At 38.1% G+C, this 72089-nt stretch overlaps 1 protein-coding gene across 1 annotated transcript; it reads right to left on the reverse strand.

Moving 5' to 3' along the window:
* Positions 1 to 7340: 7340 nt before the first annotated feature.
* LOC136202770 (uncharacterized) lies at positions 7341 to 37236 on the reverse strand. The gene is made up of 13 exons (XM_065993637.1): positions 37023 to 37236; positions 36787 to 36869; positions 36153 to 36210; positions 35708 to 35767; positions 34951 to 35080; positions 19749 to 19975; positions 19557 to 19649; positions 19413 to 19484; positions 9924 to 9956; positions 8656 to 8784; positions 8124 to 8180; positions 7607 to 7702; positions 7341 to 7525 (listed from the first exon to the last, which is right to left on the reverse strand). Exons 1-13 carry the CDS (start codon positions 37116 to 37118, stop codon positions 7475 to 7477), a joined length of 1185 nt encoding a protein of 394 aa, XP_065849709.1. The 5' UTR covers positions 37119 to 37236; the 3' UTR covers positions 7341 to 7474.
* Between the last annotated feature and the right edge of the window lie 34853 nt (positions 37237 to 72089).

A 72089-nucleotide genomic window follows, 5' to 3' on the forward strand; every position in this document is an offset into this window, starting at 1 on the left:
CCAAGAACCACACTGGTGAAATCTCCAGTACTAATCTAGGTCAGCCTCAAAGACAGGCACATTACATCATGACCAACTATCTTTTCCCCAAGGTCAACGCCACCTCCTCAGCCTCAAACTTTGAACAATGCTTCATTTGGCATATGCTCAACTATCAACCACTCAACATGCCCGTCTTTCTTGGGGCTTTCCAACGCAGCACTGGGATTCTGAGGATGGGTTCTCTCATCACCAAAATTCTTCAGGATCACAAGATCAGCCTCAAGGGGGAAATAGATGTAGAGGGCACTGAGATCACCTCAGGAATCCTATTCGGGTTAGCTCACAGCCTTTCTTTCAAATCTAAGAAAGGAAAGGAAACTATGGTTGAAGAAGCACCTGCTGAGCTACCTCAGAAAGGAAAGAAAACCATGGTTGAAGAAGCGTATGCTGAACAACCCAGGAAGAACAAGAAGAGGAAAGTTGGCCCATCCTCAACACCGACAGCCAAAGACATTAATCAAATTGTGAAGAAGATCAGGCTGGCAGTAAGGGAGAAGAAAGCTGCTCCTGCTGTGCCAGCTCAAAAGAAACCAGAGTCAGCTGAAAGAAAGAAGAAGCAAGCTGAGCCTGAGGAAGAAAGTGAGGAGACACTTGAGGAACCTCTAAAGAGGAAGAAATCCTCTGGGATGACGTCGTTGGATGCTGCTCCACTCGATTTCGTCATCTCAAAGGATTAACATTTCCTATGAAGTCAAGAAATCGACTTGGAAAAGACTCCTTGCAGTCAGGAGGAAGAGCAAGGTTGCACTGAGGAACAGCCTAAAGCTGACGAGACGCAACCTGCTGAGCCAAGTAACACAGCTGCTGCTGAGCACGCTGTTGAACAAGGAGCTGAGTCACTAGTGAAGAACAAGGTTGTTAAGGACCTTTATGCTGACTTTGGACTCAACTCCTCCCGTGAGTCCCCATAACCTATCTCTGTTGTCCCTTCTCCTCCAACCAAAAATCATAAGGGAAGCATTGAAAAGCGGTTCAAGCGGAAGGCACAGAAGCCTAACCTCATAGATCTCCTCGATGATTCTCCGCTAAGGGACCCCCATCACTGACCTGATTGGGCTACAATTCAGCTTCTTCACCAACATCACTGAGCCCACTCCAAGTCAAGTCAAGGAAAATCAAGCCTCTGTTCCTCAGACTCAGGAACAAGCCGACCCCCAACTCGAAAAGGGGAATCCTTCTACCGACACCGCTGCTCCACCTTCAACTAAGCAAGTGCTCGAAGTTCCCGCTGCTCAACCCAACGAGCTAGCAACAGAAAACACTCCTGCTAAAGACAGTTCTGAGTTGCCTCACCCTCAAGTTTCAACTCAACTCCAGGCTGACACTGAGCAGGTAAATACCTCTGCTGGGCCAACACTTCCAACTCCTACCGAGCAGATAGTCAGCCAGTCAGTTCCTATTGCTGGCGGTCACAATAAGGATGCCACTCATGACCAAGCTGACACCTCTACTTCTGGTCAGCAACCTAATATTAATATCTCGGCTGCTAACAAAGAAACAGCCCCTGAGACTTCGCAGAACCGTTCTGAAGATGATGCGTACAACTTTCTCAACGCCTCTGAGTCAGGACGTCGAATCATCAACTCAGCCCATATGCTCCTACAAGCAATTGATCAGTCTCAAGTCGATGCTGCTGGGTCCGCTCCTGCTGAGTCTACTGAACTCCCATCCATTACGCAACTTCTGACCGAACTCAAAGGTCTCAAGGAGCTGATGAATGTTATGACTTCCTTAGTCTCTCAGCAGCCCAAGTAGGAATTCATGGTCAAGCTGGCAGAACTTCAGCTTATGATGGTAAATCACATGGACTCCATTGAAGGGAAAATCAATGCCCTATCTACTGTGAACTCATCATTCGCAACTTCTGCTGAAGTCACTCAGCACTTCACCTAGCTGACCGATGAGCCAACCGGAGCTCGAGACCTCGTTTCCTCTTCTTCTCAATGCACAATTGAACAACTCGGTGAGGCTATACGCCTACTCAATCTAAGCAAAGAAGAAATGGAAACTGACCAGGCTAAGACCAATGACATCCTATTCTGCACCAAAACGACTTTTGATCATGTTAGTCATCTGAACGCTCAGCGTCATATCTATGATGCTTCCATGCTCAGGATGTATTATCAGTCGTATGCTAGGATGACCGACTCCATTACCTGGGTTGGGAAGTCACTTGAGTTTCTACTCAGTATGCTCAGGGCTCATATTAAGATCCCCGCATCCAGTATGGCAGATGGCATCCAGGTCTTCAGTGGTCTCAAAGAAAGTACGAGTAACATGCAACAATATTCAACTATCTTGACTCGTGCTATTCAGAGGGGTCAGTTTTATGCTTCTGCCCCTCAGCCCGATGATGCTGGAAAAACGGGGGAGAAAGATACGCAAGCAGAAGGAACTCAACAAAAGAAACATCATCCCGGCTCAACTTCTACTGCCCCCGGAAAGCAAACACAGCAACAAGACCCTAGTCAGCAACCGAAATCCAAGTCCAAACAAATTCAAGTCAACCTTAGAAAATAGAATTCTTAGTTAGCTTGTTTGTTTAGATACTCTGTTGTTGACATATATTTTTTGTTGCTGACTACTATTAATACAAGCATCTTATTCATACTATCTTTTATATATATACATGTGATGCTTTATATGTTGTGTTTATCTATATGCTGACATAACTACTCATTGAACAAAATGAACTTGCGAACATAAAAATTAAACAAGTACTTGGCTACTGAGTAAAACTACTCAGTCCCAATTACTATACTCAGCTTACCTTAACCCTTATACCTGAACTTGACTAAGCATTAAAACTGAGTAAAAGAAAAAATGTTCCAAGTATTGACCTACTTCTGAAGCTGGCCTTAGACTCATTTCGATTAAACCTTAGAAGGTTTAGAATTGAACTAAGTCAGTGGATTCAAGCCTTAGTTTCACTCGATTAGGTCTTAGAAGGTTTAGAGTTGAACTAAGTCAGTAGATCCAACCCTTACGGGGGAGTATTTTCAGAAGAATGGAAAATATCAACTATCATGGGGGAGCTCAACACTAAGTTCCTTACTAAATACTTTTGCCAACATCAAAATGGGGGAGTTTGTTGAAACACATTTCCACATGATTTTGATTTGACAAAATTATTTAAGTTAATCCCATGATTAAACAATTAAATTTAAGTGCTTTGATTTAATTGTACTAATGTAATTGTTCAATGTTGAGTAAGTTAAGTAATAAAGAGCAGGAACTAAGAATCTATAAGAGAAAATCAAGACGAGGTCAGCTGATGTAAGAAGCTGAGTTAAATGCAACTCAGCTTATGCGAAAGAAATGTCTTCTTTAGAAAAGCTTGAAGGCGAAGTCGCTGAGTCAAGCTGAGTAGTCGTCAGGACAGCGTCAATGATCCGTCAACTTGGAAGACAAGGTCTGAGCAAAATTCAGAAGATTCAGAAATCTGTCGGAAGGACCTTTTCGAGAAGCATGGACCATCTGATAAGTCACTAGAAGACAAACCTGGCGCAAGAAGACAAACCTGGCGTTAGAAGACAAATCTGGCTCCTGACGAAAACAGAAGACAGGATTGGCCTGCAGCACTGACTGCTGACCAAATGATGACGAATGAAGACCGTTTTCCCACAACGGCTATATCGGGATTCATATCATTGGCGCCTCAAAGATAACTATAAAAAGGTCAATTCATCACTTGGATAAAATACAACACATAAGACAGAAGCAGATCTTCATCAAGTCAAACTATTGAGTGAATACAAATTAGAAGCTCTGTCAAAAAGAAAAAGCAAGTTCTTACACCAACTCCAATCACTGTGTAAAAGTCTAGAGTGGTTTTATTCATCTAAAGTGTTCTTCACTAAGTGAGAACAAATCTTGTATCATCTGTAAAAGGTTAGAGAAGCTGAGTACTGGGTTATAGTACTCAGTGGTAGAGAGAGAGGCTGAGTACTCGGTTATAGTGCTCAGTGGTAGTGATAGGATTGAGTACACGAATAGAGGACGGTACTCTTGCATACTCAGTTGCTATTGTAAAAGGTTTGTGCTCTACCTTTAAAGAGCTCAGTAGAGGATTGAAAAAGCTTGGAAGGATTCCGGGGACTGGACGTAGGCAGAGAGGCCGAACCAGGATAAGTCTGCTGAGTAACTTCTAACCCTTTCTCTTGATATATATATATATATATATATATATATATATATATATATATATATATATATATATATGTGTGTGTGTGTGTGTGTGTGTGTGTGTGTGTGTGTGTGTGTTTTGCTTGCTTAGCATTACTAAGTAAAATAATTTGTACACGTTGAAGCTGAGTAATCTGAGTGCTGAGTTGGAAACCGACTTAAGTGTTGCTTCCCAACTCACAACTGAAACAACTCTAGTTAGTAAATTGACTAAAGCTGTCTCAAAACATACTCAGCGGTGCTGACCTAGAAACTGAGTAAAAATATTAACCTTAAAATTAGTCAGCCTTTAAAGTAAAAAAGTTTAATTAGTTCCTAACCCTCCCCCCTGGAACTAATACTATCACATTATACGGGACCAACAACTTTTACTCTCTCTCTCTTTATACTTAAGACTCTCTTTATCTAGAATTAATACTAACTTGAGCGTCAGAATGTTCCTAGGGACCGTACCCTGTGCAAGTGAAGCTTGAACTCTGAAGGTCACCACATGTTCTCATTAGGGTTGGCAACGGGGCTGCAAATCCTCAAAACCTACATGAATCCGATTTGACAGGGTGGGGAATCATCGAATTATTTAGGGCTAAGGTGGGGGCGATACCCACAAAAGCTAAATTTGGATAGGGACGGGGATTACTATCCTCGAACCGTGGAAATCCCCATCCTACCCTAAAAAAAATCCTGTTGGAATCCCTAAAAAAATCCCATGGGGATCCTCGAAAATTCCTGAAACTATATAATTAAAATTATATAGATATATTTTTTAGAAATATTATAAAACTTATTATCATAATATACTAAATATTATGATATTAAAAAAACCTAACGAAGATTATATTATAAAAACTAGCTAATTATATTAGCATATTATTATATTTTTCATGTTTTTATTAGATATTTACAATGGCTAAGCTATGGATCTTAAAGGTAGTTTTTGAATATTACAACTAGTTTGAGTCTAACTAAGATTATCTTGTCCAAAACTATTTTGTACATTAGAATTAGTGGGCGTCTAGATCTGTTTAGTAATAGTTCCGGATATTAAGGTAGTTTTGGACCTAATATTTTCGGGTAAATTTCACCAATGGTATACAACCTTTGTTCCATTTCACATTTTGGTGTACAACCTTCAATTTGTCTCACTAATACATACGAACTTATAGATGACCTCTCACTTTGGTGTAAAAATGACGGGTCAACGCAAAATCAACACGCCATGTTAACAGTTTGACCTGTCAAAAAGTCAAAATTTAACTAACTAAAATAAAATTACTTCTCTCTCTCTCGCTCCTCTTTGTCTCTTTCTCTCTCTAACTCCTCCCTCTCTATCTTATTTCAAGGACAATCGGTTTGTGATTCATCATGGACTTTACTATTCTTAGAAATTAATACCAATTTAATGGATGGCTACATTTGATTGGTATTTGAAATTGGTGCTAATTAGAAATTGTGTTGTTATTGTTCTACCTTTTGTATGACGATTTGCTTTTGTTTTTTAATAATTTTGTGATTAGTGATCAATTGTTTGAATTTTTAGTATTCTGATGCCTTAGAATTTGATAATCAGAATCATATATGCTGGGTATGAATAAGAATTCATTTGAAATTGTTTCCTTCACCATCTGTTTCGTCAGTTCTTGCACTTGGTAATTGGGTTTTATTAACTGGACATGTTTTAGTCTTTTGAGTTTATAATTATATGTAAAATTGTCAATTTTCAATTTTGCTCAGCAGCATTTCAATTCAAGTTTATCAGAGGCTTAATACATCATTTGCCCCATGAACTTGTCCAAAATAGTTGATTGACCCCCTAAACTTTCAAAGTCTCTCGATAGCCCCCTGAACTTGCATAAAATGTTCACTTAGCCCCCTGAACTTGTATAAAATGTAATCAATTAATCACTCAGTTGTAAAAAAGTAAGTTAAATACGGAAGATGTGTTGCATGCATCTTAAAAAAGTAAAACGACCAGAATCAGGGTATGCGATTATAATATTAGAGAAGAAAATGTTTTATAGTTGAATAAGTAAGAAAATCTTTTTTAACATGTTTTAATCTATTTTGTGAAGTATGTAATAACATTCTAAGGCACGTGTACCATATCTTCCGCATTTGACTTACTTTTTTACAACCGGATGATTAATTGATTACATTTTACGCAAGTTCAGGGGGCTAACTGAACATTTTATGTAAGTTCAGGAAGCTATCAAGACATTTTGAAAGTTCAGGAGGCCAATCAACCATTTTGGACAAGTTCAAAGGGCAAATGATGTATTAAGCCTTTATCAGAAATACTGATATGATGTAAATGTGTCCCATGGTTGGACTGGTTTTTATTCTTGGTCGTAAATGTGTTCCATGGTTGGCGTTCATAATTGTATTTTTCTATTTCAGTAATTGTTTTCTTTCATACTTTAATTTCAATCCAATTTTTAGTAATTGTGATTGAATGAGAGATTAAATGAAGAGAAATAAGAGAGAAGTTAGAGAGAGAAAGGGAAAGAGAAAAGGGGAAGGAGAGAATATATAAATAATTTTATTTTAGATGGTCAAATTTTAACTTTTTGACCAGTCAAATTGCTGACATAGCGTGTTAACTTCACATTGACCAGTCAGTCACCAAAGTAGGTCACCTATAAGTTCCTATATATTAGTGAGATAAATTGAAGGTTGTACACCAAAGTGTAAATTGGAACAAAGGTTATACACCATTAATAAAATTTACCCTAATATTTTCATTGTCATGTAAATTCGGACTGTTAAGGTAGTTTTGGACCTAAATTCGTTACTCAATTTATAATCTGTCCTGGTTTTGTATGTACTTTTGAAGAACTTTTAACAATTTCCCGAGCCCGTATGTATTTTTGGATAACCTGTTCTAGTTTTGTATGTAAAGTTTATATCACTAAATAGTAGTTGTCTTTAGAATTCTTTAATTTTTTTTTTTCTTTGGTGATCGGAATTCCCCGTCATCTGTGGATACCCGTGGGGGCAAAAAAATGCCCAAACCTATTTTTTAGGATTCTTTAAAACTGTCCCTAAAAGTATTGGAGATCGAATGGGGAATGCATTCCCGCTCCGCCCCGTCCCATTGCCACCCTTAAGTCCATCTAGATCGACAAAATTGGAAATTATCCAACAAACAACGAAATATTAGCAATTTAGGGTTTGGAATATTTTGCAAGAACTAGAACTCCAGAATAGAAGCAACTCAGATAGTAAATTTCTGGTGTCTGGTCTATGCTAATTAGGCTTCACTGCAGCTCGTGTCATCCAACATCTCGATTACAGGTGCGTACTGCACGAAATTGAGAAAAACAGAAATGAGAAACAAATTCATTATTCATTCATAAACAAGTAAAAGTGCAAACTCATTCACCTCGTCATCATCTTCAAAGTATATTCCATCCACTTCACTATTCTTCTGAAACTTCCATCCAAGACTGCTCTCTAGCAATTCTTTTAGCTTCCTGGTCTGTCACATTTGGAAAAGTTACTTCACACACATCTGCTACATATAATATAATAATATTCTTCACATAATAAACATAGACTTGTCAAGATTACATGAAACTATAGCAAAAGCTGCACGGATTAGAGTTAATTATGGACGCTTAGCATTAAAACATAGCATATCATGTTAAAGAGGTAAAAGAGCAACATAGTTTCTTATGAACTAGTCGCAAAACTATTCCTCAAAACATGCAAGTAGATAAACCATGGAAATGAGGTAACAGAAGTGCACGTTTTTTCATTTTAAAGCTGAGTGTTGAGAGCATTTAACATTATAATATATGTGCATGTATTTGTGCTATCTAAGTTCTTGTCCATGCTAGGGAGAGACACAGAAACTCAGCTATGCACCAACATAGAAAAATTAGGCTTGATGTACGTACCCATGTCAAAAGATCTCCATCAACCATTTGGACATCTTGCACCAACGAAAAGAAATCCTACAATTCCAATCCTCTTCTTTTAGCACAAAATTTGATCATAGAATCAAGTTAAGCTCTATTCTGTCTATACTTGGTAAAATTCAAGCAAATCAAATCAAACCTCTTTTATCCATACATGAGACAGGCATAGGCCAATTCAACCAATAATCAGCTGAGTGATGGGCCAAGTTGGTCCTTGTTGACTTAAAGCACTAATTTGGCCCCATGCTCCCAATTTAATGTGTAATCCAAATTCGATGGTATGCAGTACGATTCAACATTGCTAGAAATAGATTTTCTACCACATGACATTTCCTCTTTTGACCTCTCTTAAAAGATGACCAAGTTGGACAAGAAATCGGATTCATTTCAAAATTTCAATGAAAGTAAATACCTAGGATTTCATAGTTAGAGTCACATTCAATAATGCAAAAAGGCCACCAACACCATTTGAACAGAAACAAGAACTTTGCAATTTTCAGTGAAAAACTACCTTGCAGAGTCGATGTAGAAAACTATCAGCAGAAAACCATGATTCATCTACTCCTACCCCAGCACCATTACTTTCAGCTCTATTATTCTGAAGTCCGTATTTCAGTTGATAATATATGACCTTGATGAACTGCACAATATTCACCAATATCAGCAAGACTTGATCAAGAGTCTACTACTACATTGCTACTATGTATACAAGGAAAAAAGAACTCCTCTGCTTGAAATGACAGATAGCGCATATAGTTTTCTATTATTGATTGATACAACAGCATAGATGTGAAATCAAATTTGTGGCTGAGTTCTGGTGAGAGAGATGTTTCAACTGTAGAACTTGGACAGATAGGTCTTAAGTTTATGTCCTAAATATCATATTGCTAATTAGACTTCGTTATCACATAGTTTCAAGATAAAGTATCATTCACATAAACAATGAGACATGATTACATGAATGAAGAGGAATAAGAAAATCCCAAATGTTTTACTCCAACCCCAACTGGAACCTACTTATTTTTCATTCATTTATAATTTGGCTCTACCATGTGAAGGTAATAAGGTATTATGTTGAACATGCTAATAATACAGAGCCGAATAAAAATTAATCAGATGCACAAAACCAAAACTAATCCAACAATCCAGAAAGGCTTAGAGACCAATTTGGCGAGCAGCTTCATGGGTATAGAAATAGAACTTTCGTAACAGTGAAACAAAGAATAACTATGGGATTGGAAGTTGCAAGCTTTCTTCACAGAAAAAAGAATAATATCGATTTGGTTAATATGAACCTATGTAATTATTTCAAAATGGGTTATGCCACATACATTTTCTGTAAGACATGTTCATGTGTTCAACTTTAGGTTTACCCAGTTATAATTCTGTAATATCTTTAGGCTATATAAACATGTCAAGACCAAAATCACTCTTAGGATAAAAATGATAATGCCAAAAATTATTTTTTTAAAAGAGGCCAGGAAGATTAAAAAAAGGAAGAGGTTTTCGATGGATTAATCAAGCTATAAAATTCAAACAATATATCATCAAGGCTGTGGAAAAAGAAAAGCATTTAAATCAAGTATAGGCCTGCAACTGAAAACATCTGGGATAAGTCGGATGGCCTAGATTAGGGCAAAACAATGAAGAATGCATGTGCACCTGAAGTTCTGAAACAACTCAGCAAGTACAGTTGTATCTTCAAAATAGATTTTAACTGATATGATTATCATTAAAGTACGAGAAACATTTCACTAGTTGTTCAATCACTTCAATTACCTTGGTAAATAGCTTGGTCCTTGTTCGGAAAGGCTGAAAAGGAAAAAATGAAAATGAAGGGAAAAAAACATCTTAGCAGTAGCAAATTCAAAACAAAAATAACATCTACATAGTCTAACTTGGTCGAGTATATAACACACAAATATACTATCCAATCTACTAGAAGAAATCATCAAATATGTTACAATGCGAAAATAAATTCTATTCGGAAACAACATCTTAAAAATTATAAAACCAACCAAAATTATTATCCATTTCTGGTAATTGCTTTCAGATTCACCACTGATCATCTCACACTTATTTGTATTTCAAGATTACAAACAACATCTCAAAAGTTACAAAAATACCCAAAATAATACAAGAATAATCAGGAACATGGATATTGAATGGAAAAACGCTACAAGATGAGATGTGAACATATGTCAAATCAAAACCATGCAATTCAGTTTCACCTTGTTACAGTTATAACTTATAGTGTGATTAGCTGTGTGTGAATAGGTGTAAATAATATAATCAATAGATTAATTATAGTCAAAAGTCAATACATGTAAGGCCAGTTTAGCATTGATGTGGCCAACAGAACCTGCTCTGGAGGAAAGTGCTGTGTGAAAAAACCGACAAGTAAAAGTTTTAAAAGTCAAGAAATAAAAAGAAGAAATATATATATATATATATATATATAATGTTATTGAAAGTTACGGCTATTTTTGTCAAAAAATAAAAATCAGCTCCCGATAAATTCTGAAAGCTACTCTCCCCAAAAGCTACAGATTGTAGCCCGTTTTCTCACTTTTAAGGAAAGCAGTATTGCATTTACCAAATGGAAAAGCTGGGAAAGCAATACCAAACTGGCCCATAGCAATAGTCAATAGCTTAATGTAGGTGTAAATTCATTAGCTTTTATTAGCTTTTCTAGTTCAGCATTTTAACCTGTGAAGCACCGACACGGGTGCGGACACGGAAAACGGCATTTTTAGAAAATATGAGACACGGGTGCGGCGGGACACGGCAAATTTTATATAATTAATTATATATATTACATATAAAAATATACAAAAAAAACTTGCTAAATCACAAATAATTCATTCTATAATCCATAAAAAAAACATCCATAATAAGACAAGTCATTTTTTCAGATCTGTCTTCTCTCTCTCAGATCTGTTGTCATGGTGAAGAATTTTTATGAAGATGGAGAATTTTGAGATCTATCTTCTCTCTCTCAGATCTATTTCTCTCTTTTAGATCTATCTCCTCTCTTTCAGATCTCTCTTCTCTCTCTAAAACACAGGATCAATTTTATAACTCAATTTTCTCTCTCTCTCTCTCTCAATTAGTTATAGCTAAATTAACTATAACTAATAGTAGAATTTAAGAAAAGTAAATCTCTCTCTCTCTCTCTCTCTCTCTCGGCGATGACCAAGGCGATCGTGAAGGTTAAGGGGGATGGGTCGGTGAAGGCAGGCGGCTGGCCTGTGTCGGATCTGGTGGTGGCGGGGCGTGGGCGGGGCAATGACTCCGGGATCGATGAGGCGTGGGCGGCGGCGGATGATGGGAGATCCGAGGGATCTCCTCGGGGGAGGAGGCGGAGCAGCGGGATTCGGAGGGATCGGTCGAGGGATAGGAGTAGATCGGAGTGGGTGGATGGTGGGGAGGCGGATCCGGCGGTTTCGACGGGGGGTGCTAGGGGTGCGTCGGTGCCGTTGGGGGCTTCTAGGGATGCGGCGGCCGATCGGGGGCTGGAAGGTGTTGGTGCCGCGGCCGCGGCCCTGGACTCGTTTTTCGCGGAGGGACGCGCGCATGATTCCGGAGTTAGAGGGCCGCTTCCGGTGCTTGGGCCACAGGGAGTACCGGCCGTCTCTCCCCAGCAGGATGAGCATGCCGTGCGACTTTCGTTGGCCGCGCAGGCCGCGCTGGCCGCGCAAGCCGCACAGACTGCGCAAGCCGCTCAAGCGGGAGTTTCCGTGGATTTGGGAGGCCCCTCCTGGAGGGATAAGTTGCTAGGGGTGTCAGAGGAGGATCCCATGATGGAGGTGGATGCTTTTGAGAATGATTCCGGGGATTTTCTCTCTGATTCCGATTCTGAGGATGGAGAGCCTGATAACCCGCTGTGTCCTAGGATCCGGCTGTCCTCAGATGACAAGCGGGTCATGAGATCGAAGTGGAAATTGGCATTAATCGTCACTGTGTTGGGGAAAAGGATCAGTTTCAATTATTTTGCCCAGAGGATCCAGGCTCAATGGGCAAAGAAAGGAAAGGTTACTATCACAGACCTTGAAAATGACTATTATGTCATTAAATTCACAAGGGCTGAGGATTTCAATGCTGTTGTGAATGGTGGTCCGTATATTATCTCCAATCATGTGTTGGCTCTGAGACCTTGGGTCCCAAATTTTGATCCCCATGATTGCTCTGTTAACAGGATCCTTACTTGGGTTAGGTTTCCGGACCTACCTCTTGAATACTACAGTGATAGGTTCCTGAACAAGATTGGTAGCCTTGTTGGGAAAGTCCACCATGTTGATAAGACTACCATTGGGGCAGTGAGAGGCAAGTTTGCCAGGGTCTGTATCGATATTGATCTCGCTAAGCCTCTTCTTTCTCAGTTCTGTACTAAAAACAAGGTCTATCATATTGAATATGAAGGTATACACAACATCTGCTATGAATGTGGTATGTTTGGCCATACCCTTGAGGGTTGTCCTAAGAGGAGGAAGGACGTGGAGGAGTTGGTGCAACCTATCATAGGCGAAGCTGAGAAGAGTCAAGGGGAAGTAAGGAGCTTTGGCCCATGGATGCTTGCCAAGAGGCCAGTGAGAAGGAAGCCACGGGCTAATGTTAATGCTAATCATTCACCAGATATCAGTACGAAGATGACTACTCTCCAGATTGCTCCTGAGATCAAGGTCAGACCCCCGGATATTAAGAAGGGGATTGAGACTGGAGTGGACTCAGCTTCGGGTTCCGGGTCAAGGTTCGGTGTTTTGTCTATGGAGGAAGATCAGGACTCGGATCCTTCTGATAAGCAGATTGATTTAAGCATGCCTGGTCTGGAGTCGGTAGAGCATGCCTCTAGTCTGGGTAATTCTATTAATCCTCTCTTTGTCTCTAATGCTTCTGCTAAAGGCAAAGAGATTCCCCAGTCTATCCTGTCAGCTGGGAAGGGTTTGAGTAGGGAGGCGAGTACTCTACATCCTCCTGTTGATGCTCCTATTGGTAAGACTATAGGAGTAAGTTAAACATGAAGAATCCCAAAGGGAAACCTAAAAAGAACCTTCATGGTTTGAATTCTTTGGATAAAAGGGGTCCTTCTGGGACCGCCTCTAGGCTCTCCGGAGCCCCGAACAAATACCTGATCTAGGGTTTGGGCCTGCGTCTGTAGTCTCCCCCTCTGATGGACTTCTTCGTTTGGAATGTTAGAGGTGCGACGAGCAAGGCTACCCGCATTCATGTCAATGATCTCATTAAACAGTTTAACCCTTCCTGCTTTGTCCTTCTTGAGACCAAGGTTAGTGGAGCCAAAGCAGATGAGGTGGTTAGAAAGTTTAAGAATTGGAATTGCGTCAGGTCGGAGGCTACTGGCCGGGCAGGGGGGATTTGGCTCTTTTGGAAGCCAGGTCAAGTCAATATTGATATTGTTACTATGGACAGTCAATTCATCCATAGTAAGGTGTGTTACCCGGGTAATAAACCCTTCTTTATTACCTTCGTCTATGTTGATCCTGTTTCGACTAACCGAAGAAGGCTGTGGGAGATCCTTCATTCTTTTAGCTCTAACATGGTGGAGGCGTGGTTGGTTGCCGGGGATTTTAATGACATTGCCCTCTTGAGTGATCAGAGAGGAGGGGGTAATCATTATGTGAACCGGTGTCTTAATCATAAGCAAAGTATGGATATGTGCGGGCTTTCGGACCTGGGTGCTGCTGGCCACAAATTTACCTGGAAAAGGAATAGTGTGTTTGTTAGGTTGGATAAGGTGTACGCTAATGTTGCAGCGATTTATAGGTTTCCTGAGGTCAAGGTACTTAATCTCCCTTTCCGTCACTCAGACCATTGCCCTATCCTCATTAATTTGGTCAAAGGAAATCGGCTGAAAGGTAATAGACCTTTTAGGTATCTGGTGGGTTGGGAGTCTCACCCCGAGTTTAAGGATTTCGTTAAAAGCAATTGGCATCCCCACTCTGATGTTCTCCTCGCTACTGAGGAATTCAGGAGGAATGTGGCTGTTTGGAATAAAAATACTTTTGGTCATATTATCAGGAGGAAGAACAAACTCTTGAGGAGAATGGAAGGTGTTCAGCGTTGCTTGGAGGTTCGTTTTGATCATAGCCTGAATGGTCACCTAAGAGCTCTTCAGAACGAGTTGGAAGCTGTGCTTAGACAGGAAGAGCTTCTGTGGTTCCAGAAATCTAGGAGGGCTTGGATTCAAGACGGGGACCGGAATACCAGGTTTTTCCACCTCTCAACGATCATTAGGAGACAGCGAAATAGGATCGAGGCTATTAAAGACGCCAGTGGTGAGTGGATTTTTGAGGAGGACATTCGGCGCCTTGCCCTTGATTTCTACAAGGACCTGTTCAGAGAGGAAGCTGTGGACCTAGAGAGTGCCCACTCTGGCATTTCCTTTCCTCGTTTGGGGGAGGATGCTATTAATAATGCTTTCCATCCCATTGAGCTTAAAGAGATTGATCTGGCCTTCTCCAGCATCGGTTCCACTAAGGCTCCTGGTATTGATGGTATCCCCGCTAGTTTCTATCATAAACACTGGGACACTGTTAAAGAGGGTATATACAGCTTTGTGTTAGGTGTCTTTGGTGGTTCGAACAATATCAGTTTGGTTAATAAAACCCTCCTTGTCTTGATTCCTAAGGTTGCCAAGCCTTCTTCCTTTCTCCAGATGAGACCCATCAGTCTTTGTAATGTCTTGTATAAAGCTATTACTAAGATTGTGGCTAATAGAATCCGGAAGATCCTTCCGGATATTATCAGCCAAAATCAAGGGAGCTTTGTTCCTGGAAGACAATTGATGGATAACGTTGTTATTGCCCAGGAGGTTGTCCATTCTATGAAGATTAAGAAAGGCAAGAAAGGGATCGTGGCTCTCAAGCTGGATCTGGAGAAAGCCTATGATAGGTTGAACTGGAGCTTTCTTCTTGATAGTTTAGCCAAAGCTGGTATCCCGGAGAACAGGAGGAATTTGATTGGAAAGTGTATCTCCTCTCCTGTTTTCCAGGTTATGATCAATGGGGATATGTCGGATGAGTTCTCTCCATCCAGGGGTATTCGTCAAGGGGATCCTATGAGCCCCTTCCTTTTTGTTATTGCCATGGAAAGATTGTCTCACCTGATCCAAGAGGCGGTGAGCAAAGGGACTCTCCACCCTGTTTCCATCAACAGACATTGCCCCCATGTTACCCATTTACTCTTTGCTGATGATGTCATGCTTTTTGTGGAGGGTAATGAGGAACAAATTAAGGCTGTGATGGATATTCTCGACTGCTTTTGTGAGGCTTCTGGCCAGAAGATTAACATCCATAAATCCCGTATGCTTTGTTCCAAGAATATGGATAATAGCTTGTGTAGAAGACTGAGTGAGATGTCTGGCATTCCCCTGACTCAATCGTTTGGGAAATACCTTGGGGTCCCTCTTCATAGTGACAGGGTGTCCAAAGCCTCTTTTAAAGACATTTTGGACAAATCTAACGGTTTGTGTGCTAGCTGGAAAGCTAATTCTCTTTCCCTTGCAGGTCGCCTTACTTTAATCCAGTCTATCAACTACGCTGCTCCAAATCACATCATGCAAGCCTGTAAGCTCCCTGAGCCGGTCCTCAACGACCTTGATAAAATTAATCGGCGTTTTCTGTGGGGAGAGTCTGGGGATGGGAGGAAGATTCACCTGGTCCCTTGGAAGGAAGCCTGCCAGCCTAAGAGCAGGGGGGGTCTTGGTATAAGGCAAGCTAAGGACAATAATAAAGTCCTGTTAATGAAGCTTCTTTGGAGAATGTGGCAATCCCCCTCCTCCCTTTGGGTTCGTCTTCTGTGCGGCAAGTATAGGAAAGATAGAATCTTTGGTGGCCCGAAGGAGAGGGTTGTCAGCTGTTCCTTCCTCTGGAAAGGGCTTAGTGTTGTTTTTGCTGAGTTCTGTACGGGGATTGGCTTGGAGGTGGGTAATGGGAGATCCATTAGTTTCTGGTATGACACCTGGATTGGTAACAAACCGTTGATTGAGGTGTGCATCGCCCCTCCGCCGAATGATCTCCTCTCCTGGAGAATTGCTGATGTGGTGGACTCGGAGGGAGACTGGATCTGGTCTAAGTTCGACTCCTTTCTTAGCCTGGAGACCCTCCTTAATATTAGAGGTGTGAAGATTAGTAATCAGGAGGAGGATAAGGACAGACACTGCTGGGCCTTGACTAATAATGGTTCTTATTCTTGCAAATCGGCCTATGAAGCTTTTACCCCTAATAGGGCTGATCCTCCCTTGGAAATTTGGAAGTCCATTTGGGCCCTCAAAGTCCCCTACCGCATTAGGAGTTTCCTATGGCTGGGAGTCAAAGACAGGCTCCTCACGAATGCAGATAGACACAGAAGGCACTTGGCTGTATCTGGTGCCTGTAGCAGATGCAGCGGCCATGTGGAAACCTTGTGCCATGCTTTGAGGGATTGCCCGAATAGTAGAAAGGTTTGGGAAGGGGTCCTTCCTCACCACATCCTTCCTTCTTTTATGGGGTTCTCTGATATTGACTGGTTCTCTGAAGGCGTTAATGGGAATTTGTTGGCCAGTATGGAGCACGGGGCTATTCTCTTCGCTATTATTTGTCACCAAATGTGGAAATGGAGGAATGAAGAGTTATTTGCTAAGAAGACTGTCTTTATTCCTGACCTCCGGTTTTACTTCTCGAAAAATCTCTCTGTTATTACAAAGAGTTTTGAAGGAGAGCCCCTGGTTCACCCCTCCTCGGTTAAAGAGGTCCAGTTAGTTGGTTGGAGGAAGCCCAGGGAAGGGGTTGTCAAGTTGAATACGAATGGCTCCTGCCTGAGTAATGGCAGAATTGCTGCTGGTGGAGTTCTTCGGGATGCTGGTGGCGCCTGGCTGGCTGGGTTTACCCATAACTTAGGTACGGGCTCCTCCTTTACTGCGGAGCTCTGGGGGATCTTGTCTGGCACTAAACTCGCCATTCGCATGGGTGTTAAAAGACTTTCGGTGGAGTCTGACAATTTGGAGGCTATCAACAGGATTTCGGATAGACAGGCTGTTTGTCTTAAGAGTCAGAATCTCATTAAAGCCATCTTGAGGCTTCGTCCTGCCTTCGATTCTCTTACCTTCTCCCATATTTATAGGGAGCAAAACCGCGTGGCGGATCGCTTGGCAGCTGCTGGGCATGGGGGGATGTTAGGTGTTTCTACCCTTTCCGTTCCTCCTTCTTTTCTGTTACCTTCTCTTCTTGAGGATAGGATTGGGGTCAGTCTTCCTAGACTGATCCCGGGTTAGGTTTTTGTTTGTTTGTTTTTTTTCTTCCCTTCTTACCAAAAAAAAAAAAAAAAAAGACAAGTCATTAATTCATCAAAAACAATATCTACTACTTTGATACCTGGGAAAGTTTAGAAAACAGGGATAGAAGGGGAAGAAGCTATTGAGAGAGGAGAAAACTCTATATTTTCATTCATAATGGATATTTTGTGATTACAAGCTAAATAGCAGTGACCCTGGGAAGAGTACTAACAGTTGCAGGAAGAAAGCCACATATCCCTCCCTTTCTCTCTCCTTAACTAATTCTCTGCTAACAAACAAAATAACTAAACGCAACTTACAAGACTCAAAACGACATTTCTTATTTTTTAACACATATCATACTTCAATTGAACCTACTGCATCATAAAAAAAAATTGAACCTAAACCTAATTAATAATCTATAAACATAAAATACCTACTTTAGAATCTATAGCCATCATAAACCTAATTTTAATTTGCAATTGCATCAAACAATACTTACACGGCGGATAAAAGGAGAGATGACTTCACACAGCAAGAAACACGCAGACTTCAGAGCAAGAAATCGCAGATTCAGAGTAAGAAAAAAACGCGCAGACTTCAGGACAAATATAACGCACACAGACAGGAGAAGGATAAATCTCGACTGTTGAGAGAACAGTATAAATTAGGTTTTTTAGCAAAATTTTATAATTAACCCATCTATTTTAAAAAAATTAAGAAAAAGCCCTAAACTTTTCTAATTTTTCCCTGCAGCCGTGTCCGCCGTGTCCCATCTCACAAACAAACAAAAAACGCAGGGGACACGTGTCCGGCCGTGTCCCTGGCGAGTCCCCTAGTCCGGCAAGTCCGACATCACCACGCCGAGCCCGGGGAAGATCCGTGCTCCATAGATTTTAACTCTTGTATAAATACCTATAGCTAATCAATAATATACACAAGAATATGTTCTAATCTCTCTGTTGTTCTTCAGATACCTTGAGGTAATATGATGTGATGTATTTCATGTATTGATTCATAGTGATATGATATGCAACACCTTCATTAAAGTTTAACATATTATAGGAGATGGTATTTCCAAATTTGAACTCATGATACCAACATAGACCACAAATGCCTTACAGGAAATCAACAGGTAGCTTTTTGAAACAAAATTAGAGAGTTGTCAATGAATTAAATCAATAGTTCACCTTAAGCACTTAATTTCTATAAAGAATGAAATACATGGGCATGTGTCACAAACGATTGATTCTGTAAGATCATAAGCAACTATGATGACAAAAGTTTACGCTACACTTAGAAATTATATATATAAGAGGATCTGGCTATCTTTTTCTTTTCGAAGTACAAAATTTAAAAATGCCCTAATTATTTAAAAAATGTACTTAAAATGGGTTGAGAATTTGAATTAGTTCAAGGAAAAGGTGAAGGCTACACTACACCATGTTTGATATTTATTCAATGCACGTTTTGGTTAACCTCAATTGTAGGACGACTAACAATGTTGCTCATTAAGGTCAGTATTTGAAAGATTCCCCTTTTTTGTGAAATTGTTTTTTTCTTTTTTCTTATTTTTCATTGCACATCCTTATCTTTCATTAAGATTCGCATTGTAGTATCAGCAGATCTTTCAGTCAAATGATAAATATGCAAAATCAATAGTGAAAAAAATTGAGACGTGCCGAATCTCTCTGTGTATAAAAAGAAATTTTATAAGAAATTACAGATACAAACCATCACCATGAAACCTTCAGTGTAATTTTTCTTCTTTCAAGGTGAAAGACTTGCTTGCTTCATTCAATGGGAAGTTCAAAAAAAATATATGCAACTGGATAAGAATTCTGGCCATAAGGGAAGCAGTAGTTTTTTGGGGGGATAGTATATTCAAATACAGGAAGAGAGAAAGATAACCAATGAAAACAAAAGGCCACACACAACAGAAGTTAAAATAGATAAATAGTTTGCATGAAAGCAAGAAAACTAACTCATAAATTACTTACGGCTTCACTACAGCCCAATAAAAGGCTAACCAAAGATTTCCACTGGAAAAATGCCTCAAGTGATTGCCCCATCTGCCAATTCAAAATGTCATATAGATGCTAACATTAAGCACTGACAGATAAGTTAAATTAGATTGGGCATACCAGGAAGGCAATATAGGAAAACTGTAGTTCTCCAATAAGTATGTCTTCAGAACTTGCATAATCTTTTACCAAAATACTCTCTAATAATTCTGTCTGACAAATCAAGCAATATTTATGCTATCAACCATCAAATGTAAAAAGATGTAGAGACACTAATTATCAAAGATGGTTCAAAACACACATAACATCTACCTTGTCCAGATTCAAAGATGTAAGTTCTTCTCCCCTCATCCCTTTTTGCTTAATAACATGAGGAACTGAAGTGTAGTAACATCTTTTTCTCGACTTGACAACAGAAGAAGAAGACAAGAACTTGCCAGTCTTCAATTGCTCGTCTAGAGCTTTCTCAATTGATGTTTTGGGACCATTTTTAACCACACCAGATTCACTGGCCACTGTAATTTCTCCTCCAATGGGTTCTATTAATTAAAGGAAAATTTTGAATCAAACTATTGAAAGATGTCTATTGTGCTAACTAATGTAAAAGGACATCGTATTGATCCAATAAATAAATTAACCAAATATCAGCAACAAAACCAAATTAGTCACAGATGTCATCACTAAGAATAATTGGTAAACTTCAGATCAATAACACAACAACAACAAGCCTTAACCCCTACGAGTTGGGGGCAGCTATATGGATTCCTACTTTTCTTTCAAATTTACTACTGGAACTAGGGTTTTTTAGAGCATAATGTAATTGTTCGAGCTGGTGCTGGACATTTCTTAAAACAAATACATTTTCTAAGAAACAGTATGCAAATTAAAATGTGCAGTTTCCAAGTGTTTGATTAAAGTTATAAAATAAATGAATGAAAAATGAAATTTCATTTAAATATTTGTTTTGTAGCTTAACCGGGAATATATCTTCAGGCAAAGCCAACCCGAGGTTAACGACCAAGCGAAGTATGCTAAAAATATCTGCTTTAATTTCTAATTCTCTATTTAATTGAAAATCTAGTTAATATTAATTTGAAATTCAAATCAATATAAAAAAAATGCAGATAATTTTTAACAGTTATAATGTATCATAATACAAAAGCAATGATGAGAAACATTATCAACATTTTTTTTGTCATTTAAGCATTTTATAATTTGAATCAAATACATTATAACTGTGCATTCTAAATAATTTTATTTTTTCTTAATATATATAAAAGACGTCTAGCAATTTTTTTAAAAATTACATATAACATCCCTAGATCCATAGCACATGATGATTGTGATCTAAATCTACAGTGTCTTCCTCTTCATTAAGTCATTTTAAACACAATGAAAGCAAACTAATAGCATCTCTAATGGTTCATACCCACAACCACTCAATACGCATGCCACATCATCCATCTATTTATTAAACTATCAACTCCAATGGTTAAACTCCATAACCACTCAATCATAATGGATCCACAAATCACAAGGGATCCACCAATTAATTAAACTCTATCATATTATTTTAAATATTAAATATATATATATATAAATAGTCAAAAGCTTAATCAACTACTCAATATCTATTGAGTGGTTGATAAGTGCTCAATATATTAAACTCACTCCAATGGGAGAGAGTTTAGTAAAGGAGTATAATGAGTAGTTCATTATACCCCATTGGAGATGCTCTAATAATGTTGAAAAGCTATCAAATATATCCTGACTAATTTTACATAGAAATAAAATAAAATAAAATAAATATATAAGTTATAGGTAATAGTGCAAGAAATAATCAGTAGCAGAGCAATCAGATCATTACACCTAACATCTGAACTTTAAATTAAACACCATATTTTTAAGTTCACTATCAAGTCGAATTTTATTTTAGGCTTAATAACTTCATAGCCCCTTATGTGCCTTTTATGTGCCTACATGACATTGATTATGATAGCACTAAAGTGCTGAGTGAGAGTGGGCCCAAACAGTTGAGAGTATACACTAGAAGAAAGAAGGGTGCTTAGTCACGTATAGGAGAGAGTGGTGTTAGTTTTGTCCATTAGTGGGTTTAGTCTATTAAATAATTCTAGAGGGGATCTAGGGAAGGCATGCATTAATGTGTTAGTTATTTTTGGGATATCCACCTAGGGTAGGGGATTCCAGGGGCTAGTCCCTGTGATTGTTCTTTCCATTCTATTGCTTGTTTTCTGTGTAAGAGGAGAGGTAATACTGTTCCATTGACTTATCTATTATAGCTACATCAGATTGTTCTTATCTCTTATTCTCACATTTGTGTGTGTGCTGTGATAATCTCTATCAGATTAGCCCCTCAACTCACCAAATGTAACACTTCATACCCCTTAAGTTTATGTCTATTTCAAAGCAATGAAGGGTTCACATCAAGATGTAGAAGGTGTATTGGAATTGATGTGGACTTGTAAGGTGTACTCAATGCCATGTACGCGCATAAGGGGCTAGAAGTGTTATATTTGTTGAGTTAAGGGGCCTAATAGGTTGTCTCCTAAATTGAGGGGGAAAGTGAAAAAAAAGGACAACTTAAGGGGGCTGCGAAGGTATTAACCCTTTATTTTAGAAAAGTTCTAGATACAAAGTAGAATTTTTTTTTAAAAGTTTTGAATAGATAGAAAGTTCCTATTTGATAGTTAATAAGTGTTCTTTTACAATTTCCCATTAGCATGATTTCAGGGAAAAGTGAAATAGAATTTAAGAAAAGAAACTCGAGAGAAACTTTTTACATGCAATGCTATTAAAATTTAGAGTTGCCACTGTAATATTCAAAGAATAGATTCAGTTTGTGATTGTGCGCAAACTTCCAAACAGCCTTAGAACTATATGTAAGGGAACCGCTATCAGATATCATGGTTATGTCGACAAAATCAATACTTAAAAACATGCTTGGTCATCACCAATGAAGGGGAAAGAGAATGGAAGTTCATTTGTATTCCTGGTTTTCAATGCATTATCCTACTGAAGAAGAAAAGAAGGTAACTAAGGTTCATCTACTCCTCATTCTGAGTTATTTGTGATTTCTCATTCCCATACCCTCCATCCTGTGTAACATTAGCAAAGAGGAATAAAAATTAAACGTCTTCCATCCTGATAGAGAATCGCCAATTAGCCATGCCTCGGCCAATGTTTCCCATGGCCCAAAGATCTACCACATTTACTCTAAAGGAAGAAGACAGCCGGAAAAGGTTGAGGTGGCATAAGTTAGTTATAATCTAATGGGTAGGGCTGGTAGTTATATGGCAGAGGGCGTGGTGTGTGAGTACTTCATGATTATTATTTTTATTTTGTCTCCTAGTGAGAGATGGAAGTTTCCCTGGAGGTTGCTGGTTTCAGTGGCTAATTTCTTCCATCTGTTCTTAGTTCATTCAGTATATTAATATACCTCTTTTTCTCTGTTTTCTGTTCTTAATCGATCTCTGTTATTCTTCTTATTTGAGTGTTTCTATCATTGGTCCAACCTTCCGGATACGTCATTGGGCGCACTGATCTACCATCAACAGAAACTCAAACTCAATCCCGTCTGGAAAACCATGATGAACAGATTCAGCATCTGCAAATGGATGTCAAGGATATCAAGCTGGGGGAATGCAGAACTTGCCTGACTAAATGGATTAAGCAGCAGAGAAAACAAACCGAGCTCGATGCCGGCAAAAATTCTGGAGTGGCCACTGAGTCTTCTCCGACACAGACAGTCCACTGGGATTCAGGTAAGCCCACAGCTCCACCTTTTGGGTCTCCTTCTGTCCATTCCAAACCAGGTGAGGAAGTTTATCTAGCTGCGAAAAAGGTGAAGTTGCCCGAGTTTTATGGCTATGATCCCGGGGGTTGGACATCTAAGGCAGAGATGTATTTCAAGATCCATGGAAGTCTGATGGAAATGCAAATCCGATAGGCGCAATTGAGTATGATTGGTGTTGCTCAACATTGGTACACGGTAGTAAAAGAAGTTTATGATCGTTTGACATGGGAGTTGTTTACACAGGAGCTCCTTCAACGAGTCAGTGGATTGAAGATTCAAAACCCATATGAACAACTCTTTACTGCAACAATCATTATATCGAGTACCTTCTCCCCTTGGTACCGAGGTTGACGAAGGCCCAATTTGGGCTACTTTCTGGGAGGCATGCAATCTGACGTGAAGCATTGGGTGAGGCTTCACCGGCTGGACTAGCAGCTGATGGCGATGTATGATGTATCTCACCCAGGAGGTGGAGGCAATGTTGTCTCATTCTGATAAGGTTTTCTCTGCTCAAAGTTTGCACTATGAGAGGTGCAATGAAGACGTTAATTGCAAAACCGCCATTCACCCATCCCATATCCCTATCCAAGTATGATATGGGTCATAGCCAATACTATTCCTAGTGGCAACCGTAGCTCCCCCTGTACTTGTTATCATTGTGGGGGAGAAGGGCATGTTAAGAAAATTTGTTGGAAATTGCATGGTAAGCCGTCTGAGTACTCGAGACAGAATGCTCCTAGGAGATCTGCAAATATGGCAACTCAAAGTGGCATCGTACCAACCTCGTCCTCTATCACTATTTCTACAGATGAGTATGCTCGGTTTCAGCAACTCTCTGCAACTTACGATGCAGAACAACCATCAACCTTCACCTCTGCTTTGGCTGATACAGGTAATCATGTTGCAAGTCTATCCACCCCCTCTCGTAGTTGGGTTATTGACTCTGGTGCTACAGACCATATGACCTGCAACAAGGTATTCTTTCCTCTTTTCAACATTTGGCCAATTCTCCATCTATTATGTTAGCCAATGGCTCAACTGCTTGTGTAATTGGACAAGGGAAAGCTCACCCAACATCTAATATTCCTTTATCATCTGTTTTGTGCTTACCCAATTATCCTCTAAATTTATTATCTGTCAGCCAACTCACCAAGACTCTTAACTATTGTGTTATTTTCTATCCTACTCATTGTCTTTTTCAAGATCTTGGAACGAAGCAAATTATTGGTAGAGGGAACATGGTAAATGGATTGTATGCTCTTGATTCAATTTGGTTATCCGTCGTTTCCCGTTTTGCTAAAGTTATATCCTAGTCTTTCGCGAGATTCTACTCTGGAGTGTGAAGCTTGTCAATTTACTAAGCATCATAGAGTTTCGTATCCTCGGCGAATAAATAAACGTGTTGGGTCTTCCTTTTATTTGGTGCACACTGATGTATGGGATCCATGTCCTGTTGTGTCCAAACTCGTTATTTTTTAACTTTTGTTGATGACTATTCTCGCGTTACTTGGTTATTATCTTTTGTGCCTTTCATGCTGAGATTCACACCCAATTTAACAAATCCATTTGTATTTTGCGAAGCGACAATGCTAAAGGATGTGTATCTAGCACCTTCCAATCATACCTTTCCCAACATGGTATTATTCATCAGACTTCTTGCATCGTTACCCCTCAGCAAAACGGTGTTGCTGAATGTTTACTAGAAGTTGCTCGAGCGTTGTTGTTTCATATGCAAGTTCCTAAAGCCTTTTGGACGGATGCAATTTCCACTGCCAATTTTCTCATCAACTTTATGCCCTCTTCAGTCCTTAACGGTCAGATTACATACTCCCTTCTTTTTCCATCGTCTTCCTTATTCCCTCTTGCACCTCGTGTCTTTGGGTGTACTTGTTTTGTTCAAGACCTGCGACCACAAGTCTCTAATCTTGATCCCAAATCACTCAAGTGTATCTTTGTGGGTTATTCTCGGACTCAGAAAGGGTATCGTTGCCACTCTCCTTCTTTGGGTCGTTATTTGGTGTCTGCTGATGTTACCTTTTTTTAGAACACTCCTTTCTATGGTCTTGTCTCAAATCCTTCTGTTAATGAGTCAAGTCCTTCTGATAATGATTATCTTGTTTATACTGGTCTCTGTATCTTCCCGACCGATTGTCCGTCATGCGTTATCACCTCCCTCTAAGTCTTTTGTAGCAGCTAGACTCGGTTGATGATCCTTTCTCCCTCACTGAAGCACTGACTCATCCTGGCTGGCTTAAAGCAATGCAAGAAGAAATGCATGCTCTTGAACAGAATCATACTTGGTCTTGTGTCTCTTCCGTCTCAGAAGCGTGCTATCGGTTGCAAATAGGTGTTCACTGTCAAATTCAACTCGAATGGTTCTGTTGCTAGACTAAAAGCTCGCTTGGTTGCAAAAGGTTATGCTCAAACTTATGGTATCGACTATTTAGAGACATTTTCCCCTATTGCCAACTGATCGATTGTTTGTTTCTTTGGTTGCTACTTACAATTGGCCGCTTTAACAACTGGATGTCAAGAATGCCTTTCTGAATGGCGATTTACGAGAGGAAGTTTATATGGAGCAACCACCTGGGTTTGTTGCTCAGGGGGATTTCTGGGAAAGTTTGCAGGTTCTGTAGGTCCTTATATGTATTGAAGCAATCTCCTCGTGCCTGGTTTGGGCGATTCAGTGCTGTCGTCATAGAATTTGGTCTTTGTTGAATGATATTGTGATTACTGGATTGGCATTACAAAATTGAAAAAAAACTCCTTGGTACTTATTTTCAGACAAAGGACCTAGGACAATTCAAATATTTCTTGGCGATTGAAGTTTTTTTAAGCCGGAAAGGGATTTATCTCACTCAGAGAAAATATTGTCTGGATGTATTAAACGATGCTGGGCTGATCGAGGCAAAGACTGATGATGCGCCTATGATACCAAATGGGAAGTTGAAGATTGACGATGGAGATTTACTTTCGAATCCTAAAAAATAGATTGTTGGAAAATTGAAACATCTCACAATCACTCGTCCTGATATTTCCTTTACACTAAGTGTTGTAAGCCAATTCATGTCATCTCCTGGAATTTCACATTGGGATGCTGTCAATCATATTTTGAAGTACCTAAAAGGGATTCTGGGACATAGTATACTGTATCAAAATCATGGGTATCACACTGTTGAAGGTTTTACAGATGCAGAATACACAGGAGATCTTCTAGATTGGCGTTCTACTACAGGTTATTGTGTATTGGTCAAAGGTAACCTCGTATATTAGAAGAGTAAAAAGCAGATTGTGGTGTCTAGATCTAGTGCAGAATCTGAGTACAGGGCTATGACACAAACTATGTGTGAACTTGTATGGCTACGCAACCTTCTTGGTGAGATTGGGTTTGCTAAGAGGAAACCTATGAAGTTATGGTGTGACAATGAAGCAGCTCTCTATATTGTCAACAATCATGTATTAAATGAAAGAACAAAGCACATAGAAGTTGACTGCCACTTCACTCGGGAAAAGCTAGAAGTTGGCACAATCATAACTTCACATATCAGAACAGGGGCAATTGTCAGACGTGTTTACGAAAGCGTTACCGAGAAATCGGGTTAACTATATATGTACCAAGCTAGGCATGATTAATATCCATGCTCCAGCTCGAGGGAGAGTGTAATTAATGTAGAGCATGCTTTGTAATTGATGTAGAGCATGCTACAGTCCAAGGTTGCTCGATGTTTACTTAGGCTGCTATATGTCTAGACAGCTTGTAGGGTAAAGGTGTCTCAATGTCATTGTCACCAGGGGTAATATCATAACTAGCTAGTGTATAAATGTATGTGTACGTAACAGAAGTATTGTGAAATACAGAATTACATCAATTAAGTTGGGTGACAAACATCGTGCAGTTATTTCAGAAAAATGTTGTGATCTTCCTATCTGTCTCAGTGATTTCAATTGTATAGTGGAAGCCATAGCGTTTGATATGGGAAATCTGAACATGGTTCTAGGCATTGAGTGGTTGAAGACTTTGGGTGAAGTTACTCATCATTAGACTATACATTATATGCATTTTTCTTGTCATGGGTAGGAATACATTTTTCAACGCATTCATCAACAATCACAGGGAATTCTTCTTTAAGTCAGTGGTTAACCCGCTCCAATGGTTCTAATTCAGCTTACAAGTTTTGGGAATGGAAAAACAAAAGGAATTTTCAAGGGAATCAGCTCTTAACGCCCTTCTTGAGAAACTTGCATTGTTATTTGAGGCACCCTCGGATGGTAACCTTCTCGGTTACATGATCATCGCATTAATCCCGTGTCAAGCTGGGGGCCAGTGTGTTTCCATCCTTATCGGTACCCGTATAATCAGAAATCGGAAATTTGAAATTCAACATCAAGTAGCAGAGTTGCTTCAGATTAGGGTCTTCCGTCCTAGTAAGAGTGCCTTTTCCAGTTTCGTTATCTTGGTGAAAAGGAAGGATAATTTTTGGCAGATGTGTGTGGGTTATCGTGCACTAAACAAAGTCACAATTCTAGAAAAAATTTCTATTTCGGTTGTGGATGAGCTTATTGATGAGTTGAGAGGAGCTCACTTTTTTACCAAGTTGGATTTGAAGTCGGGATTTAATCAAATTCGAATGAAGGGTGGTAGCATGGAGGATACGACCTTTCAGACTCACGAGGCCACTATGAATACTTGGGAATTCCTTTCGGTCTCACCAATGCCCCTTCTAGGTTTGTGATGAATGACTTGTTTCCCCCTTCATTTGAGCCCATATGTCCTTCTCTTTTTTCGACCATTTTGATCTATAGTTGCTCATGGTTCAGTACCGCTTCAATATTGGCAAGTAATCTGTTTTTTGTCAATCAGAAGAAATGTGAGTTTGGCAAGTTTTTCTATGGAGTACTCGGGGCATATTGTTAGTGGACTAAGACCCGAAGAAGATTCAAGCAGTGGCAGATTGGTCGGTTCCCAAGCAAGTCAAAGGAATCCGTGGATTTCTCGATCGTACCGGCTATTACTATAAATTTATTCAGCATTACGGAAGTATAGCACGACCATTAAAAGAGTTAACCAAGAAAAACGCCTTACAATGGTCAGCTGAAGCTCAAATTGCTTTCGACCAATTAAAAGTTGCTCCTATCTCAGCACCAGTTTTGGCTTTGTCGGACTTTACAATTCCTTTTGTGGTAGAGTGCGATGCTTCGAGCCATGGCATTAGGGCAGTTTTAAAGCAAAATTGACGCCCTACTGCCTTTTCTAGTAAGGGACTGTCCAATCGAAATTTAGCCAAGTCCACTTATGAACGGGAAATTATGGCTTTGGCTTTGGCATTACAACATTGGCGTCCTTAACTTTTGGGGCCTAAGTGCACGGTTTTTACGGATCAAAAAAGCCTGAAACGTCTCCTTTTGCAGCAAATTACAACATCAACAACAACAACAACAAAGCCTTAGTCCCGAAATGATTCGGGGTCGGCTAACATGAACCATCATATAAAACCGTGAAATCAAGTCGTGTCAGCAACACAAATTCGCTCCCTCCACTCCGTCCTATCCACTACCATATTTTCCTCAATTCCCAGTAAACTCATATCACTCTCGATCACCCTCCTCCAGGTTTGCTTAGGTCTTCCCCTACCCCTCACCACTACATCCCTTTGCCACTCTTCGGTTCTCCTAACCGGCGCATCAAGCGCTCTACGTCTCACATGGCCAAACCACCTTAGTCGGTTTTCTCTCATTTTATTCTCAATAGATGTGACCCCTACTTTTGTCCTAATTATTTCATTACTCACCCGATCCTTTCTCGTATGACCACACATCCATCTCAACATACGCATCTCCGCCACCGACATCTTATGGATGTGGCAGTGTTTCACTACCCAACACTCCGTACCATATAACAATGCTGGTCTAATTGCCGTCCGGTAGAATTTTCCCTTCAATCTATTAGGCATGCCGGGGTCACAAAGGAAACCCGTAGCACTCTTCCACTTCGACCAACCAGCTTTAATCCTATGAGCAACATCTCCATCTACTTCTCCATCCGTTTGGATAATAGATCCTAAATACCGGAAGCAATCCGAAGCCTGAACAACTCTCCCATCTAGGGTGATTATCCCTGCCTCCCTACTCCTATAGTCGCTAAACTTACACTCCAAATATTCAGTCTTACTTCGGCTCAACTTAAAGCCTCTAGATTCTAGAGTTTGTCTCCATAGTTCCAACTTCCTCTCCACTCCTTCTTTCGTCTCATCAACCAACACAATATCATCTGCAAACAGCATGCACCATGGTATACCATCTTGAAGTGAACTTGTTAGTTCATCCATAACGATGGCAAAAAGAAATGGGCTTAGTGCGGAACCTTGATGCACTCCAATCGTAATAGGGAACTCTTCAGTCTTCCCAACACTAGTACGTACACTCGTGCATGCTCCCTCATACATGTTCTTTATGATGTCAATATATTTCTGCGAAATGCCTTTCCTTGTCAAGGCCCACCAAAGTACTTCCATTGGTACCTTATCATATGCTTTCTCCAAGTCAATGAAAACCATATGCAAGTCTTTCTTCTTATTTCGATAGTGCTCCATTAATTGTCTCATTAGATGGATGGCTTCCATAGTTGATCTTCCCGGCATAAAGCCAAACTGGTTTTCCGAGATCTTCACCGTCCTCCTTAGCCTTTGTTCGATCACTCGCTCCCAAAGTTTCATAGTGTGACTCATTAATTTGATTCCCCGATAGTTGGCACAATCTTGGACATCGCCTTTGACAAAGGGATTAAGATACTTTTCCTCCATTCTGATGGCATCTTATTGTTTCTCCAAATTTTGGTGAAGAACGCCGTCAACCATTCGATTCCTCTTTCTCCCAAACATCTCCAAATCTCAATAGGGATGCCATCAGGTCCTACTGCTTTCTTCAACTTCATCTTGCTTAATGCCATTTTGACTTCACCCTTTTGAATTCTCCGCAGGCATTCATGATTTATCATATCGTGATGGATACTTATATCTCCAACATCTTGTTTGCGATCTCCATTAAATAAGTCATCAAAATAGGACCTCCACCGTTCTTTGATATCCTTATCTCCAACTAGGACGTTCTGGTCCACATCCTTCACACATTTAACTTTTCCGAGATCTCGCGTCTTCCTATCTCTCATCCGAGCAATTCTATATATGTCTCTTTCCCCTTCTTTCATATCCAATCTTGTATACAGATCTCGATTCACCTTTGCTCTAGCATCTTCTTTACTTCCCTTTTAGCCTCTTTGTATTTTTCGTAGTTCTCGTCACTCCTACATTTCCCCAATATTTTATAGGATTCTCGCTTACTCTTTACTGCTTGTCGTACTTCTTCCGTCCACCAAGATATGTCCTTGCCCGGTGGCATGCTACCTTTAGATTCCCCTAGAACTTCCTTCGCTACTTCCCTTATACTATGCTCCATCTTAGTTCATATCTAAATCCATATTACAAGTCCAAATATCTTTTTTGGTCATCTCATCCACAAATTTTTGTTGATTCTCCCCTTGCAATTTCCACCACTTAATCTTAGTCTCTACTTGTGGTGTTTGTTTTCTTATACATTTCCTACTTCGAAAATCAAGCACCACTACTCTATGTTGGGTTGTCGTACTCTCACCAGGGATCACCTTACAATCAATATAACTTTTTCTCCAAGCACTCCTTACTAAGAAGAAGTCAATTTGGCTCGCATTACCGCCACTCCGATAAGTCACTAAGTGGGATGTTCTCTTCATAAACCATATGTTCATGATACTCAAGTCATAGGCTGATGCGAATTCCAATATATCATTTCCTGCTTCATTCTTATCTCCAAAACCATACCCTCCATGAACTCTCTCAAACCCATCTCGCCTAGAACCCACGTGTCCATTGAGATCACCCCAGTACCATTTTTTCATCCCTAGGAACCTGTTGCACCACTTCCTCTAAGTCCTCCCAAAAAGCTTGTCTTATAGAGACATCTAATCCTATTTGTGGCGCATATGCACTAATGACATTCACAACCTCATGCCCTATCACTAGCTTAACACTCATAATTCTATCGCTCTTCCTAGACACCGCTACTACATCATCAATATACTCCCTATCAATAAGAATACCTACTTCATTTCTACCCTTATCCTTTCCTGAGTACCAAAGCTTATAACCCCAAGGAGCTATCTCTCTAGCCTTGGCTCCAACCCACTTGGTTTCTTGTAGGCACATTATATTTATTCTACTCCTCTTCATAACATCTACAATTTCAGCTAATCTTCCTGTCAAAGAACCTATGTTCCACGTCCCAAAGCGTAACCTACTACCCTTACCCCTACCCCTACCATAAACGTGGACTAGCTTATTTACCCGCAACCCTTGCATATTTGACACCACCCCCGGGTCCTGGGGTGGCGCGCCGCTTCGGGGCGACGACCTAGCAACCCTTGCACATTTATCACTACACCCGGGTCTAGGAAGTGCAGCGCGTCGCTGAGTAGGGAACGCCCCAACGATATTTATATTATGGTTCATGTCATAAGATGTGGCTATCAAAATTGGTTATCAAAATTACTTGGGTTCAATTTTTCAATTTGCTACAAATCGCGAAAAGGAAACACGGTTGTTGATGCTTTGCCTCTCTGCGACGATGATGAGGAATTTTCTGCCATAGTTTCATTTACATCTTGGGTGTAAGGAGCTAAATTACTTGAAGACGTGAAGCAAGATCCTCATTTATAGCAGATTATTTCAGATTTATTTCAAAATACTTGTTCTCACCCAAGTTATTCTCTTCACAACGACATCCTCTGTGACGGGAACCGGTTGGATCTTTCTCGGCAGTCTTCATGCATTCCCAAACTAATTGAAACAGGGGTCATTCGGGATCTATATTTAGTTTGCATGGCGACTAAAATCCGAAATTTGTTCAATCATGTGACATGTGTCAACATTGTAAAGCTAGTTCTCTTGCTCCATCGGTCTTCTTCAACCTTTGGGCATCCTAGAGGGTGTTTGGGAGCATGTATCTATGGATTTCATTTTGGGCTTACCCAAGTCCGAAGGGTATGATCCCTTGCTAGTGGTGGTTGATAGTTTATCCAAATACGGTCATGTTATTCTGTTGAAGCATCTCTATTCTGCTTAAACCATTGCTGAGACTTTTGTCTAATAAGTGGTGCAACATCATGGCATTCCAAAGTCTATCTTGCGCGATCGCGATCCGATTTTAGTTAGTAATTTCTAGCACTGCAGGGAATACAACTCCACATGAGCTCCTCCTATCATCCTGAATCCCATGGGCAGACCAAGGTTATAAATCGGTGATTGGAATCTCACTTACAATGTTCTGTAGTTGATAAGCCTCGTATGTGGTCATTGTGGGTACTGTGGGCCGAATTCCGGTATAATACTACTTTTCGTAGCTCTATGGGCACCTCCCCTTTTGAAGTTGTATATGGCAGATGACCTTCACTCGTAGTGCAGCATTTTCCAGGAGAAGTTAGGTTGAACCGGTTCGTCAGGAATTGCAAGATCACGATGAGGCGTTACACCAACTTAAATCTCATCTGCAATGGGCCCAAGAGCTAATAAAATCATTCGGATAATCATCGTTGCGATGTTCATTTTGTTGTTCGAGAATGAGTTTATCTTAAACTCCGCCCTTACTGGTCTCAACAGGTCAATTAAAAATTATCCGCCAAGTATTATGGGCCTTCCCAAATTACTTCCAAGGTGGGTCCCAATGCTTATCCCCTTCAATTGCCTGCTTCCTCCAAGGTTCATCCGGTTTTCCGAATTGGAGTCAAACCTTTCTGATTTTTATCTTCTAGCAGCTATTCTTCATCAACATACTCGAGTAAACCAGGGATTTTTTGAACTTCAGGGGTTGATTTTGTGGCAAGGCAAGCTTGAAGGCTACTTGGGAGGATTCCCTTTCCATCAAGAGCCAATTTCCTGATATCCGTCTTGAGGACAAGACAGTTCTAAATGGAATAATGAGAGAGAATTGCCAATTAGCCATGCCTTGGCCCATGTTTCTCATGGCCCAAAGATCTACCACGTTTACTCTAGAAGGAAGAAGGCAGCTTGAAGAGGCTGAGGTGGCATAAGTTAGTTATAATCTAAGGCGTTGGGCTGGCAGTTATATGGCACGGGTTAGTGGTTGTATGTCATGATTATTCTTCTATTTTGGCTCCTAGTGAGAGAGGGAGGTTTCCCTGGAGGGTGTTGGTTTCAATCCCTAATTTCTTCTATCAGTTCTTAGTTCATTCACTATATTAATATATTTCTTCTGGTTTTCTGTTCTTAATCGATCCCTGTTATTCTTCTTATTTGAGTGTTTCCATCACATTCCAAACACCAAAATAATATCTTGGCAAAAGTGGTGTACTACACTTGTCAATACTGCTAAAAAATAGTTGGTATTTAATAGACATCCACCAATATCTCCAGCATATCGGAACGTATCCCGTTTTATTTAGGAAATTTCTTGGTGCTAAGAATATAAATTCTATTCATTACACTATTGACGTGCTTCAAGCTCTCCAAATCAACAGCCTACTCTGGATCAACAATCAAATTGCAAACTTAAACAAGTCAACAAAATCTAATTTAACCCAAAAGTTAACTTTGTAGCCATGTTAGTCCAGAACTTTGATTGTATGTATGGCTGATTTCTTCAAATTCTTAATGAAAAACCTAAACTCGTAATGAAAAGTATGTGTCTGTGTGTGTATCAGATACTTCATAGGAGTTAATTTTCGGCTAAACGAATCATTCGTAACATGACCAGTGTCCATTAATTTTTTGTTTCTAAGAAATTAATTGAACATAGGATTGAAAATCACAGGCTAAAATGGCCATGAGTTAAAGCTCAATTGGAGTTCACAAACAAGTTGAGTAGGTTAACTAATACTCAAGCAATTTCATATCTATTTCAAAATATGTTTCACATGTAATGCTAAACTATCTCTGTCGAGCTTTGCAAACATATAGAAAACAAGTTCGATTATTTTTTAATTATTATATATATTTCATTAATCTTTAATTCAAAACAAAATAATGACTATGGGCAAACAAAATGAGTAATTAGTCCTAAACTCTAACTCTCAACTAGTCACAATTCACAAGGACCATAGAAAAAACACGTAAGGGCTTCTTTAGGAATTTGGCTAGTCCGAAAATTAGGAAATTCAAAGTTCAAAATACAAAACCCAAAGACTAATCAGCTTCTCCCTCCCCAAGTTCGTTCTATCTACTCTCTCATCCACACTAGTAGCACTAACAACTACCGTCCATACCCAACCATGCCGGAAGCAAGGCCATCAGCCACCAGTAGCAGCTACTATTTTTTGAACTCGGCCATGACAGCTGATTGTTTTTTTTTTTTATCTTTTAAATTCGCGTGTTTATTTTTTAACTTCTATCCTACTTATTCTATGCATGTACGATAAATCTGGTTAAAGCTCGTCTTGAGACATTAACGAACCAATACCGAGCCTACCTAGGTTCAATATCAGTTATGCGTAGGGAAAGCCAATAAATAATAAAAGAAACAAAAATTAAAGTAAAATAAACAGTACCAATAGAAAGAAACGCAATTGATAAACTGAATTCATCAAACTTAACAAACAGTTTTCTTTAATAATAACTAAACTGTGAAAATGAAAAACAATTAAAGTAGCTAAAGTACCTATCCGTTCAATCACATTCTTCGTCAGGTAATTAGACAAGCACTTCCATTCCCCATACTGAGTCAGATTATAAGGACCAAGATGTCTGTCAAATTCTAAACTTTTAACGGCATGAGAAAATCTCTCTTCCTTGGTGGCAAAACAAAGGGGAAAACAAAGAAAAAATGAATTCAATGATCATCATATAATTAGGAATTAAAAATAAAAAAAATTCATTATTACAATAAAAAATTTCATTTAGATAAGAACATCAAAAATTACACGTGTACTAGACAGATTGATTTAGTGAATAATATTTATCTAGATTGAATTGGTTAATTTATTTGCCTCCATTCAAAGTTCATATTAACAACTGAAAGCCACATCAACTGTCATTGTCAATATGCATCTTTACTTTTTTGTTAAGAAACAGATTCACGGCAGAAGCTGTGGGTAAACACAAACAGGAGATCTAACAACAACGAAAAACATATCTCTATTAACAATATTAAAGCATGCTCTTTCATGTTAATGCAACCATTCACAATAAGATACAAATTCCCGAAATGCCTTTGATGTATAAAATAGAATGAATATGTTTCTAGAATACACGCTTAACCATTAGTGAAAAAAATAAGGTGTATGCCAATCAGATGGAAATGAAACCATATACATTTGAATTAATCAATTTTATCAACTCCAATAATTTTTTCTTTTGTTGGAATAAAAGGAGACAAAAAGAACAAGAGGAGGATGCCAAATTAAAAGGAAGCAAACCTCTTCCTCCGAAACTTTCACTAGTCGCTCCTCTTGCTGATCCCACTTGCGAACAATCACCTGTTTCAGCCATTAATACAAACGTTCAGCCCTAAGCTTAGATCTCTTATAACTCTTTGTTGACAATGTATGCAGATAATGATAAAACCAACTGAATTGATAAATTAGCCCAGAAATCACTTTTCATGAGCCCTTAAACAGGACACGGTACATCCTGGGAAACACTTATTAGCAATTTTCTCCATGTAGTCCATTCATGAATTCACCAAGCAGGTGGTAATGGAGTAAGCATTCAGCCACAACAGGAGATTATATATGCACAGATTCAATTCAAATAGTAATCCTTATATTTTTTTTATGTAAAATAGTCAATATATATATGTGTGTGTGTGCAAAAACATGAAAGTATAGCAAATTAGAAGAATATTGTGCATAGATTTGAGACCTCAGAGAGGCCACCATCAATAAAGTAGCCAATGACTGGTGAGAACTCCTTTCCATCCCTGCATCACAATAAGTTAAGCATGAAGAAGATTCACAGGTGATATTGCACAAAAAGGTAATGTTTTACACAAAATAAGTAAGAATGTAAATTGTTTGACAATTAGCAACATTAATCAGAGTCAAAAATATCCTAAACTAATAGATTGTGCGCAAAAGATTTGATGCGACAGAGATGATCATAACAACTCCATATCCTAAGATTTGCAGATGTATGTATATCTTGATCAGTTTCCACCCTTCAATGAGTAATGAGCCAATTGACCACAGGTCAGTTACTGCACAAAAAGCGCAGGCTGAAATAGAAATTGCATTTTGTCTCCCATAGTACAAATGTGTCTATCAAGATAAATCCTTATGTCAGTACAGCTAACGTGTAACAGTAAACTCAAGCAATAACAAGAACTTAACCGCATTACTGGAGAATTAGAAAACCAGCAAGTAAAGTTCAACAAACTAAAAACTGAAACACCACCAAAGAAGTAAAAATTTAGAAGCAAATAAGACTAATAGACAATACATAATAAATGAATCATCTAAATATTGGTGGACAGGTAAAAATACAAAAGCATATGGACCTGCTGGACGAACTATAATATACAAAATGAGGACCAGGAGGAACCATCTTGATGCCCTTAAAAGCAGGACCTACCGAGAACATCTGCAAAAGCAGAATTACATAAGAACAGTGCAGTCTTCCTAAAACTTGAAAGCAATAAAAGGAAAAACTGTGAGCGCTATATTAAATGCAAACAGAAAACAATTTCCTAATTTCTTTGAGAAGCAAACTTTAAAGAGAAGAAAAGTGGTATACCTGAGTGTCAATGCCAATGAGGGTATACTGGGGAACATCGAGGAGAAGAAGCGTGACTCCTTGCCGTACGAACTCTACAGCCGATTCAGGTTCCATAGTTTTGTGGATTTTGATTTTAGTTTAAGAAAGAACGGAAAAGATCAAATAAACAAGAAGAAGAAGAGCTATATAAGTTGCAACAGTTAGAATCCAGAAACTCCTTGTCTGCAGTCGTTTAAAAGTTTAAAAGTTTAAAAGTTTACAAATTTACAAATTGGTATCCTGTGTTCATTCCGTGATAATGCAGTCCGAACTGACTAACGGTTAAAAAAAAGTCAAAAATCAAATAGTAAATAATTATTTTTATCTTTTTATTTATTTATTTTATAAATTAAACCATTTATTATATAATTATCACAAACAAATCCAAAAAAAAAATTCAAATGCACCATTTCCCCATCTCTCTTTAATCTCTTTATAAGACGGTAGTTTCAGAACCACTTTTGCTGAGGTGTCAACAACAACAACAACAACAAAGCCTTAGTCTCGAAATGATTCAGAGTCGGCTAACATGAACCATTATATAAAACTGTGAAATCAAGTCGTGTCAGCGACACAAATTCGCTCCCTCCACTCTGTCCTATCCACTACCATATTTTCCTCAATTCCCAGTAAACTCATATCACTCTCGATCACTCTCCTCCAAATTTGCTTAGGTCTTCCCCTACCCCTCACCACTACATCCCTTTGCCACTTTTCGGTCCTCCCAACTGGCGCATCAAGCGCTCTACGTCTCACATGGTCAAACCACCTTAGTCGGTTTTCTCTCATTTTATTCTCAATAGATGTAACCCCTACTTTTGTCCTAATTATTTCATTACTCACCCGATCCTTTCTCGTATGACCACACATCCATCTCAACATACGCATCTTCGCCACCGATATCTTATGGATGTGACAGTGTTTCACTGCCCAACACTCCGTACCATATAACAATACTGGTCTGATTGCCGTGCGGTAGAATTTTCTCTTCAATCTATTAGGCATGTCGGGGTCACAAAGGAAACCCGTAGCACTATTCCACTTCGACCAACCAGATTTAATCCTATGAGCAACATCTCCATCTACTTCTCCATCCGTTTGGATAATAGATCCTAAATACCGGAAGCAATCCGAGGCCTGAACAACTCTCCCATCTAGGGTGATTGTCCCTGCCTCCCTACTCCTATGGCCGCTAAACTTACACTCCAAATATTCTGTCTTACTTCGGCTCAACTTAAAGCCTCTAGATTCTAGAGTTTGTCTCCATAGTTCCAACTTCCTCTCCACTCCTTCTTTCGTCTCATCAACCAACACAATATCATCTGCAAACAACATGCACCATGGTATACCATCTTGAAGTGAACTTGTTAGTTCATCCATAACGATGGCAAAAAGAAATGGGCTTAGTGCGGAACCTTGATGCACTCCAATCGTAATAGGGAACTCTTCAGTCTTCCCAACACTAGTACGTACACTCGTGCATGCTCCCTCATACATGTCCTTTATGATGTCAATATATTTCCGCGAAATGCCCTTCCTTATCAAGGCCCACCAAAGTACGTCCATTGGTACCTTATCATATGCTTTCTCCAAGTCAATGAAAACCATATGCAAGTCTTTCTTCTTATTTCGATAGTGCTCCATTAATTGTCTTATTAGATGGATGGCTTCCATAGTTGATCTTCCCGGCATAAAGCCAAACTGGTTTTCTGAGATCTTCACCGTCCTCCTTAGCCTTTGTTCGATCACTCGCTCCCAAAGTTTCATAGTGTGACTCATTAATTTGATTCCTCGGTAGTTGGCACAATCTTGGACATCGCCTTTGTTCTTATACAAAGGGATTAAGATACTTTTCCTCCATTCTGATGGCATCTTATTGTTTCTCCAAATTTTGTTGAAGAACGTCGTTAACCATTCGATTCCTCTCTCTCCCAAACATCTTCAAATCTCAATAGGGATGTCATCAGGTCCTACTGCTTTCTTCAACCTCATCTTATTTAATGCCATTTTGACTTCACCCTTTTGAATTCTCCACAGGCATTCATGATTTATCATATTGTGAGGGATACTTATATCTCCAACATCTTGTCTGCGATCTCCATTAAATAAGTCATCAAAATAGGACCTCCATCGTTCCTTGATATCCTTATCTCCAACTAGGACATCCTGGTCCACATCCTTCACACATTTAACTTTTCCGAGATCTCGCGTCTTCCTATCTCTCATCCAAGCAATTCTATATATGTCTCTTTCCCCTTCTTTCGTATCCAATCTTGTATACAGATCCTGATTCACCTTTTGCTGAGGTGTCACCTTGTAAAAAAAATTAGCTTTTCCATCTCTCTTCGAAAGGACCTCTCTCTCCAAAACTATGAAAAACAACGTTTTGCATTCATTGTTGTGCGTTACAAGGTCTTCAATGATCAAAATAAAACCTAAATTATTACGTAGCTAGCCTCTCTCTCCTCAAGTCCAAAACACTTCATTCGACAATCGGAAGCCACAAATTCAATAAATCTTTAGCATTTCTATGAAATGGAGCATGTAGGTTTCGCCTTGGACAAATTCAATTCTACTCTTCCAAACCCTTACAGGAGAAAAAATGGGAGAGGAGAAAAAGGTTCAACCAGTTGTTTGGCATACCGTTAAACCCTTCGTTAATGGTGGTGGCTCAATCATACTTGCAACCTATGTCATCAAGCCTATTGATATGGTTAAGGTATCTTCATAAATGTATTCATATCTCATATCCCTCCCTCTTTGTCTTGATATGGTTAAGTTATCTCTATGAATATCTCTAGATGTCAATGTTATGAATCTGTAATCCCCTCTAAGACCCGAATTTAGGTATTTACTTGCATGTTCAGGTATATGCATATTGTAGTCTAAAGTTTTCTTTTTTTTTATCTTTGATTGGATTTTGAAAATGTGGAAGCTCTGCTCCAGGTTGAGGTAAACTCTCTATTTTAGCAATCACTCTTTGTTTAATTGCCGATCAAGTTGAATAAAAAAGTGTCATTTCACCGTGGTATGCAGATATGGCTAATTATCTCGCAGCTTGTATTGTTCCAGAAGGATTAAACTCCCAACAAAAGAAGAAATTCTTTTCCGATATTAAAATGTATTTTTAGGAAGATCCTTTCTTGTTCAAAACATGTGGAGATGGTATAATTAGGAGATGCGTCAGTGAAGATGAATATGAGTCTATAATGTCAGAATGCCATTCAAGCTCTTATGGAGGGCATAACGGCGTCAGTAATACAATAGCTAGGATATTAGAACGCAGATTCTTTTGGCCTACGTTGTTTAAAGACGTTCGTTCGTTTGTTATTCGGTGTGACAAATGTCAAAGAACCAGGAATTTAGGAAGGAAAGATGAGATGCCTCTCACAAGCATGTTAGAAGTTGAAGTTTCGACGTGTGGGGAATTGATTTCATGGGTCCTTTTCCCCCTTCTTTTGGTAAAACTTATATATTAGTAGTTGTAGATTATGTTTCAAAGTGGGTTGAAGCAATTGCAACCCCGACAAATGATTCTAAGGTTGTTGTTAAGTTTCTTGATGAAATATTTTGTAGATTTGGAGTCTCTAGAGTTATGATAAGTGATGGAGGTACCCATTTTATAAACCGAAGTTTTGAATCGCTTATGAAAAAGTATGGAGTACACCACCGCGTATCTATGCCATACCATCCTCAATCGAATGGTCAACCGGAGATATCGAATAAGGAACTCAAATGGATATTAGAGAAAACAGTTTCGTCTTCAAGAAGAGACTAGGCACACAAACTTAACAATGCGTTATGGGCATACCATACTACATTTAAAACACCTATAGGAATGACACTGTACCGACTCGTGTATGGAAAAGCTTGTCATTTGCCAGTAGAATTAGAACATAAAGCATATTGGGCTATTAGAACATTTAATTATGATTTGCAAAAAGTAGGAAAGAAGCGTTTGTTCGACTTAAACGAGTTGGATGAATTATGTCATTTATCCTACGAAAATGCAAGGATATATAAAGAAAAAGTGAAAAAATGGCATGATGCCAAAATTAAAGTTAAAAGCTTTGATAACTGGTGCCGAACTCTTGATCGGAATCCTTCCCTGCGAGGGCGCCGTTGGGATCGGCGGGGGGAAGCTCCGATGCCAAAGTCAGTATATAGTAAAAGAATAAACTGTAATGACAAAGTAGGGTTTAGGAGAGCGTGAATGAGTACCTCAATAGCTTGGGATGCAAGCTATTTATAGTCATGTAGTTGTAACCCTCGGTAACTAGAAAGTCTCCATTAATGGCGGTTACTGATCTCATTCAAGTATGACCGTTAGCTTATTAATGGGTCTATCAGTCACCTTTATCGGGAATCGGCGTATTTATCCTGTGGGCGGATCGAGGCATGATAGCGGGTCTTTCGTAGGTTTGACTATGGATAGCGTGTGGTGGAATCCCTGTGATCCGCCATTTTGGTAGCTTGCGCGATACGCCATGGCTTTCCCGATCGCTTAGATACGCGGTCATTTTGGCTAATATCCCTTTCGGTCCCGTAAATAATATCTCGATGTTATCAAGCTTTAATGTAGGGGATAAAGTATTACTGTTTAATTCTCAACTCATGTTATTTCCAGGTAAGCTTAGGTCTAGATGGTCAGGACCATTTATAGTCGTTAAAACTTTCGACTATGGATCCTTAGAACTAGAAAGAACCGATGGAGGTCGATTCAAAGTTAACGGTAATCGATGCAAAATTTATTATGAAAACGCTCCAATTCATGAAATTGAATTTGTGGACGAATTCTATGAAGATTAATTCATTAATTTTCATAATTATCATTGTTTATCTTGTATTTTGTTTCAAGTTTATCTTTTATTTTTACTTGTTTTTAATTTAATTTCAAATTATTTATTTTTACAATTTTATTTTTATATGATTTTTAGTTTTTAGATTTGTGTATAACAAGTTTACAATCTATATAAATTTATCAAAGTCATGTTTTTAATTAGTTTTCAGGAAATTTTTATGTGTTAGTGAAGTATTCAGGAATCTCAGTTGAGATTTTAGGAATCTCAGTAGAGATTTCAAAGTCTAAAATTATTCAGGAAAAGTTAGAAAAATTTCTGAACTTAACGAGATCAATTAAATCTCAACCGAGATTCGCGAAACAGGTTTCGACGCACATTTCCCAAGTGGGAAATAGCGTGTCGCGACCGAGATTCTGGAATCTCGATCGCGACACGGGTCGTTTTTAGACCTGTCACCTTTGTTTCTTATTATTCTTGAAGCTTTGCTGAAAAAATTCGAAAAAAAATGTCAGTTTTTGCCCAAAAGGTATGAATTTACACCTTTTCGTTTCCAACAGACACATTAATTCATCCTGATTCCTTATATATTTAGCAAAAATCAGAATTATTTTTACATCTTCATCTCTACCAAGAATTCTAATTTCTTCTAAATTATCCAACCTTTACCAAAAAGTTACAGAACCATTTTTCTTTTACAAAACATGACTACAAAGCAAAAATCTTCCAAGAAGAACGTTGTTGCACGCAACAAACATACTAATATGTCAGAACGCTATGGTGCACCATTTCCAATTTACAACCATGATGAAGGAAGACGTTATTATCGATCCCGATATGCAATTTTGGTCGGAATGCTATACATGGATGAGTTCTTAAATGATGAACTCGGTATAGGCGAAGATATGGATCCCTACTTGAGGAATTTAGGATGGTCTAAGTTCGCCTATATGCGGTTTCCAATAATTGGAGACCGGATTTTAGAATTCCTCTTTATAGTTCGCTTTGTGAATAAGCGTCGTGTTCGTCTCAATTTTTGTAAAGATGGCGAAATATTCACTTTTGGATACCCTAAATTACATGCCTGGTTTGGTTTCCCGCCCAGGGGATACTACTAATTACCATCCTGGCAGAGACATGACATCTCGGGATATTTGGAGGATGTTAACTAGTTTTTGGCGATTTAATCCAAGTCTCGCTTACAACAAGTCCATCAACTCCAATTCCATGATGTATTTACACAAGTTCATATGTCACGGTTTGTTTGGACGTACTAGTAGAAGTGTTGTCAACGATACAGACTTGTATGTATTAGGAGATATTTTCCAAGGCAACACCGTCAATTCTTCGAAGATATTGATGGAGGGTTTGGTTGCCGCATCACGATCCAAAGATAAGAAGATTGGATTTGGGAATATAATTTGTGGAATCATCCTTGGAGCAAAAGGAGCAATTTCTGTTCCATGGACTGATGCAGAACCATTTCCGATTATGGATTATGAGTTTTTGGAAAATGAGGGTCTTGTGAAATGTATCTTTCGAGTCGGTCCAAGATTTCTTTCTGCAGAAGAAAGACAGATCTTTATGTAAGCGAAGATTGATCGTTACCGGGCCATGCGAATCCCAATTCAACGGGATGAAAGTTTAATTTAAATTGTTTTTGTTTTGTTTGTTTTTAATTTGTATATATTTTGTACATAGGTTTGTTTTTAATTTTCTTTGTATATATGTTCTTATCAATTTTTGTACATAAATGTTTCATGCTATAAATTTCAATTTAACTTAATGATTTCATTTTATGTTATGATTTATGTCTGCTAAATTTATAACATTCAGAACTGAATCTGAACAATGGTTATTAAATTCTAATAAGAGGTATTAATGATTAACTATTTAAAAAAGTTAATGTACATTCATTTTACATTTAATTACCTTAAACCACGTAATGTTCATTTATGTTTCATTAAACTCTATTTAAGACATTTAATGGTTCATTAATCAGATTTTAATAAGGTTAAACATTTGGTTTCTCCTTCATTTAATGTTTTATTTTGTGTTTTTAAGTTTCAGGTATTAAAATATTCGTACATAGGACATATTTGCACAGAAATTGTGTTAAAACGGAGTTTTTATTTGCGTTTTTCAGCCACCAGGGCACGAATCTCGGTAGAGATTGTGAAATCTCTACGCGAGCAGCGAAAATCGACAAATTTCTGGAGATTAACTCTCCAGAAATTGCCGTGTCGCGACCTGTAGGGGGTGGGAGTTCCGATTTTTTGCACTAATTTGGCCTATTCCTATTCCTATACTAACTCTAAACACCTATATTCAACCCTATATATACCTACTCTTTACATAAACATCACATCACCTCCAATTTTACCCAATTAAACACACTAAACTCTTCCCAATACTCTACCTTTTACTCTTCCCAATTTATTCATTCCTTATTCACTATCTTCCTCTTTCATTCATTCACCATTACCATTTACACAAACCTTTCAATCCTTTGATTTTCTCTCTTTTTTTATATTCTCCAAACTTAAAAAAAATCATGCCTAGAACCAAGGTCTCCGGACACAAACCAAAGGTCACCGAAGCTAACCGTCTTCGTGTGAGATATGGAGCTTATTTTGACATCGAGTCTGAAGCAAAAGGCAAACGCTATGTTCATTTTTCCATGACCAAAATGGAGTTCATTAACATGCCTTTTCTTCATTTTGATACGGTTAGTGAGTTATCTTTCTCGGACCGAATTAATGAATTTCTTACTACTCTTGGTTGGAATACCTTTGCAAGCATGAAATTTCCTCATAATGATGAATTCATTATTGAGTTTTTAGTTACTTTGAAATTTGATAAGAGGAAGAGGTTTATCACTTTTCGGAATAATGGTATCACTTATCAAATTGATTATGAAGCTATGGGCAACATGTTTGGTTTTCCAACTAGTGGTTTTGTAGAAAGGCCTAAGGAAATTGGTTCACACACCATTTGGCATGCTTTGTTTGGCCACGATACTTTTTATCCCAACAACACATCTAGCAAGTTGATTCGTGACAATTGTGTGTTTTATTTTCACAAATTCTTGAGTTTCTCCTTGTTTGGAAGGGTTGAGAGTTTAAAAGTCCAAGTTTGAGATTTATTTGTGCTTGATTGTTTGTTGAAAGGTCTCCAAATTGATAGCATAGGAATTCTCTTTGATAATTTAGCCCGTGCCGCCGCATCCCACGCTAAGCAAGTACCTTTGGGTAATTTTATTACTGGGATTGTGATGGGTGCACGTGGAGAATTAACGGATTTTCAAAACCTCTCTTACCAAGGCTATTTACCTCTTTTGGATATCTCAACTCTTCTTTGAGCCAATTTATTGCTTAGAGAAGGTCCCCCCGTTTTTGTTTTGTATGAGGAGCGTATTGCCCATCTTAGTGGTCATATGGGTGGAGGAGCTTCTAGTTCATATGGTGTAGGTACCGAAGAGGGTGGTGAAGAAGAAGCGGGTGAGGAGGAGGCGCATGATGAACCACAAGTACAAGAGCCTAATGTTGAGGAACAGATTAATTTGCAACAAATTTGGAACCAAATGAATGCACACAACCGGCAATTGAACTTGCGATTGGATGATATCGTTGAAAGTAACTAAACAATGAGTTCAAGAATTACCGAGGTGGACACCAATATCAACACCTTGCGAAGGGAGCACAAGTCAACAAGACGTTGGGTATTATCATTCTTCCATCGTCAAAACGTTGTGACCACACCGTCTCCACCGGATTCGCCTACTCATGCATAGGTTTTATCTTATCCTTTTATTCATCATTTATCTTGTTATGTTATTTTTCAATTTAAGTTTGGTACAATATTTATATTTCCTAATATGTTTGGTACAATTTAATTTTCTTTTTAATATTATGATGGATGATTTAAATTTCATAATTTTTATCTCTTACTTCGTCTGATTTATTTTCGTATAATTTTCGTGTTTTATCAATTTTTGCACCAATGAGGACATGGTCCAAATTAAGTGTGGGAGGAGATATTACATATATCGTTTTATTTTAGTACGAATGAATGTAATGAATAAGAATGAATACCATTTATAAATATAATTTTTATGCAACATTTTTAATATGCAAACAGTTTTTGCAACACATTTTGCAAATTTTTAACAAAGTCATACTTTTTAATAATGACATTTTAATGCAAAAACATTGTTTTTCATAACTTAACATTTTCATATGTTTATAAATTAATCATAAGTTAAATGTTTAGGATATGATTATTTTTAGGTTATCATTATCGTTAGAAATAAAATTTCTATACGGGCAATATTTTTCAAATTTTTTATAAATCTCCGAAACGATTTTAAGTAAAAACATCTCGAGTGAATGTACTTAAGTAAATAAATTCTTTATTTTAATCTCTATTTTATATCATGAAATTCATGATACAATAAATCTTATTTTAAATTTTGAATTAGGTTTATAGGCATTAAATTGAACTAACAATTTTTAGCTCGGTTTGATTTTCGTCTTACATTAACACCAATTGAAGTTTGTAAGGAAACTTTAGCCATAATACATGTTGAATTTTAAGTCAATATAGGATGAATGTGCTATTTTTCTTTTTCCCATTTTACATTTTTAATTTTATAACTCATGTTAATTAAATCAAGTAGTCGTATTCTTAACTTTTGGCCACGATTGAGACCAACCTTATCACAATCGAGGTATGAAAGGGAAGAAAATTAAGTAAACGGTACTTTTGGCCACAATTGCGACCACCCTTATCACAATCGAGGTATGGAAGGAACGTTAAAATTAAAGCAAAAATTAAGCGTGTTTAAGTTTAAAGTAACGATTGAGTCCACCCATGGCATGGTCAGTACCTCTTAAGCAAACACAAATAAAATGCATATAAAGTTACGATCAAGACCACCCTTATCTTGGGCGTAACTAAGTAAATAAATTAACCTAAGTACTTATTCATTTAATATATTTCATATAATAGTTTAGGTTTGGGAAAGGAAATTTTGTGCTTTGAAATGCCTTGAGACGAAAGACTCAAAAACATGCGTGCTTATATCGTCCCGAATACTTCAATTTAAAAATTGAAAATACAAGTCGAATGATATATCGCCTTTATACTAGTTAGTTTGATATTTTGCGTATAAAATTGTCATGCGAAGTTAATCTTTTTCGGCTTAACTAATTTAAAAAGGAATACAAAGATATATGTTTTATTTTCATAAAAAGATTAGTTAAAGGATAAATTCAGTGAAATTTTGCTCGGGACTAGTAAAAGATTAAGTCTGGAGATTTGTTAAGCCCAAAATATACCTAAAATATCATTAATATTTACGTCAGTTTTGCTATGAAATCGTGCTGTTTATATATATTTAGAGTACTTTTACGTCCGAATATGTTTCTTTCATGCAAGGTACCTAAATATTTGGTAAAATCCAAATAGGAACGAAAACATGTCAAAAACGAAGGAAAACCATAAGTTATGAGCCAAAAGACGAGGAAAATCAGCGCACCGAAACGAGAATGACGGAATGAGACCGGATCGGGAAATAAATCCCGTGTCGCGACTAAGATTACCTAATCTCGGTCGCGACACGCTGGTTCCAGCCACTCTCCCTTGCGCTTTGAAGACCAAAAATCTGCTCCCTAATCTCGGCAGGGATTTCCCAATCTTGGTAGGATCAGCAGTTTTGTCAGCACAATTTACACATTTTAATTCAAAGAATCGCGTCTGTTCGGGTGGATAGAAATGTATCTTCGCAGTGGACACGACCCTTAAAACATGACTCTTCAACATCTATAAATAAAGAGTTGATTTCATAGTTATAGAGAGTTAGATTTTTAAGATTAGTGCAGAATTTATGCAGAAATTCTGAGTCAAGACGATTCAGAGTTAGACTTCATTCTTGTAAAAGCAATCTGATGTACACAAATTGTTCTTAGATTACTTACAAATACAGTAGCAATTAGATTTAGATTAAGATCTGTTCGAAGACTAGTTTACATTTTGGTAGTAGAAATATCATCTATATTCCGAAGATTCAGCGAGAAGATCAAGTAGCGGATTCGACCCCGGAGCCTGACAAACTCTAACGAGGTTTGAGGAAAGGATTGACGACCCAGAACTCACTAATTCCTCTTGAATGCTTCCATGCTTTTTGTTCTCTGTAAAATTGTATCAATTCACAAATCATCTAATAAAAGTTCATGAAATTCAATATATTTTTATGTAGTTACTTTGGTAAATGATCTGAAGTAAAGTTCTGGTCACTTTGTTGAACACTTGGGCAAGTTCATTCTTACGGACGATATGATCGTTGGGTCGGCTTATCGAAAATAAGTATAAACTTGATCAAGGTAGAAATCTACTCAACGCCAGGGGGATTCTCTACAGTTCAAAGCCTTTTAATTGAAAGAGTTTTCATTTATTACATACTTATAATTTTTACAAAGTTTAAAGTTGGTATCTTTGCTTAATGCAAACGAGTACAACTCTTCTCTTACTTTAAACGCTAAATGTTTCTGTCTTGTAATTTAATCTCAAGACAGGATTGATTTCTGACATTCTACATATATTCTGATCTGATTCTTATTAATTCAATCTCAAAACCAAATTCAATTTACGATTTTCTATTAAATAAACCTAAAGTCGTATTTAAACTATATCAAAATAAGTTTTTGTGAAAAAACGTTTCATGTGGGATCGATCTTTTTATTACTACAAGTAAAACCGTGCACTTGCGGAAATCGCTCAACATATATGAGCACTAATTTTTAAAAGGTGTGTCATCCTTCAACTGACAATAAGTGGCAGCTGAAAGATGAAAAATCAAGAGGAAATGGTGAATGGGTTTTCAAAAATTTAATTAACATATTTTGTGTCCGTTCAATGAACTAAGTGAAAAAGGTATTTGCCATTAAAATTTGTGAAAAGAAAAGTGTTAGAGATAGTATTTATTGGTGTTCCAAGAATATAAAAAATAATGTAATTAAATTGAATGAATTGTTTTTTTCAACAAGATATATAAATTTGATTTTTTTCCCTTTTAATTAAAGTATAATCATTAAAATATTGAACTTGATTAATTATAATATATGCATTGAATCTCGATCATTATGAATATACATATGAAGCTCTTAACAATTAAAATTCGGTTTTTTTCATTTTTTTTTTCTCTTCTAATTAAATGACTTTATGCTTTTTTTCTAAAAAAAAAGAATTACATGAACATATTTGAGCTTTGTTAACCAAACCGTTAAAAGAACAACTTATTAATTTTTTAAATTTCATATTAACTGTAAATTTGTTATCTATACTATATATATAATTACGGAAGCAGAGAGAAATGAGAAGAAGTGTTTTAAAGGTCTTTTTGATGAGTTGTTAACGTAGTAAAAAATCAGATTAAAAATATTTAATTAATTAAAAATAACAAATTTATATTTATAATATATTAAATAATTACTAGCCTATTAATTAAAATAATAAAAAAAAGCAAGAGTTACGGGAAGATGAAAAAACACAAAGTAAAGGAAATCCAAAAGTCACAAATAAACTTATATATAAAGCATGATAGATAGTATTCCACCATTATATTCATTGGTCACAATAGATAGTATTATATTTCTGAAGGTAAATATTCGATTTTTTTCATATGTTGTAGTTATTTTGTTCTCAATTATGTTGTTGTTTTATTTTTATTAAACAATAGTTGTTATAGTTTCATCTTTCAATTTCATTTTTGTTATTACCCAGGTTCTATACCTCTCGCTATCTTATACATGTTTTCTTTTTTATTTATCTTTTTTTTTCCAAACTGATAGCTTCAATTGAAGAAATCCGACAGAAATAGAAGATGCATGAACAACTAAAACCGGAAAACACAAAAGTGTCAAAAATTACAAAAAATTCTTGTGTTTCTCAAGGTAATTATTCGATTTTTTTTCATATGTTGTAGTTATTTTTGTTCTCAATTGTGTTGCTGTTTTCTTTTTATTAAACAATAATTGTTATAGTTTCATTTTTTAGAGATGAAATTCCATTTCTGTCGTTACCCAGGTTCCATACCTCTTGCTACCTTATCCATGTTTTCTTTTTTATTTGTCTTTTTTTTTCAAAATGACTAAAATAAAGATTTTGTAAATTTGTATTCTTTTTTAGTATATGTTGCTAGGTGTTATCGTTTCGATTGCTAACTCTTAACTAAAATTTAGATTTTCGGCTTTATATTAACTCAATTTTTTGCTTTCTCAATTGTGCTGTTGTTTTATTTTTATTAAACAATTGTTGTTATAGTTTCATCTTTCAGAGATGAAATTCCATTTCTGTCGTTATCCAGATTCCATACCTCTCGCTACCTTATCCATGTTTTCTTTTTTATTTATTTATTTTTTAAAATGACTAAAATAAAGATTTTGTATATTTGCATTCTTTTTTAGCATATGTTCCTAGGTGTTATCGTTTTGATTGTTAACTATAACTAAAATTTAGATTTTCGGCATTTTATGAACTCAATTTTTAGTTTTAATTAAAGTTAGATTAATTTTTCTAATTCGGAACATGTTGAAATCCACTCATTTTTTTAGTTTGAGTTTAGCTAATTGATAAGGATTGTATTTTTTATTTTTATGCATTTTGGTACAAATAGATATAAAGTTTCACACGATAGTTGTTCATTGAAGTTTGAGACATATTAAATAAAATATTAAAGAGATATTGGAATATTATACTTACAATGAAGTTTATTTCAATATAAATTATGTTATATTATTATTATTATTATTATTATTATTATTATCAAGAAGTTATTTTTTCCCAATTTTCTAGACAATGAGATTGTAAGCGTTTAATACGCTTGATAAGATGTTTATTCTTGAAGAATGTGGATTATGCTAGATATGAATTCAAAATCAAGGTAAATAAAAATAAATTTTGATGCTCAAAATCCTAAAAATGTACATTAATTATGGATATTGAGATAATTGCTTTTGCAACATTGGCTTATATAATTTTTAACTATTATATTATGGTTCGTACAAAATTGTTAGTATTTCAAGAGTTTTTAACAGATGAAAATGAAATATTATCATAGGACAAATTATTGAAAAATATTAATTAAGAAAATATTATTATTTGAATCTCTTCAAATTCTCGAGCATAGTGATTCTAATTAATATAATTAATTTCACATATTAATTAAAACGTTTTTTTTTTGTACTAAGTGGTTACAAGTGCGATTTAATTCTATTTAACTAAAATTAATTTATGGACTTAATACTTCATTAAGAAAAAATAAAATGTTTAATTAATGGGCAAAAAATATTTTCACTTTCCTCTTTATACGTTTATGTCTCGACATTCTCTCTTATTTTCAAAAAAAAAAAAAAAACCGGAGAGGAAGATGGTTCTCTCTTAATTATCTTTTTCGTCCCTTCATTTTTTTTAATTCTTTTGTTTGTTTTTCTTACTTACAAAATTCAAGAATATATAATTATTAGAAAATATTAATGAAGTCAAATAAGTGATATCTGCGAGTATGGCTGATATTCTATATAGTGAAAGAATGAAGAACAAATTGATCGAATGTCTTGATGAGATGAAAATAGGAGAAATCATCATCTTAAACTGATTCAATTAGATATATTGGGTTATTGTAGCAGAATGAATAATTGAATTCGAATACTTGGTGATCATGAAATTCCATCAACCAAAATAATTATCATCAAGATGAATTTGTGACTAATTCTTACGAATTTTATTTTTTTATATGTAACATATTGAATTGATAAAGTTTTTTCATATGCAACATTAGAAAAGTATTGATTGTAATAGTTTATAGAATAATATATTGAGGTTGCTTCCATTTTAACATAGATTGTAATTCTTTTGTATCGTAATATAATATTTAATTTTAATTATAGTTTAATTCAATTTTTGTTTAACCTATATTGTAATTCTTTTGTATCGTAAATATAATATTTAATTTTAATTATAGTTTAATTCAATTTTTGGTTTTTTATTATATTCTAATATATTTCTTAATTAACCTGCTATTTTAGTATTATTGTTTCACATAATATTTGGAATATGAAAATGTATTAAAATTCTTAAAAAGTACAAATCATTGAATTTTGTAAAAATAAATAAATCATTCATCTTTAGTTAAAATTCTATAAAAAAAGTAGTCAATTATTTTTAAAATTAATTTAATTTGAATTATCATTGAAAAATACATATTAATTTCAAATATACATAATATAAAAAAAATTTATAGCATGATATAAAATTATTTAAAAGTAAATATGTTAATTTATTTATTTATCTAAATTATATAAAAGTTTCATACCCCGTGCATCGCACGGGCTTTCGACTAGTATATATAAAGTTGAATCCTATAGTGTTTCTAAAATATACACAACATATTAACAAAATGTTGACATGTAAGTATTTTATATTTTATAATTTTAAGTATTAAATGTAAGTAGTAATCTATTAAATTCATATATTAATCACTTTTGCCATTAAATCTACCTATCGATTGCGTGCTCATTCATTTTCTATATATTTTTTAAACAATTTTCCATTGATCTATATAGTTATATATAATTGCCATTAAATAGTATTACGTCTAACTCACAGATAATAACAATAACTCAAATATTATCACAAAAATACATAAAAATAAATTACTTAATAATATAAGAGTTTAAACTGCATTTCATAAAAAAATAGTAAAATAGTATTATATAACCCGCGCAACGCGCGGGCTTTCTACTAGTTAAAAATTAAGTACAAACCCCAAGAGCCAGGCACGGACGAGAAACAGCAAATCCAAAGGCTACAACAAGAGTAATTGCAGACACAGCAGCACTAGCAAAAGGTGGATAAATTTTCAGACTAGCAACCATACCCTGGCCCTCGGTTGTCGTGGCGATCCCGTAAAGCACGAGAAATGCAACCATGTTTGAATATTAAATTATATGAGAATGAAAGATGATATGCACCTTTATATAAATAAAGGATTAAAATCAAATGCAAATAAGAAACTTGTGAAGGGATTAGAGAGAATAAGAAAATAGAAGGAGCGAACGTGACATTCTCACCATAATGTGCATGAGCATCATGAAAAATAGCCAACATATGCTCCAACAAATGGTTTACCTGATAAAGAATTGTGCATATGATGTCATTAGCAATTTAGCAGTAGAAATGATAAATTTGGAGCCCGGAGCTTGAAGCAAATCGAGGATTCATATGCCAATGATGTATTTATTGTTGGTCCTTTGTGTTACAAGAATTAGTTCCCAAGGGGGGAGAGGGGGGAGGGGGGTTAAGGAACTATTTAAATTTTTTCTTCTTAAGGTTGACTTGTTTTAATTATGACTTAAGATTTTTCACTTAATTCTTAGCACAGTGATATTGAGTAAGGTCAGAGGCAGCTTTAGGTAATCACTGACTAAGGTTGCTTCTAACGTTGAGTCAGGAAACAGCACTTGAGAGTCTATTCCTGAGCTCAGCACCAATTCACACACTCAGTGTTCGTTCAGTTAAGCATTTTACTAGACAAGATAAAAAGCAAGCAGATAAAGGAGTTAAGGGTTAGAAAAGGTTACTCAGCAGTTTTATCCTAGTTCGACCTCCTGCCTACATCCAGTTCCCGGAATCCTTCCGAGCTTTAATCCACTAATGAGCTCTTTTGGGTAGAGCATAAACCCTTTACAATAGTCAGCGAGTATATAGAGCACCTTTCTCTATATCTTATACTCAACACTATCTACCTCTGAGTGCTAAAACCGAGCAACTCAGAGTCTCCTAACAATTTTAGAATTGATAAAGGTTTTTGTTCTAATACGAAGAACACTTTGAGTGATCTAAAAACTAATCTTTTACACAAGAATAAGAATTGGTGTAAGATTGCTTTGCTTTGCTTTTGCACAGAACTTCAAAGAGGAATTTGGTTAGCGTTTCGACTTGTTGAAGAACTGCATCGATTGAAGCAAATGAAAGTCTTATTTATAGTGACACCTTGAGCCTTCGGTCATTTCAAAATTCAAAATAACCGTTGGAGGGAAACGGCTCTACTGTCCCTTTCACCCTCAGTGCTCAGTGTCTTCGGCCAATGAGAACGTAGTCTTTTTTGTGTTGATCAGTGCTTCAGTAGCTTTTGGTCAGTACACGTCATATTGTCTCTCTATTTAAGGCAAAGATTCTTGGACAGCGGGACGACAACTCTTCTGATGCAACTGAAACTTTCCTCATTTAGGTAGCCTTCGTCTCCAAGTTTGCTAAGTAAACTCTTGCTTTGTCTGTTGAACTCAGCAGCTTCATTGTGAAGGAGATACCCAGTCTTCTGGATCCTTCTTCTTGTTGGGCTGAGTTGATTCACAAACCTTGATCTGTTTTGACTTTGCTTGGGCCTTGACCTTGCTTAATGGGCTTTATCTTAATGTATGTTACACTTGTAAATTAAATACTCCAAACAATACTTGAACAAACACATTAGTAACAAATAAATCAAAGCATTTAAATTTAATATGTTGGGGTATTTTATCTTAGGGATTTAAATAATTTTGTCAAATCAAAATCATTGTGGAAATTATTGAAACACCTTTCCACATGATTTTGATTTGACAAAATTATTTGAAATATATTTAATTCCCATGATAAAATATTCCAACGCATTAAATTTAAATGCTTTGTTTTATTAATACTAATGTGTTTGTTCAATGTTGAGTTAATTGATTTATAAGAACCAAGACATTAAAAGTTCAAGGCCCAAAAGCCCATAAGAGAAAGTCAAAGCCCAAGTCAATAATTGAAAGCCACACGGCCTAGCAGAACAAAACCGAGCCCAGTAGGGAGAAGGATCGAGAAGCCTTCTTAATTGCTTCATGTCGAAGCTGCTGAGTCAAGCGATAAGCTAGTCAAGTCAGCAGCTGGTCTGAACAACTTGGAGACAAAGTATTTCCACTTAAGGAAAAATTCAGACAGAGCAGAAAGCTGTCTGGAAGACTTTTCCTAAAATGTGGAGACACTCTGATGAGCCTGAGCAAAAGCAACTGATCCTTGACGAAGACAGAAGATGCAACGTTCTTATTGGCCGAAGACGCTGAGCACTAACCGAGCGAAAGTGACAGGAAGATGTTTCCCTCCAATGGTTATTTCGAAATTCGAAATGACCGGTGCCTCAGATGTCACTATAAATAGGCCTCTCAAATGCTTCATTCGATGCAGATCTTCACCAAGTCGAAACGCTGACCAAATACCAACTCGAAGTTTTGTCTTGAAAAGCAAAGCAAATTCTTACACCAATTCCTATTTTTGTGTAAAAGTCTAGAGTGATTCATTCATCTAAAGTGTTCTTCATTTTCTTAGAACAAACACTTTATCATTTCTAGAGATTAGAAAGGACAAGTTGAGTTGCTCGGTTATAGCACTCAGTAGGAGATATAGTATTGAGTAGAAGAATAGAGGAAGGTACTCTTGTATACTCAGTAGCTATTGTAAACGGTTTGTGCTTTACCTTAAATAGCTCAGTAGTGGATTCTAAAAGCTCGGAAGGATTCCGGGGACTAGACGTAGGCAAGGAGGCCGAACCAGGATAAGTCTGCTGAGTAACATATTTCTAACCCTTTACTCCTTTATATATTGCTTGCTGTGTACTGCCGAGTAAAACACTAAAAAGAACATATGCTGAGTTGAGTGATCTGAGAGCTGAGTTCGGGAATAGACTTAAGTGTTATCTCCTGACTCACGATAGAAGCATTTTTAGTCAGCAGTTGACTAACCTTGCCTCTAATCTTACTCAGTATCGCTGTGCTAAAAGACTTAGTGAAAGTCCTTGTTAAAAATATAAGTCATCCTTACGTGAAAATTTTAAATAGTTCATAACCCCCCCTTGGAACTAACTTTGTCACGTTACACGGGACCAACAGAAATGTGTTTCAAAAAACTCCCCCATTTTAATGTTGGCAAAAATATTAAACTAGGAACTCAGCGTGAAGCTCCCCCATGATTGCTGACCTTACTTTTGCTTCTGAGTTCTCCCCCATAAGGGTTGGCCTACTGACTTAGCTTTGCTTTAAACAGTTTAATGTTTAACTAGCAAGACTGAGTTATAGGTCAGAAGCAGGTCAGGTTCAAGAACATATTCATTTCACTCAGTCTTGATACTTGAAGAAAAAAATATTATCTTTTAAGTCAAGAGGGTTCAAGTATCAGAGTCGAGAATGACATTGAGTCATCACAGTCACTGAGTTAAAGTGCTCAGTGGTTTATACTTGAATGCGTTTTATTATGTTCTTAGGTTGAGTTATTTGTTCAATATCTTTTCAGTGTTAGACAGTGTAAGCAAGTCAAGATATGATATAAAGGCAGTTAGATAGAAGCATAATCATCACGAAGCATAATTAACACAGTATAGAGATGAAAGATATGTTCAATATCTAACACAGTAGATTACAGTCAGTAGATATAAAGTTAGACAATAAAAAATCTAGAAGTTCTAACTAATAGTCCTATCTAGTTCTTAATGTTAACAAAGACGGTTTTAGATTTTGATTTCTTTTGCTGCTGATCTACTGATGGTTTTGGAGTAGAGGAAGAGGAGTGAGTGTGTTAAGTTTGTTGTTCAGTAGTACGACTCCTTTGTGCTTCCTTAGCTTTTCCTTGTTCTTTCTCCCCCTTTTTGCCAGCATCAGTACTGGGTAGGGAAGAAGAAGGGATAGATTGACCAGCAACTCCGCTTTGAGAAAGTTTAGATGAAAACTTTTTGAGCTCACTAGCACTTGTGAAGAGTCCATTAAACACAGACAGACCGCGGACATTTGAGATGAAGGCACAACACCAGATGCACTCATGTTGCTGATGATGAATTGGAACGCTTTAGTGTGCCAAGACATCGCGTCAGTGAGCTGAGAGATGCATTGCTGATAAGTTTCCTTTGTGTTGTGGTAAATGGCATAGGTCTTCTTATCCATAGTCTCCATCGCAGGACGGTTGATGTTGAGAAGCCTGATGGCCTCAGCAATCTGTTCGATTGTGCATTTAGACGATGAGGTGATAGAATGCTGAGCTTTAGAGACCTCAGTTGTCATCTGCTAGAAGTGTTGGTTTACTTCAGCAGATGTGACAAGAGTTGAGTTTACAGCTGAGATAGCTGCAATTTTCCCTTCGAGTGAGTCCATGTGCTGGATCATCATCAGTTACAATGCTGCCATTCTATCAGTAAATACTTTGTATCGTTGCTGGGAGACCAAGGCAGTGAGAGAGTTCAGCAGACTCTTCATATTGTTGAGTTCGTTTAATAGTTGCATGGTCTCACTTAGTGGAGGTTGTGGCGGATTCAGTGTCTTGAGACTTAGCCAAATCATTAACTAAGGCGAAAGTAGATTGGAGAAGCTTTTGCCCACTGTTAGTAGCGTTGATAAATGACGGCAAGGGAACATCACTGCCAGGAGTTGTCTCAGCGGCTTGTTCCTTGTCTTTTCCAGATGATGGATTCAGAGTAGGGGAATGGAAGATAGGAATATCAAAGTCATGCTCAGGCTGTGTTTGCTCAATGTTTGAGGAGTTGGGAGCAGTAGTAGAGGACTCAGTTACATGCAGGGGTGGAAGAGTTGGGAGCAGCGGTGATGGATATTTTGGGGCCCAATTTGGGTTCAGATAAGGCGTGTTCCTTAGGTTCAGGAACATAGGCTTGGTTTTCATGAGTTGAGGGCTCAGTTAGTGGAATGTTAGGTTGGAAGAATGGGAAGGTTATTTCAATTGTGGATGGGTCAAGAGAAGTGATATCAACATTCGTTTCCTCATCAACAAAGTGAACCTTTGGTTTGGTGCTCTTCTTTTCGTATCTCTTTTCTCGGCTTGACCGATGGTGTTTGTGTTTTGAAGAGGAAGTGGGGATAGGAGCTGGTGATTGAGGAGGATATTGGTTTGGCTGAGCAGTTTCCTCCTCAGTGTGGATTGGTTCATCCTGCTGGTCAGTGGATGGTTCCGTTGTGAAAGGAACGGAGAACACGATAGGGGGTTGTTGACCCGGAGCAGAAGTGGAAACAGGAGTGACCTTATTAGCCATCCCTTATGATTTGAGGAAATGGGAATCCTCGGGTATGGCAATGGCCAGTGGCACAGGTGACAGTGCCTTGACCCTGATGGTTGGCTTATTCTTTAGAGGCTGCTCATCCTCTAAGTCCTCAGTATTGGCCCGTTTTTGTTGCGTCTCAGCAGGAGTAGGCTCAGAGTCAGGTTTGGAGACTCTGAACTTCTTACTTACGTCCTTGAGGGACTTGGGCTCAAGTGTTTTAGGCTCATCAACCTTTCTTTTCTTACCCTTGCTGGGTTTGGCAGCTTCAGTGCCTTCCTCCTTCTTTCCATTTGGCACTTGCACTTTGCTGTGTGCAAGAGTCTGAAGACACTCAGTGGTGATCTCCATGCCTTCTTCAGAATCTTCACCCTTAAGATCAACCTTGTGGTCCTTGAGTATGGCCGTAATCAGTGATCCCAGTCTGAGCTTCACTGTACTATATTGAAATGCACCAATTAACAAGACCGACATATTCATCAGATTTTTCTCCAGCATGTGCTAGACTATGCACTGCTCGAAATTTAAGGCAGAGGTGGTTGCGTTGAGTTTTGGAAAGAGGAAATTTGTGATCATGTAATGGACTTGGTGCTGAGATTGTGAGAGGGAGGTTGCGGAGACTTCACCAGTGAAGCCCTTGGGCTTATAGTACTCATTGTCATAGTCTACGTCCTTTTCATTTCCAACCTTGTGGAGCTTAGTTCCTTCATCCTTTAGCTTCAGCAGATCAGCTAAGTACTTTGGAGTGATGGTGAGCTCGGTGCACTTGATAGAGCTGACCAGATGGTCGTAGTTATCGTCAGCAACCTTCAAATTTTTGTAGAACTCTTTGACAAGTGCTATATAGGTGATTCCGGGGAGACCAAAGAGGGTTCCCCATTCTAAGTCAGCAATCTATTTGCAGAAGGGCGCTGCTGACCTAATAAATTCAGATGAGAAGTATCTGGAGATGTGGATTAGAGGATCTTCGACCTTCTCCAGTACCTCATACACAGTGAAGAACTTTCGCTATTTGGGAACTTTTCCAGCCTTTTGGGTTTTGGCTGAGATGACTCAGCAAATTGCTCAGTGACGTTCTGAATCTGTTCAGTTTGACGCTCAGGCTTAGCAGTTTCAGCTTATTAAGATTCAGGTTGGTCAAGGTTTTGGGTTTCAATTCCAGGTTGTTCGTTATGTCCGGGGTTTGTTTGATGTTCGGGAAATGATCCATAGTCAACTTTGTTGGTCCCTTATAACGTGACAAGTTAGTTCCAATGGGGGGATATGAACTATTTAAAAAATTTGTCCGTTAAGGCTGACTTCTTTTCTTATGAAAAGGTTTACACAGCGTCACTAAGTAGATTCAAGACACAAGCTTAGTCAACTTGTGACTAAGTCTGCTTCTTTACTTGAGTCAGGAAATAGCACTTTGAGTCTATTCCTGAACTCAGCTTCTTAGTAGACTTAACTCAGCGTGAGTTCTTTACTTAGTCAGTTTTATAGCAAGCAGTATATATTAAAGGAGTTTAAGAGTTAGAAAGATATTACTCAGCAGACTTATCCTGGTTCGGCCTCTCCGCTTACGTCCAGTCCCCGGAACTCGTTCCGAGCTTTTTGAATTCTCTACTGAGCTCTTTAAAGGTAGAGCATGAAACCTTTTACAGATAAAAGCTGAGTATAACAAGAGTACCTTCCTCTATACCTCTACTCACTCATATATCTACCGCTGAGTACTATAACCGAGTACTCAGCCTATCCTTTCTATTCTTCTAGAAATGATAAAGTGTTTGCCCTAAACAACAATTGCTAAGACACTTTAGATGATTGAAAATCACTCTAAACTTTTACACAATAATATAGAAATTGGTGTAAGGTATTTGCTTTGCTTTTCTCACAGAAACTTCAAGTATGAATTTGGTCAGCGTTTCGACTAATTGAAGATCTGCATCGATCTCACAGAAACTTTATATAGTGACACTTGAGGCACCTAGTCATTTCGAATTTCGAAATAACCGTTGGAGGGAAACGGCTTCCTGTCGTTGTCACTCTGGGCGTGCTCAGCATCGTTGGCCAATAGGATTCTTGCATCTTCTGTCTTCGTTAGTCCACGGCAGAATGTTTCGACATTTAAGGAAAAGTCCACGAGACAGCTTCCTGCGCCTTCTGAACTTTTCCCAAAGTAGAAATACTTTGTCTAGAAGTTTAACATTGTCTGCCGCTGTCCAGGTTGCATTGTCGTCCAACTCAGCAACTTCTACTTGAAGCTTTTGCTTTGAAGACTTCTCGATCCTTCTTATGCCGAGTCGTCGTTTTGCTTGATACGGCTTCGTTTTGAACTCTTGGGCCGAATGGTCTTGATGTGTTGACTTGGGCTTGACTTCCACTTTAAGGGACTTTGGGCTTTTTAATCTTAATGTCTTGTAAACAATTAAACTCAACATTGAACAAACACATTAGTGTAATAAATCAAAGCATTTAAATTTAATGTGTTAGAATATTTTTATCATTACTTAAATACTTTTGTCAAATCAAAATCATGTGGAAAGGTGTTTCAACAAACTCCCCCATTTTGATGTTGGCAAAAATATTCACCTCAAGAACTCAGTGTTGAGCTCCCCCATGATTGTTGACCTTATCTTACTCAGTATACTCCCTCGTAAGGGTTGAGCGGCTGACTTAGATTTACTTTAAATATTTCAAGTAAGTCTGAGGTCAGTTTTCAGAATTAGGTCAGCTCATGGAACATATTCTTTTTAACTCAGTTTATGCGGAAGATTTATATATCAGAGAGCGCTGAGTATTTCTTTGTTCAATGTGTTTAAGAAGACATGTAAAGGCGGTCAACATTTTTAGCAACACAGCATGCAATTGTAAAGCAATGTAGACAAGTAGCACAGTTGATATAGTGAAGATGCGATTAACTATTCAATACAAAACATAAGTAAGCATCACATAAGATTGTTTAATTTTAAAAAGATAGATGCATCAAGGTTTTGTATTCAGGGTCAGCACAACAAAAGTACACAAGGAAAGGACTACAAGTTTTAGCAAAAAGAAATCTAGTCAGTCCCAGTAAGTAAAGCTAAAGCTATTTCTTCTTGTAGTTGAGTTGGGCTTCATGCTCTTTTAGCTTACCATTTCCCTTGTGTCTTTGCTGACTTCCTGAAGCTTCTTCAGATTGCTGAGTTCTCTGAGCTTGTACTTTCTCCCCCGTTTTGCCACCATCAGCAGGAGGAGCAATGAAAGTGTCTTCAATGGCAGCTTTAGTTAGGCGTTTAGAGAATGCCTTCAGCTTGTGTGTGCTTGTATTTATGCCATCAAAGATGGGAACACCATCATCCAAAATAGGGCGAGGAATCCTGACATCAGCAGCACTCAGCATACTTAGAACATATGCTTGACCCTTTGCTATCCAGTGTATGCTGTCCGTGAGCATTGCAAAAGCTTGATGAAACATCTTTAGCAAAGATGAATCAAAATACTCACGCTGAGCGTTGGTATGGCACACGTGGTTGAAAGTTACTCGAGAGTACTTCAAAATCTTGTTAGTTTTGAGCTGGTCAGTTGCCATCTCTTCCCTGCTTAAGTTTAGCAGACGCACATCCTCGCTAATTTGCTCAATAGAGCATTGGGAGGAGGAAGAGAGTTGGTGATTGGTTTTCTCTTGCTCAGTATGAAGCTGGCTGAAGAGATGATGTACTTGGGCAGAAGTGGCATATGATGAGTTCGTAGCTGACAATTGATGAATCTGCCCTTGCAGTGAGTTCATGTGGTGTACCATGGTCAGCTGGAGTTCGGCCAGCTTTGTTATAGAGTCCTACCTGGGCTGTTGAGATTGTAATGAAGTCATGACACTCAGAAGATCCTTCAGACCTTTGATCTCAGTAAGAAGCTGAGTGACAGACGAAAGCTGAGTAGGCTCAACGTTAGTAGACCCAGCGGCATTGGTGTTTGATTGATGAAGATCCTGGATAAGAGCTTGAGCTGAGTCAACGATTGTTCGACCAGACTCAGAGGCATTGAGATAGCTAAAGGATTCATCATTTGTTGGCCCAGATGCCGGAGGAGGAGTAGAACCGAATAGAGGCGTTGTTTGGTTTTGCTCAACATTTGAAGTGCCAGCATTATCAGCAGCTGGTCTTGAATTAGGATTATCAGTAGAAGCTGACTGGATTTGATTCTGCACATTGAGTTGTGGAAGTAGAGGATCGGCAGAATGCGTTACTTGCTCAGGGTCAGGCTAGAGCTGACTGGATTGTGGAAGTTGAGTAAGTTCAGTGTTCGTCTGAGCAGGTAATTCCTTGGCTTGCTCAACGTGTTGAGGAGCGGAATCTTCGAGCACTTGCTCGACATTACTTTGGTTTGGGGAAGCGGTTAAGTCGGCATGTTCCTTCGGCTGAGAAACAGAGGCTTGATTTTCTTGTTGCTCTTATTGAGACTCAGGAGGGTTTGAGAAGAATTTAAGATGCACATCAGTAAGGTCAGAGATTTCATCCCTCAGCGGTGAATCACCCATTAGGTCAATGACGGGTTCTCAAAATGCCTTCTTCTTCCTCAGTCTCTTTAGCTTTGGAGGAGTAGGGTCACATGGAATGGACTCAATAGAGTCAGTAGGTGAAGCTTCCCTTTGAACAGCGGGAGCATTTGCTGTTTGCTCAGTTTCTTCTTCGTCAACCAACTCAGAGTTGATTGGTTCAAGGTGCTCATCATCAGCTATTTCCTCAGTATCAGCCATCTCCTCAGTGTCATCCTGACCACTTTCTTCTTCATCAGACTGTGCACCCAGTTCTTCTTCCTCAAACTGTGCACCCAGTTCTTCTTCCTCTACAAACTGGACACCCAATTGGTCTTGTTCTTCCTGGTTATCTAACTGTTGCTCAGCGTCAATGCCTTGACTCTGTGCATAATATGAGTTAGGAGGAATGACGACATCAGTTGGAAGTGCATCTATAGGTCTTAACTCAAAATTGAGCTTCTTCTTCTTCCTTAATGGTTGCTCATCATCCTCTCTTTCTTCTGCCTCAGGCTCAGCTTGCCTAGGTCTTTTCTCAGCTGACCTAGATCCACCCTGTCCTTGTTGAATCTGAGGCTTAGTTCCTCCGCATACAAATTTAAGCTTCTTTGGGGCAGAAGCAGCAGCTTTAGAGGTGCTCTGGACAGCCTTCCTCTTTCTTTGAGTTCTTCCCTTTCGAGTCACCGCCCCCTCAGCATTCTGTACAGCTTCCCCTTTTCCTTTCTTTGGCACAATAGGTTGATCGTATGCCAATCCGAATAGGGCAGCAGCTGTAATCTCGGTTCCCCAAGTGTGGATTTCCGCAACCATGTCCACATTGTGATCCTTGAGGATTCGGGTGATAAAGGAGCCTAACCTAAGGGTTCCTGTACTTCGTAGAAACTCACCGATTATGAAGACGGGCATGTTAATCGGCGTGTAGGTCAGTATGTGCCATATAAAACACTGCTCAAAATTGGTTGCTGAGTTGGTGCAGTTAATTTTAGGGAAAATGAAATTGGTCAGTATGTAATGGGCCATCTTTTGATGCTGACCCATGGAGGTACTTGAGATTTCACCTACATGACCCTCAGGTTTACAAAAGGTCTGAACGTAGTTGGTTTTATCTTGGTCACCTGATTTTCGAAGTATAGCTCCTTCGTTTTTCAATTTGAACAGCGAGGCAAGATATGCAGGGTTGATGAAGATGTCCTTTCCTCGAACATGAGAAGCCAGGTAGTTCCGGTCATCGTCGGCGATCTTTAGGTTGGCGTAGAATTCTCTTACCAACTCAAGGTAAGTAGCATCATGAACTGAGAACAGCTCGGTCCAACCATTATTCTTGATCCACTCACAAAAGGGTTGCTCGGCTTCCATGAATCCCCTTGAAAACCATCGCGAGTGATCAATCTTACACCCCTTCACACTCTCGAAAACCTGAGAGTAGGTGCGTTCCACAACTTTCTTGCCCTTGTCCTTTTGAGCTTTCTTGCTCGGCGTAGTGGCTTTAGTGTGGTCACGCTGGGTAGAAGATTTGGGATTTTCATCGGAGCGGTTGTCAGATAAACCGGCACCGGAGATATTCAGAGAAGCATTCGTCATATTCTCAGAGAAGTTTTGGGAAGTTTGGGGAATTTTTAGAGAGAGTAATTGGAATGCCAAAGTTTTCTAAGCGTAAAGAGATAAAAGTGGGAATTCATCCACTATTTATAGAGGTATTGAGTTGATCTAAAGTGTTGGGTTGTCAATTTGACCTCGAGATTCTCAATCGACAAAGATTCTGGCATTTATGACACATACGACGCATGTGTTTTCTAATTATAGCGCATACGTCATCCTAGGTGGCTACTTAATTCGCATGCTTGCATTAAATTTTGCAATGGATCCTTACTCAGTGTTAAGAGTTTCAAGCGTTTAAACTTCTGAGTAGTCAGTGTTATGCAAAGAAGCAGTTCTTATGCTTAGTAGCTCAGCTTAAGATAAACACTCAGCATATATATATTTACTCAGCAAGCAATAGCATAAATCATTCAGCATGGTAATTCAGTTACCATGCATATTATACTTGGAATTTATTGAAAAGGATTAAACATACCAATGGCTTCTCTAAGTATGTTGAATTGCTCACGAGCCAGTGGCTTTGTGAAGATATCAGCAAGCTGCTCATCCGTTGGGACATAGGTCAGCTTGATCTCTCCCTTGAGTACGTGATCTCTGATGAAGTGATGTCTTATGCTGACATGCTTCATCCTGCTGTGCTGGACTGGGTTCTTTGATAAGTCAATGGCACTTTTGTTGTCACATTTGACTTCAATTGTTTTGGTATGAACGCCACAATCTTCAAGCTGTTGCTTAATCCATAGGACTTGAGCAACACAGTTTCCAGCAGCAACGTACTCAGCTTCAGTGGTTGACAGGGCTACTGACGCCTGCTTCTTGCTGAACCAGGACACAAGACAGCTCCCAAGGAAGTGGCATCCTCCTGAGGTGCTTTTTCGTTCAAGCTTGTCTCGTCCGTAGTCAGCGTCAGTGTATCCAATAAGTGTAAAATCATGAGTATTGGGATACCACAAACCTGCATTCACTGAGCCTTGCAAATATCTAAGGATTCTTTTTACAGCTATGCAATGAGATTCCTTAGGGTTAGATTGATATCTAGCACAATAACATACCGAGAACTGAATGTCCGGCCTACTAGCAGTTAAGTAAAGTAGAGAACCAATCATACCTCGGTACAATTTGCTGTCTACTGACTTACCAATCTCATCAGCGCAGAGGACAGTGTTAGTGCCCATTGGGGTAGATATTGACTTACAATTTTCAAGTTCATACTTTTTAAACATCTTTTTAGCATACTTAGTTTGACTGATGAAGATGCCATTTTTCCCTTGTTTGATTTGAAGTCCAAGGAAGAAATTTAGTTCTCCCATCATTGACATTTCAAACTCAGTCTGCATCTGCTTACTAAATTCCTTGCATATTGACTCGTTAGTGGCACCATAAATAATGTCATCAACATATATTTGAGCCAGCAGGGTATCTTTACCCTTTCTCTTAATGAATAAGGTTGTATCAGCTTTACCTCTGACATAATTTCTAGTCAGCAGGAAACTGGTCAGCCTTTCATACCAAGCACGTGGTGCTTGCTTGAGACCATATAGAGCCTTTTTGAGCTTATAAACGTGGTTTGGGAATTTAGGATCCTCAAACCCTGGAGGCTGATTAACATAAACTTCCTCGTTTATAACTCCATTAAGAAATGCACTCTTAATATCCATTAGAAATAGTTTAAAGTTCATATAGCTTGCATATGCACATAAAATTCTAATAGCCTTTAGCCTTGCCATTGGGGCAAAGGTCTCACCGTAGTCAATACCTTCTTGCTGACTGTAGCCCTGAGCTACAAGTCTTGCTTTGTTTCTGACCACGTTCCCTTGTTCATCCAGCTTGTTGCGGAAGACCCATCTTGTTCCTATGGTCTTCTGGCTTCTTGGTTTTGGCACTAGATCCCATACTTCATTTCGTCTGAACTGATCAAGTTCTTCTTGCATTGCATTCATCCAGAATTCATCATACTCAGCTTCAGCAAAATTCTTTGGTTCCTGGATAGAGACGAATGCTACGTTGCTGAGGTATCTCCTGAGTTGATTCCTCGTCATCAGGGTGTTCTCAGCGGCATCAAGAATGGCACTTTTTGAGTGACCTCTTGGTATCCTAATCTCCTTTGGTAGATTGATGTCTTGCGCTGGTTGTGTTTCAACAATCTCTGCAGGTGTAGATTGGTCAATGAAAGTAATTTGAGTTTCACTTTTACCTTTGGTCAGCCCTTGAGGAAATGACTCAGCGGTAGTTTCTTGGTCAGCGGGTGCTGAGTGTGGATCATCCTCGGTCAGCGGCCGGTATCTTCCTGCAGGGTTAGTTTCATCGAACTCAACATGTACTGACTCTTCTAAGACCTGAGTTCGTTTATTGAAAACTCTGTATGCTTTGCTGTTTGTTGAGTAGCCTAAAAAGATAGCTTCATCAGCTTTTGAGTCAAACTTAGCTAGGCTGTCTTTGGTATTTAAGATAAAACATTTACAACCAAAGGCACGAAAGTATCCAATGTTGGGCTTTCGTCCTTTCCAAAGTTCGTAGGGGGTCTTCTTTGTTGGAAATTAGGCTAAGGTATAGCAGCGGAAATATAAAACTTTTAACCTATTTCCATTTAACCACAAGATCCGTTAACCGTTATTTCATATAAAGAAGGATAAGAAGAAATACCTTTTAGAAGTTCTATCTACCGTTGCAAACGAAGTGCCCACAACTTCAAAAGAGATAGAAACTGTCTACCAATCTGCCCCTATCCGAAACAGACCTGCCAGACCTCCGAACGACAATCCCTTCAATAGAAACGTGGAAGAATATGTCTAGAAGCTCCTGTCCAAAAATCGCGACGATCCGACGGTTAAATCTCCGGGAATCTGCGAAATCGTGAACTGACCTGATGTAGGAGTAGTAAAACAAATTTCTCCCTTTTGTTTGTTTTTCTTCTTCGAGTTCCCAAACACGAAATAAAACACGGGAAGATTAATTTAGAATCAACCGTTGAATAGCAACCAAAGTAGATTGCCTCTAATTAATTAACACAAGATCAAGGATAAAAGAAATAGATGAAATCAATTGATCGGAAGGAAGCCGTAGAAAATCTCGTCCTCGAACTGGGGTGTCAAAATTTTCTCTCTCTTGCACTATAGGGGATTTCGGAAATCTCTCTAGGGTTTGCACTATAGGGGATTTCAGAAATCTCTCTAGAGTTTGCACTAGTGGATTTCGAAAATCCTAGGGGGGGTATTTATAATCTCTTGTATCTAATCCCTAGTCAGATAGAATTAGGTTACTGAATAGGAATTCAATTCGGAATAGAATTCCTAATTATTATCTCATTATATATCTAATATATTAAGGATAATAATAATAACCTTATTGGATAATAATAGGAGTATTTTAATCTAATTAAAACTCCTAACTTATTTATCTCTTAATTAATTTAATTCATAATCCTAATCTAATTAGGAATAACAAAATCAAATTAATTATTCATGTATTCTATTACATGAATTTCGACCCCCCTTGGTCCATGGGCCTTATTGGGCTTATTTGGGCTTCCATCAATTAATTAACATCTATCTTTCTTTTAGGTTCCAAGTCTTATGTGTGACCCATTAGGTTCTTATTGCTTCTAGCCGTATGCAACGTTATTAAATTAATTTTCAAAGAATTATATTTAATCTTTGCATAACGGAATGATGTACAGAGTATGTGATTAGCAAGTCCGTAATGATTCCCCCAGAGCTATAAGAAGACAGGTTGATTCTGTCGTTAACCTTTCCGTATTAGTTACAGTACAATTCGATCCTTTATCAACTAACTGAATCTTATGACTATGGGTGATGTCAAGTCACATATAGCGAGACGTTCGTTTTACTTGTACAGGCCGAGTCAACTCAAAAAGATAGGTTAAGTGAAATCTGTATTTCTTACTCTTAAGCTATCACCTTGCAAGGATTTAGAGTCGAGTCTTCCACAAGCGATCCATGGATGTATCTCCCATTTATCGGGAGTGATAAATGCTCAATCCAATATATAACGACTCCGCAATTACTTCCTGTGATACCCAATGTCTAATGTTCACACCCCAGAGTCATCTCTGTTAAGGATCGTGTTACACCAGAGTCAAAGCATCACATTCCGTAATCCAGAATACCAATTAATATTCCTTTGAGTCTGAGGATTAGTTATACCTATTAATACCAATGAGATGAACAGGTGACAATGATGAATCTACCCATCCTGTTATCTCAAATCGGATCCCCAATCCTAATGAACAACGTTTCATCGGATCTATGTAACTATCCAGATATATGTATATATGAAGCTTGTGAGATCAGCTTTCTGTCGGACAGAAGACATTGTTACATACAAGTCTCAACAGTGATATGTCAATCCCAAACATATCACTTGACTTGGGGTGGTTTTAAGTTTATCAGTTTACTATAAAGTTTTGTCTCACTTCATGCTTGTATGAACACTTTATAATCACTTTAAATAAACTTACGGATTTCCTTTTATTAGACTTTATTTAGTGCTTAAAAGGGATTGCCTTTATATAGTTATAAAACATATATCTCATTAAACAAATGATATAAAGAACAATTCATTTACATTAAGTTTGTATCCTAGAACAATTGTCTATAGGACACTAAACCCCAACATTCTTTAGTATAGGTCTAACTAGAGCGCTATTAAGAATGTAGCACGCTGTGTTAACAGCTTCTCCCCAAAAGTACTTTGGAAGCCTATGCTCACTCAGCATTGTCCTGGCTATTTCAACCAAGGTTCTGTTTTTCCTTTCAACAACCCTATTTTGTTGAGGCATTCTAGGAGCAGAAAAATTATGGTCAATGCCGTTGGTTTCACAGAATTCAACAAACTGTTGGTTCTTGAATTCTCCACCATTATCACTTCGGATGTGAGCTAACTTAAGGTCTTTGTAATTTTCAAGTTTTCTTACCAAATTTGAAAACGTCTCAAAGGTTTCATCCTTGCTACTCAGCAAGATGATCCAAGTGTACCGAGAAAAGTCATCTACAATGACTAAGGAAAATCTTCTTCCACCCAAGCTCGGCGGTTGGACTGGACCGAAGAGATCCAAGTGTAGTAACTCTAATGAACGGTTAGTTGAGACAATGTTTTTACTATGAAAAGATTGTTTGGTTTGTTTTCCAGCTTGGCAAGCGTGGCATAATTGATCTTTCAAACTTAGGTTCTGGCAGTCCCTCAACCAATTGCTTTCTTGCTAGTTTGGCCAGGAGGTCCATGCTTACATGACCAAGTCTCCTGTGCCATAGCCAGGAACTTTCTTCCTTTGACACTAAGCATATAGTTTTTGAAAACTTCTTTTCTAAGTTCATCATAAAGACATTATCAATACGAGGGGCAGTTAAAATTAACTCATTTGTTTTACCCTCGAATATTTTACATCCAGTGTCATCAAATATAACTTTTCTCCCATTGTCACATAGTTGAGCTACGCTGAGTAAGTTATATTTGAGTCCGCTGACTAGGGAGACTAGCTCAATAGTAGGATTACCACCAATGGTTCCTGACCCTACTATCTTACCCTTCTTGTTGTCCCCAAAACTTACACTTCCTCCTCGTTTACGCACAAACGTGATGAACTGAGTTTCATCACCAGTCATATGCCTCGAGCATGCGCTATCAATGTACCACATCTTTAACTTCTCAGCACACCTCAGGTTTACCTGAAATATAGCTAGTTGCTTTTAGGTACCCAATTCTTTTTGGGTCCTTGCTTGTTAGGTTCAACAGGTAAAGCATCATATTTCATTTTATGGCGACACACTTGGACAGTGTGTCCATTCTTTCCACAGAAGTCACAGCTGACCTTCCGTTTAGGATGTCTCACTGACTGGTCAGCACCCTAGTGCTGAGTGTGCCAGCACACCTTTGTGGTGTGTCCTTTCTTCCCACAGAAGTCACACTGGACATTCTACTGAGGATTCTATCTCTGCTGACTAGTACTTCGGTACTCAGTGTTCAGAGGAATATTTCTTTTATTAGGAACCTTAAGTTGGTTCTGAATTGATGTGACATCCTTTCTCAGTTTCTTAGGATCTGATTGGACCTCAGAGACAAACTTTTGCATAATTTCTACATTACTATGCAAAGTTGAGTTGTCTTGGAGAAGATATCGAAGGTCACTCAGTTTGACCTCCTCAACCTCGTCACATCGCCTGCTGAGTTCTCTAACCTTTTTATTACACTTTTTGACAAGTGTATAGAGATCACTCAGGGCATTAACCATTTCATTTCTGAGCAAGGGTAGTGATATTACCTCAGTTGAGTGTTCCTCATCGTCAGATGCAATGGAGGGGTCAACATGCTCAGAAACACATGGCTCAGCAAGTTCGTCAGCCATGAAACAAATCTTTGCTGACTCAGTGGCATCAGCTTCTGATGATGAAGACTCATCATTGTCGCTCCAAGTTGCCACCATTGCCTTCTTGCTGTTCTTTCTTTCTTTCCTCAGCGTGGGGCAATTTGACTTGATATGGCCAGTTTGATGACATTCAAAGCATGTAATGGGCTTTGAGTTGTCCTTCTTGTACTTGCTGTCGCTGGACTCAGCTTTGTACTTATCAAACTTCTTGTAATCAAACTTCTTGTAAGGCTTCTTAGAATATTTGTCATTCTTTCTGAACAGCCTTTTCATCTTTCTAGTGAACATGGCCATTTCTTCATCGTCTGTTGAGCTCCCATCAGTGGAGTCAGCTTTCATGACAAGAGACTTTTGCTTCTTATCTTCAGACTTTTCCTTCACCTCGAAGTTCTTCATTGATATCTCGTGGGTCAGCAATGAGCCAATGAGTTCATCATACTTGTAGGTGGTTAAGTCTTCCTCAACAGCAGTTTTCTTTGCTTGACAGCTTTTAGGAAGACTCCTAAGAATCTTCTTGACTTGCTCTCCTCAGTGAAGATCTTTCCAAGTCTCTTGAGCTCGTTGATTATGTTTGTGAACCTTGCATTCATGTCAGAGATTCCTTCATCATCATTCATCTCAAACAGCTCGTACAACCTCATATGCTGGTTGACCTTGGATTCCTTCACATTGTTGGTTCCTTCATAGGTGACCTCCAGCTTCTTCCAAATCTCCTGCGCTGACTCATAACCTGAAATCTTGTTGTATTCTACAGCATCTAAAGCACAGTGAAGCATGTTTATAGCTGAAGCATGATTTTGTAGCTTCTTGGGATCATCCTCTGTCCATCTAGTCTCAGCTTTGACAACCGTTTGGCCATCGATAGTTTCAATAGGAACAAATGGGCATTGGACTATAGATAGCCATGCACTCATATTTGTTGCCTGAATGAAATTTTTCATTCTATTCTTCCAGAAGGTATAGTTAGACCCGAAGAATAGAGGAGGCCGAGTTATGGACAGACCCTCAGGTAAAATCTGAGTTGTCAGATTTCCTGGGAGAAACCGAGTGATGTTCTCAACCATAGTGGGGATGAGCTCAAGGTAGTTAAACCTTGCACAGTGAGCTTTTAAGCTCTGATACCACTTGTTGGTCCCTTATAACGTGACAAGTTAGTTCCAAGGGGGGGATAGGAACTATTTAAAAATTTTATCCGTTAAGGCTGACTTCTTTTCTTATGAAAAGGTTTACACAGCGTCACTAAGTAGATTCAAGACACAAGCTTAGTCAACCTGTGACTAAGTCTGCTTCTTTACTTGAGTCAGGAAATAACACTTTGAGTCTATTCCTGAACTCAGCTTCTTAGTAGACTTAACTCAGCGTGAGTTCTTTACTTAGTCAGTTTTATAGCAAGCAGTATATATTAAAGGAGTTTAAGAGTTAGAAAGATATTACTCAGCAGACTTATCCTGGTTCGGCCTCTCCGCCTACGTCCAGTCCCCGGAACTCGTTCCGAGCTTTTTGAATTCTCTACTGAACTCTTTAAAGGTAGAGCACGAAACCTTTTACAGATAGAAGCTGAGTATAATAAGAGTACCTTCCTCTATACCTCTATTCACTCCTATATCTACCGCTGAGTACTATAACTGAGTACTCAGCCTCTCCTTTCTATTCTTCTAGAAATGAT

Source organism: Euphorbia lathyris, chromosome 1 (genome assembly GCF_963576675.1).
Source record: "Euphorbia lathyris chromosome 1, ddEupLath1.1, whole genome shotgun sequence".
Taxonomy (NCBI): domain Eukaryota; kingdom Viridiplantae; phylum Streptophyta; class Magnoliopsida; order Malpighiales; family Euphorbiaceae; genus Euphorbia; species Euphorbia lathyris.

Coding starts and splice junctions, on each gene's coding strand:
- LOC136202770 (XM_065993637.1), bottom strand. CDS start 37,118: ATGGAACCTGAATCGGCTGTAGAGTTCGTACGGCAAGGAGTCACGCTT. Junction 36,211..36,786: donor TATTATAGTTCGTCCAGCAG/GTCCATATGCTT, acceptor ATTGTGATGCAG/GGATGGAAAGGAGTTCTCAC. Junction 8,785..9,923: donor GGACCAAGCTATTTACCAAG/GTAATTGAAGTG, acceptor AATATTGTGCAG/TTCATCAAGGTCATATATTA.